Source organism: Zea mays, chromosome 5 (assembly GCF_902167145.1).
Source record: "Zea mays cultivar B73 chromosome 5, Zm-B73-REFERENCE-NAM-5.0, whole genome shotgun sequence".
In the NCBI taxonomy this organism is placed as follows: domain Eukaryota; kingdom Viridiplantae; phylum Streptophyta; class Magnoliopsida; order Poales; family Poaceae; genus Zea; species Zea mays.
The window spans coordinates 68,165,760-68,237,848 of record NC_050100.1 but is presented as its reverse complement, the minus strand read 5'-3'; the positions used below and the strand labels follow the sequence as shown (position 1 = coordinate 68,237,848).

At 45.8% G+C, this 72,089-nt stretch overlaps 1 protein-coding gene and 1 pseudogene across 1 annotated transcript; one reads left to right on the top strand and one right to left on the bottom strand.

Moving 5' to 3' along the window:
- Window positions 1-40,023: 40,023 nt before the first annotated feature.
- LOC103628258 (glutathione S-transferase T3-like) lies at window positions 40,024-41,028 on the bottom strand (annotated as a pseudogene).
- An 8,677-nt stretch (window positions 41,029-49,705) lies between these two features.
- LOC100276680 (uncharacterized) lies at window positions 49,706-51,231 on the top strand. The gene has a single exon (NM_001196758.1). It carries the CDS (start codon window positions 49,847-49,849, stop codon window positions 50,924-50,926), a length of 1,080 nt encoding a protein of 359 aa, NP_001183687.1. The 5' UTR covers window positions 49,706-49,846; the 3' UTR covers window positions 50,927-51,231.
- Window positions 51,232-72,089: the final 20,858 nt, after the last annotated feature.

Sequence of the window (72,089 nt, the reverse complement as noted above, 5' to 3'; positions counted from 1 at the left end):
GAAGCTTTCCTGCTTCACACCTTCGGCGCTGTGTCAACCTTCGTATCTTTTGAGCTTCTCCCTCTCTGATACGAGTCCGAAGATACCTGTTCACACATTATACTCTAGAAACACTGTTAAATCATGTTTTTGAGGACCTTCGGAAGCCGAAGGCCCCCAACAGGGGCCGTACAGTCTGAACTCTTCACCTTCGGGTTTCTCAGACGCCGCTTCGCTATAATTCACTGGACTGTCCGGTGTGCCACCGGACTGTTTGGTGTGCCAGCGAAGCAAAAGCTAGCGAGCGCAACGGTCGACTCCAACGGTCGCATGCAACGTGAACAGTGCGCGGACAGTTCGCGCAGAGTCAGAGCAGCGCCAGAAGGCGCACCGGACAGTGAATAGTGCCTATCCGGTATGGCATTGGACTGTCCGGTGCCCCAAGAAGTCAGAGCTCCAATGGTCGGAACCGTCAGAACCCTAATGGTTGGGTGACGTGGCTGGCGCACCGGACAGTGTCCGGTGGCGCACCAGACAATCCGGTGCGCCCATCGACAAACAGCCTCCCCAACGGTTGAATTGGTGGTTGATGCTATAAATACCCCCCAACCACCACCACTCCAAGTATCCAAGTTTTTCAGACATCTCATTCAATACAAGAGCTAGTGCAATCAATACAAGACACAATTGAAAAGGATCAAAAGCCTCTCCAAGTCCCAAATACACTCCAAACACTTAGTGACTAGAGAGAGAGTTTTGCTCGTGTTCTTTGAGCTCTTGTTCTTGGATCGCTTTCTTCTTCCTCATTCTTGTTCTCAAGACACTTGTAGTCAAAGCAAGAGACACCAAGTTGTGGTGGTCCTTGTGAGGGGTCTAAGTGACCCGTTTGATTAAGGAGAAACCTCACTCGGTCTAAGTGACCGTTTGAGAGAGGGAAAGGGTTGAAAGAGACCCAGTCTTTGTGACCACCACAACGGGGACTAGGTTTGCAAGAACCGAACCTCGGTAAAACAAATCACCGTGTCACTCGCTTTATCTCTTGGTTGATTTGTTTTCGCCCTCTCTTTTGGACTCGACTTTATTTCTAACGTTAACCCTGGCTTGAAGTGTGCTTAAAGTTTGTAAATTTGTGTTTCCGCCTATTCACCCCCCTCTAGGCGACTTTCACCTTCACAAACTCAGGTCCCCAACATGCTCCGATCGAGCACCTGGGTCTGGCCGCGTGAGCTCGTTGCCGACGACCCTCCCCGACGGTAACAAGCACACAGGATCCATCTTCGAGGCTACCCGAGCACATCCCTTAAGTCAATTTGGCTGATCTGTCTCTAACCCGTGTCTGCCCATGACGATAGCAGAGCTAAAGCTCTGGTAGGGCTGGGTGGTAGCATTCAATAAAAAGGTATGGAGAGCATCAGTGACTGACCAAGACTTCAGAACAACGGCTGGAAAGACGAGTGGTTAAACAAATCATATGATGACATGTCAAAGTTTTAGTTCTCGTAACATTAGGGGTGTTACAGGTATGGGATAGTAATGCCCGATGGGTATTTACCCATTGCCATCTCTAATCACATTCTCTTGCTCTAAGGATGCTTTGATACTCGTAGAGGTTGGCTAGGGCCTCTTTTATAGCCCAAAGGACCAAAAGAGTTGTTGAGAAGTTGCTAGAAAATTTCCTTCTGCAGGCGCACCAGACCGATTCGGTGTACCACCGAACCAGGAACAATAGCTGGTCCTCTAGAATCCTAATTAGTTCCTTCCAAAACTGGTTTGCATCAAATCGATCCGGTCCACCACTGGACCGCCACGTGGCATGTAAAACCTTGTGGTACAATCCCAAAATCCTTATGGTACAAGACCAAAATCTTCATATATGTCTAGCCAAATCTACTAACATTTGCACAATTTTTGTTAGTAGGTCGATTTAACTGTAATCTTAAGTCATCTAAAAACAGGAATATTGACAAAATGCAACCAGTTCTTCAAATGGTTTCAAAAGGCAAAGCAACATACTTGTTCAACAAATGCAACAGCTAAACATCACCAACCAAATGGTTTCAAACAGCAAAGCAACAAAGAAATCACCGGTATTTTGAACTGAGCTACCTCCAATTGTTCAAAATAAGCATATTAGATGTGCTAAGAAGAAACAGAATAGATGTGCTAAGAAGAAACACCACTTTAGAACTAAGCATATCAGTTCAAAATAAGATCACCGTGTACCAACTCTAATCGGTGTTGTAAGGATCTACGTGTAACAAAACTGAAATAAGATCATCTTTTCATGTAGCATATGCTTCCTATCCTAGCTAATAGTCATAACAGTACAAATTAGTGACTCACATTGATACTTCTGGTTTAGTTCTTGAGCTATGGATTATATATTCATATGTTTGCAGAGGTACATGCAAACCTTAAATGTATATGGACATTCTAGCTGTCATTGTATGTGTAAAACAGAAATACTAGATTTGCAATAAATCACACAAATTAAGAGAGTAAAAGGCAATCACAATAGAAGACTGGCGAGTGAGATAAATTTAGAACATGTTCCTAAAAAGGATGAATTTAACCAAAATTGCAATTTATATCACAAAGGAATCATAATGATGGATGTGCCGAGATTACAAGCAAAGCAAAAAAAACTATGGACATCAAATAAACTAGAGCTAAACCCCAGTGAAAAGGGAGTCAGAACTCCATATTTTGCTGAAGATAGCTTGCAGTCTGTCAGTAGATAGCTTTCTGATGATTTTCTTGGCATCAAAGTCACCAGAGTCTGCTAGCTCTTTAGCTGATGGTGTTTGAACCCTATTTTTAGTAGTTAATTATTAGTGTTAGAGGTTTCAAACAAACCCTTAGTCTAATGGCCCTCATCTTCTTCCTATCATGAGGTTGTCCGCAGCGGCTCCCGCGGAAGGTGCCCACGAGAGCCCACAGCGGTCGCCCCTACTGCGCCCTCTACCCGACGAGAAGATGGAAGACCCGCTGCAGGTGGCGTGTTCCTCTTCTACTGTTTATAGTAGCCCATGTTTTGTGTCGGCGTTAATGGTTAGTAGGTGAAAAATTGACAGCAGATGAAAACTAGGGATAGAAAATTATATTTAATGGTTGTAGTGAGTTATATGGAAATGATTTAGAAGGAAGCCCTGTAGAAGATGTAAAAATAGAGGATGAAATGTTGTTGATGTGACGTAAAAAAGTAATATAAGTGAGAAATTTAGAGAAACCGGATAATGTGAGACACTGGAGCCAGGTGTTGGCCGCGCTATCTATCCGGCTATCCCCAGGAGTTGTCCACATTGGGCTAGCAGCGAGATTATAGTAGTACATGAAGGCGGGCCCGTTAACCCGGCCCGAGGCCCGTTTTTTTGGCCTAATTCATGCATGGCCCGGCACGTGAGGGATGGGCCCGGGCTGGCACAGCCCAGTGGAGCAGGTCGTGCCTGGGCCGCAAGCCACGCACGTGGGCCAGCACAGCATGGCCTGCTCCCGTATGGCCAGCCCGGTCGAGCCCGGCGCCCCTCATCGCCAGCCTAATCCCCTCGCCCCCTATCCCCATCTCTCAGCCACTCACTCGCACTCGCACTCGACCTCCCTGCTCCCTCTCTCTCCCCGACTCGGCGATTCAGCGATTCCCCTTTGGCGATTGGCAACTCGGCTCCTCCCGTCCTCCGTCGTGGTGCCGCCCCAATCCAGCGACCTCGTCTCCCGTCCCCGACGCCGGTGACCTCTATCCACCATCTCCTCTCTAAACCTAACACCGCTCCCCGATCCAATCCCCTCTCTCTCGGTGAACTATGTGAGTTCTTGTTGTCTTCTAGTCCTCCCCTCTGGCCCTCCCCCGCTCGCCGTCGTCTCTAATCGGTGTCTGTCTGTCGTGTGTCGTCTGAGTGGCCCCCATATTCTCCGGCATCGGGCTCCGGTAGCACAGGTAAACCCTAACCCTAGATCTCTATCGGTACCCTGAAACAGGGGTACCCCTTACTATAGTGTGAAGGCACGGTGCCCACGCGGCTATCTCTAGTCGTGTGGTAAACAGCACCCCACCCCACCACGTGGGCGGCTCCGGGGTCGCCATATGGCCAGAGAAGACGATATACTCTGGGATATCAACAGTGGGTCCAGACCCCCATGGGAAAGTGCCGGACCCCTGTACGTACGGATCGGACCTCCGAGTAAGGTCTAGAACCTCCACGGGAGAATCCGGACCTCTGGGACGGGTCCCGGATCCCTCTATGTGGGGTCCGGGCCACTCACAGCAAGGTCCCGGGATTCTGGGACAAAGAATACCCCGGCCTTAATCAAGGCCGGGCGGGGGTCCGGAGCCAACACGCGTCCGGACCATACCGTGTATGCTTATGCTCCCCGCTCAGGCGGAGACCCGATGTTGCCACGTGGCCTACTACCCGTGACGTAAGCCAGTGGGCGGAGCCTGACGTAAGGCCTCTGAGCCGCGTGGCCGCTGCATTTATTGCGGATAAGGCGCGCCGCCTGTCTATTCCACTGGCAGGTGATGTGTCGCATCGGCATTTAATGAGCCCTGTCGATTCCACTGGCAGGCGATGTGCCGCCTCAGAATTTAACGTGCCATGTCCACTCCGCTGACGGGCGGCGACCAGGCCATCCTACAGGCGGCGTGTCTGTCCATTCCGTTGGCAGGCAGTACGCCCATGCTGCGGCATACACTATGCTCATCATGACTCGCGCGTTACCGAGGAGGCAGCCGTGAGATATTAATACTATATGGACTACGGACATTATGGCGCTCAGAGATCTTCTGGGCGACACTGGCATTGGATACTTCTATATGTATTCCCTCCGTTTTGCTCCTGGGCCCACATGTCGGGGCTTAGCACCCTTGTACGTGCCCCCCTTGAGCTATAAAAGGGAGGGCACACGACGTTACAAGGCAGACCCAACTTAGGCTGACATACTCACTCAAACTCACAAGTTCATACAAGCTCTCAAGCTCAATACAGCACATAGTGGAGTAGGGTATTACGCTCCGGCGGCCCAAACCACTCTAAACCCTTGTGTGTTCTTGTGTTCTTCCCGATTTCATCAAGCAGGCAAAACGCTTAGGCCCCTCCTCATCTTAGGATTTAGGGCGGGTGCGTTCCGCCACCTGTCCGAAGAATTTCCTCTCCGTCATTTGGCGCGCCAGGTAGGGGGTCTAGGCTTTAGGTTTTTGCTTGTTTTCCTGCTCGACATCATGGTCCACATCGTCGAGCACCAAGATTTCATGCCCGAGGACTTCCTGGTGGAAGAAGCTGCTGCGTCTTCCACATCGCGGGCCACCAACCTCCCCGCGCCTGGAGCAGCCGCTGTTGTGCACTCTGCGCGGCAGCACACCCCTGCGCAAACATCCAGGGCGTCTAGGGCTGCGCCTGGGGAACTATCTGCGGCCAGAGAATTGTTGTGCCACCCTCCTAGCTCCACGGCCTCGCCGGGGGCCATGAAGCAATGGCGCGACGACGTCGACCGCCTGCTCAGCATGGCGCACTCTGGCTCAACTAGGCCCAGGCCTCGGTCATCCCGGCGTCAACATGAGGCATCGGCGTCAGTGCGCTCCCCCTCTTTGAGGGCCGCACCGACCGAGGACCTGCGGGCGGAGCTCAACAGCCGGCGTGCGGGAGAGGACGCTACAGTCTCTCTAGAGAGGTCTAATGACCTACGGGCAGAACTCAACCGCAGGCGTGCGGGCGAGGATGCCCGCGTCTCTCTAGAGAGGGCGTGTGAGTGCCGATAGAACGTCGAGGGTCACAACCTCGACTACGACTTCGCTGCGGTTGCACTGCAGACTCCAACGGGCGCCCGGATCCAAGTGGGTGTCCCATTGGCCGGCGTGGGCTGCGCTGTGCTGGCGGATCATCTTCACGCAGCGACTTGGCCATCCAAGTTCCGGCCACACCTGCCGGAGAAGTACGATGGTACGTCTAACCCGTCGGAATTCTTGCAGGTGTATGTCACCGCCATTACGGAGGCAGGTGGAGACACCATCGTAATGGCAACATACTTCCATGTTGCCTTGTCTGGGCCGGCCCAGACTTGGCTCATGAACCTTGCCCTGGGTCGATCTACTCCTGGGAAGAGCTCTGCGAGAGGTTCATAGCGAACTTCGCCAGCGCTTATCAGTAGCATGGCGTGGAGGCTCACCTCCATGCAGTGAGGCAGGAGCCCGGGGAAACTCTCCGGGCCTTCATCTCCCTCTTCACCAAGGTACGAGGAACTATACCCCGTATCTCTGATGCTTCCATCATCACTGCTTTCTGCCAGGGGGTACATGATGAAAAGATGCTGGAGAAGTTGGCCACGCACGACGTGGAAACTGTCACCACGCTCTTCGCTCTGGCCGACAAGTGCGCTAGGGTAGCCGAGGGCCGTGCATGGCACTCGGCACCACAGACCGGGGTCGCCCAGACGGGTGGCTCGGGTGCCGTCATCTAGGACGGCAAAAAGAAGAAGAAGAACCGCGGCCACGAGAGGCCACCGTCTACTGCTCCGGTCGTCGCAGCCGTGACTGGGGGCTGTAGCGAGCGCAACAAGCGCCCACAATCGCATAATGGTAATAGCGGCTCATGCCCTGTACACCCCCAACAGTTGCCATAGCACCATGGAGTGTCGCGAGATCATCGAACTCGCGAAGCGTGTCAGCAAGCGGCGCGAGCAGACCTCCAGGGATGGCTCCCCACCTCGTCGCCGGCCTGGCAAGGAAAGGGTTGACAGCGGCGAGGTGGCCGCAGGAGAACGGGACCTCGGGTATCAGTCGCCCGAGGGGGTCCTGAAGGATGTTTTCACCGGAGACTCCGACTCTGGGGACGACAGCTAATTGTGCATCCAGGGAGACCCTGCTCTTCCTGGTCTACGAGGCCGAAGCCTGCCTTCCCCCGGAAATTCTTATGGGCTCCCCACTGGTCCGGTTGTTTGATGAGTCTATACAGGAGCAGCTGCAGCGTGACGACGTGGACTTCGTTGACGAACGCAGATGGCAAGCGGCGATCCAAAATGCACGATACAACCAAGCGCTCAGGCGCTACCACCAACGGTTCGTGCATAGTAGGGAGCTCCGGGTCGGGGACCTAGTCATAAGGCAAATTCTAAACCAAGAGAGGCCCCACAAACTCCCCTCCAGCCGGGAAGGACCCCTCAAGGTAACGAAAGTATGCCGACCCGAGAGTGTCCGCCTCGCCACAACTGAAGGAGAGCCTCTTTCCAATCCCTGGAACATAGAGCATCTCCGTAAGTCCTACCCATAGGAGCAAGTCTGAGGGGTTAAGGTTTCTTCTTTTTGTAACTAGGTTGTGCATATGTGTATGCCAGCCCGGTGAGGTCCGCCCTCATAAGCCCGGCCTGTTGGTCTGCACCCATGCATGTCAAGTTATAAAGAAAGAATTTACCCCCTCAGATGTGCTTTTGTGATAATTTTATTCTGCTACAGTTCCGGATATGATTTTTTATCTAACCCACCCATACGGGTTCCCACCCTTGCTGGTATAATAACATCTGAATTGAGTAGCCAGGTTTGCAGTTTGGGATCCCTCGGTAGGGGGGTCCGGCAGCCTGGGGGACCAGTTCTAGAGAACGAGTACTTGTCTCCTGGGGTGGTCCGGAGCTGTGTCGCCATTTAGCTTGGTTCAGTACCCTAAGCCCACACGCTCCACCACTCTGTGACAGGTACCCTAGTATTTAGAACTATAATCTTGTGGGTCCAGCAATCTGGGGTCCAGTTCTAGAGAACGGACACACGTCCCCTGGGGTGGTCCGGAGTTGTGTAGCCGCTTAGCCTAGTCCTGTACCCTAAGCCTACATGCTCCACCACTCTGCGACGGGTGCCCTAGTATTTGGAACTGCGATCCAGGGGGTCCGGGCACGCGGATTGGCTTCCCGGTCTAAGCCCTGCAGGTCCTGTTGCGTGAATCAAAGGATAAAAGTTACAAGTTAGTGGGTCCTATGGGTGCACCACTAAAGATTCCTAGCCAAGGGTGTGTGCAGGTCCCAGTCGAGACTACCTCCTGGGGGGCCGGTCACCGATTCTTTCTTAAGTATACTGGCGTCCAGCCTCGACACGTCGAGCCTACATCCCAAGGGGGCCAAGTACCAGGGAGAAGCTGATAACGACACACACATCAAAGACAAATAGCATACAGATAAGTTATGTCACTGTTAGGTTAATACTTCCCAAAAGTATCTTACAAAAACAAAAGTTATTACATCCGCCTTCAAGCGAAGCCCTAGCCTCATTTCTACAGGTTTGAGCTACTCGACATCAGTAGGGTCGTGCTGGAAACGCGCGGTCGTCGTCTCCACGGCATCTTGTACGACCTCCCGGTCGTCGTCTTCACGGCATCCTCCCTCAGCGCCGTCGTAGTGTAGCTGCCGAGCGCAGACCTGCCACTCACCCTGAACACGACAGCGGCCTCCTCGATGCGTGCGTCAAGGCGAAGGAGATCTCATCGTTGGGGGTGACGTTGAGGCCATTAAAGCCTAAGAGATGGAGGCGCGGCAGCGCACGGCGCTCGGCGGCCTAGCCGCTGAGACGGAGCCGGATCTCGACCAGTTCATGGAGGCATACCATGAGGTCCTAGTGAAGCTCAGGGAGGAGCTGACGAGGCCGCTGCAGGAGGCAATGAAGTTCATGCAGAAAATGGAGCCGCAGCTCAGCTCGCTTTCCATCCCCAGAAGGTCGCTGCGCAACACCCTTTCGTCCGGGCGCTGAAGCGCCACCCCCGCGAGCATCGCACATAGGTGGGCGAAGATGGCCGCCTAGAGGATGGAGTGGGCCGTAAGGCGCTAAAGTTGAAGGCCGAGCTCCTCTAGCAGCAGCAGGAAGAAAGGCGAGATCGATAGCACCAACCCGCAGGAGAGGTAGGAGACGAAGAGCACGAACTCCCCGGTGGCTAGATCGCCAAGGGGAAAGGCGCCAACGCGGATCCTTCTGACGAACGCTGGCGCACCCCGTCCGAGTAGGTCGCGCAACAGGTTGAGTGCCCCCTCATACTGGAAGCGCTCGGGATAAAACTAGCGAAGCCATGGCGACTACGGCAGCAGAAAGCGGGAGAGCTCGAAGGCGAAGGGGCGCAGCAGTTGGGAGAAAATGTGAAAGCGTAATCGCTGCACGCGAGGTGAATCCCTTTTCAAGAAGACTCCCCTGCTCGCGCCCTGAGACGCCGCAGAAAATCTTGCCCGACGCGCACCAAGGCAACCCTACCTATGACATGGGGGCCCGTGCCCATGAGTCATACAACTGGTGAGCGGGTCTTCGAGTGCGAAGAAGGCGAACCGCCATGAGCAGACCGCCGCCCGCGGTAGCGCGCCTCTTCATCTCCGCCGCAAGAAACAACGGCCCAGCCTCTGACATGGGGCCCGGGCCCACAAGTCATACGGCTGATGTGCAGGTCTCCGGGTGCGAAGAAGGCGAACCGCCACGAGCAAACCGCCGCCCGCGGTAGCGCACCTCTTCATCTCCGCCGCAAGAAACAACGGCGCAGTCTCTGACACAGGGGCCCGGTCCATGAGTCATACTCCTTGGGTGCCGGTTCCTAGGTGCGGAGAAGGTGAACCGCCGCTCGCGCCAGTACTGCGCCTCCTCAGGGCCGCCGCAGAAGACAGAGAAGGTAATTTTTTCAAACCAATGCAGCGGTATCGAGGCGCCTCGCGCGTGGCCCAACGAAACCATCATGTGTGGGGGCCGCGGGGACAGACGTGGCAGTTGGCGTGACCGAAGGCGGACTGGCAGTGATTACGTCAGCAGGCACACGACAGCAGCATGCCAATCGCCAATCAAGCTTTGGCCCCACCTGCAGGCTCGTATCCTCCTCTGAGGCGGGCCCGGAGGCCACTGTCGGTACCCCGAAACAACGAAATCTCTAATCGCATGTGAAGGCACGGTGCCCACGCGGCTATCTCTAGTCGTGTGGTAAACAGCACCCCACCCCACCACGTGGGCGGCTCCAGGGTCGCCACGTGGCCAGAGAAGACGATATACTCTGGGGTCAACAGTGGGTCCGGACCCCCATGGGAAAGTGTCGGACCCCTGTACGTACGGACCGGACCTCCGAGTAAGGTCCAGAACCTCCACAGACGAACCCGGACCCCTGCGACGGGTCCCGGACCCCTCTATTGTAACACCCCAGGTGTTACTCAGGGTGTCCAGCCAGGACTACCCCTTTTAACCTCTTGTCACATGAGGATTTATTTGGGCAATGTGCATCAAACTTGGAATTCAAGGTCCTAAGCAAGTGCAAACCATATTGGATATCATGCCCTAGCTTGTCATGCACATCTAAGTGGGGAATTTCCCAAAACCCTAAAGCAAACCCCTCTTGGGCAATAGGAACCCTAATTGAAGCTACGATCAAAAGGTTATGTAAATCTTGTGATCATGTCTTGGGCCAAATATAAAAGTTGTAATATACTTCATAACCTACAACTAATAGTAAGGAAGTACCCCCAAAAAGTTTTCAGAAAAACCCCAAAAAGTTCACCTAAGGTTCAGCACAAGGGAGAATTCAGAATTTGCCTAAGTATAAAAACTAACCCTTGAACAAAGATTCCACATGTTCACCTTAATCCAAATTTCAAAACACTTCGACCCAATTGACAAAGTGGCACCAAATTAAACCTAGAATACCCTGGAAAGAGGTGACACCTACCCTAGGACGTTAGACATGACTTGACACCATTTTTGTCTCGGCTTGGACCTAGCTGACACAGCCAACTTCTCCCCCCCTCTATCTCCCTACCCCGACCATATCTTGACTTGGAACTCACAGCAAAAAGGTAGGATATGGAGCAGGGAAGCGACCGTACACAGTGACTTTGCCAAGATACGCACGCTATGGGGCTCAAATCCACCGTTGAACCATGGCAGAAGCGAGCTTCCACGTGTTCGACGCGGGCTGACATCCGGGAGCGCGCTCAGAGCACGCCCGTGCGCGAACCCCCGCGCGCCCGCGGCCGCCCGTGACCACGCCCGCGCCACGGCTATAAAGCCCACCCCAGTGCTCGGCTTCCTTCCCCGTTGCCTCCTCCGTACCTCGCCTGACTTTCCCGAGCCGACCCTTAGCTCCGGCGACCTCCCCGCGACCCGCCAGTGCCGCCCGAGAGCAACCACTATGGCCAGCCCCTTTCCCGTCCTCCTTCGTTCAATCCAAGCCCTCAGATAGCTTCCTGGTGAGGCCGTGAAGCTTACCCAAGCTTGAACCGAGGACCCGCGTCACCGGAATAGCGCAATCGTGCTCGCCGGAGTTCAAAAACCCGCCGGCGCACGTGGACCGGGTAAGCCTCTGCACCATTTTCCAATTCGTTGCGTGCATGGCCTCTACATCACCCCGTGGAGCTCCTCGTGCACCTTAATTGAGCTATACCGTCGTGGTTTGGCTGGAACAGGAGCCGCCGACGACCCCCGCCGCCTGTGTTCGTGGCCAGGGTAGCTCCGACCACCTCCGACGCCGACCCGCACACCGACGTGACCGTCGTGACCTCCCGGACGTCACTGACCACCCCGCCGGAGCTCTACTGCCGCCGATAAGCCTCGCCGCCGTAATCTATGCCGCGGGTACTGTTTAAGTCAGCCAGGGAGCGCGGGTTAGATTTCGGTTAGGTCCAGGGGGTTTTGGGCAATGTCAGTGACCCATGCTAATAGTAGACCGAGGACTGTTTTGTGAGAGAAGAAGGAGATAAAACCCAGGGGCCTCCGCGCAAACCTGTTTTCCTTTCCATTTTCGAATTTATTTTTCTTTTAATATGGCAGATAACTTAATAAATGCATAACTTGAAGAATAATCATCCAAAAATTGTCAAACCAATTTTGCTAGACTCTAGGAATTATGAACTATCAGATAAAAATAGTAAAACCCATAGTTCATGTATTCTTTTCTGAAGTTTTGAATTAAATAAGAAAACTGCTAAAAACTTAATATTAAAAGGAAAATAGAAATATTGTTTGACTAGGGTTAGCAAAATTTGGAGAAGTTTATATCTATGATAGTCGCCTAGAGGGGGGGGGGGGTGAATAGGGCGAAACTGAAATTCTCAAAAATAATCACAACTACAAGCCGGGTTAGCGTTAGAAATATAATCAAGTCCGCAAGAGAGGGCACAAAACAAATCGCAAGCGAATAGTGAAGTGAGACACGCGGATTTGTTTTACCGAGGTTCGGTTCTCTCAAACCTACTCCCCGTTGAGGAGGCCACAAAGGCCGGGTCTCTTTCAACCCTTCCCTCTCTCAAACGGTCCCTCGGACCGAGTGAGCTTCTCTTCTCAAATCAAAACCGGGAATAAAACTTCCCCGCAAGGGCCACCACACAATTGGTGCCTCTTGCCTTGATTACAATTGAGTGTTGATCACAAGAGCAAGTGAGAAAGAAAAGAAGCAATCCAAGCGCAAGAGCTCAAAAGAACACGGCAAATCTTTCTCTCTAATCACTAAAGCCTTTTGTGGAATTGGAGAGGATTTGATCTCTTTGGTGTGTCTAGAATTGAATTCCTAGCTCTTGTAAGTGGTTGAGAAGTGGAAAACTTGGATGCAATGAATGGTGGGGTGGTTGGGGTATTTATAGCCCCAACCACCAAATGTGGCCGTTGGGAGGCTGACTGCTCGATGGCGCACCGGATAGTCCGGTGCACACCGGACATGTCCGGTGCCCCCGCCACGTCATCACTGCTGTTGGATTCTGACCGTTGAAGCTTCTGACTTGTGGGCCCGCCCGGGTGTCCGGTGCACACCGGACAACTCCTGTTCATTGTCCGGTGCGCCGGAATGGGCGCGCCTGCCTTCTGCGTGCGCAGAGCGCGCATTAAATGCGCTGCAGGTAGCCGTTGGCGCCGAGTAGCCGTTGCTCCGGGGTCGCACCGGACAGTCCGGTGCACACCGGACATGTCCGGTGAATTTTAGCGGACTAGCCGTTGGAGTTTCCCGAAGCTGGCGAGTTCCTGAGGCCGTTCTCCGTGGCGCACCGGACAGTCCGGTGAATTATAGCGCGAGTGCCTCTGGAAATTCCCGAAGGTGGCGAGATTGCGTTGGAGTCCTCTGGTGCACCGGACATGTCCGGTGGTGCACCGGACACTGTCCGGTGGCACACCGAACAGTCCGGTGCGCCAGACCAGAGGTGCCTTCGTTTGGCCCTTTGCTCCTTTGTTGAATCCAAAACGTGATCTTTTTATTGGCTGAGTGTGAGCCTTTTACACCTGTATAATCTATACACTTGGGCAAACTAGTTAGTCCAATTATTTGTGTTGGGCAATTCAACCACCAAAATTATTTAGGAACTTGGTGTAAGCCTAATTCCCTTTCAATCTCCCCCTTTTTGGTGATTGATGCCAACACAAACCAAAGCAAATATAGAAGTGCATAATTGAACTAGTTTGCATAATGTAAGTGTAAAGGTTGCTTGGAATTGAGCCAATATAACTACTTACAAGATATGCATGGAATGTTTCTTTCTTGTTTAACATTTTGGACCACGCTTGCACCACAAGTTTTGTTTTTGCAAACTCTTTTGGAAATCCTTTTCAAAGTTCTTTTGCAAATAGTCAAAGGTAGTGAATAAGAGTTTTGCAAAGCATTTTCAAGATTTGAAATTTTCTGCCCCTGTTTCAAATGCTTTTCCTTTGACTAAACAAAACTCCCCCTAAATGAGATTCTCCTCTTAGTGTTCAAGAGGGTTTTGATATATCATTTTGAAATACTACTTTCTCCCCCTTTTGAACACAATAGGCTACCAATTGAAAATATTCAATACTTAAGTTTTTTTTAAATTGGTGGTGGTGCGGTCCTTTTGCTTTGGGCTCATTTCTCCCCCTTTTTGGCATGAATCGCCAAAAACGGAATCATTAGAGCCCTCGAAGTGCTATCTTCCCCTTTGGTCATAAATAAATGAGTTAAGATTATACCAAAGATGAAGTCCGGTCCTTTTCTTTGATGCTCATGCTTTTCTCCCCTTGGAATGGAGAGTTGCTTGGAGTGATGGCGAAGGATGAGTTACGGAGTGGAAGCCTTTGTCTTCGCCGAAGACTCTAATTCCCTTTCAATATACCTATGACTTGGTTTGAAATAGACTTGAAAGACACATTAGTCATAGCATATGAAAAAAGACATGATCAAAGGTATATACATGAGCTATGTGTGCAATTTAACAAAAGAAGTTCCTAGAATCAAGAATATTGAGCTCATGCCTAAGTATGTTAAAAGATTGTTCATCAAGAGGCTTGGTAAAGATATCGGCTAATTGATCTTTAGTATTAATGTATGAAATCTCGATATCTCCCTTTTGTTGGTGATCCCTAAGAAAATGATATCGAATGGCTATGTGCTTAGTGCGGCTATGCTCGACGGGATTGTCGGCCATTTTGATTGCACTCTCATTATCACATAGCAAAGGGACTTTGGTTAATTTGTAACCGTAGTCCCGCAGGGTTTGCCTCATCCAAAGTAATTGTGCGCAACAATGGCCTGCGGCAATATACTCGGCTTCGGCGGTGGAAAGAGCGACCGAATTTTGCTTCTTTGAAGCCCAAGACACCAAGGATCTTCCCAAGAACTGGCAAGTCCCCGATGTGCTCTTCCTATTGATTTTGCACCCCGCCCAATCGGCATCCGAATAACCAATCAAATCAAATGTGGATCCCTGAGGGTACCAAAGCCCAAACTTAGGAGTATAAGCCAAATATCTCAAGATTCGTTTTACCGCCGTAAGGTGAGCTTCCTTAGGGTCGGCTTGGAATCTTGCACACATGCATACGGAAAGCATAATATCCGGTCGAGATGCATATAAATAGAGTAATGAACCAATCATCGACCGGTATACCTTGTGATCCACAGACTTACCTCCTGTGTCGAGGTCGAGATGCCCATTGGTTCCCATGGGTGTCTTGATGGGCTTGGCATCCTTCATCCCAAACTTGGTTAGAATGTCTTGAGTGTACTTCGTTTGGCTGATGAAGGTGCCCTCTTGGAGTTGTTTGACTTGGAATCCTAGAAAATACTTCAACTCCCCCATCATTGACATCTCGAATTTCTGAGTCATGATCCTACTAAACTCTTCACATGTAGACTCGTTAGTAGACCCAAATATAATATCATCAACATAAATTTGGCATACAAATAAGTCATTTTCAAGAGTTTTAGTAAAGAGTGTAGGATCGGCCTTTCCGACTTTGAATCCATTTGCAATAAGAAAATCTCTAAGGCATTCATACCATGCTCTTGGGGCTTGCTTGAGCCCATAAAGCGCCTTAGAGAGCTTATAGACATGATTAGGATACTCACTGTCTTCAAAGCCGGGAGGTTGCTCAACATAGACCTCTTCCTTGATTGGTCCATTGAGGAAGGCACTTTTCACGTCCATTTGATAAAGCTTAAAGCCATGGTAAGTAGCATAGGCCAATAATATGCGAATTGACTCAAGCCTAGCTACGGGTGCATAGGTTTCACCGAAATCCAAACCTTCGACTTGGGAGTATCCTTTGGCCACAAGTCGAGCTTTGTTCCTTGTCACCACACCATGCTCGTCTTGCTTGTTGCGGAAGACCCATTTGGTTCCTACACATTTTGATTAGGACGTGGAACTAAATGCCATACCTCATTCCTAGTGAAGTTGTTGAGCTCCTCTTGCATCGCCACCACCCAATTCGAATCTTGAAGCGCTTCCTCTACCCTGTGTGGCTCAATAGAGGAAACAAAAGAGTAATGTTCACAAAAATGAGCAATACGAGATCGAGTAGTTACCCCCTTATGAATGTCGCCGAGGATGGTGTCGACGGGGTGATCTCGTTGGATTGCTTGGTGGACTCTTGGGTGTGGCGGCCTTTGCTCTTCATCCTCCTTGTCTTCCTCATTTGCATCTCCCCCTTGATCTATGTCGTCATCTTGAGGTGGCTCATTTGATTGATCTTCTTCTTCATCAACTTGAGCTTCATCCTCATTTTGAGTTGGTGGAGATGCTTGCGTGGAGGAGGATGGTTGATCTTGTGCATTTGGAGGCTCTTCGGACTCCTTAGGACACACATCCCCAATGGACATGTTCCTTAGCGCGATGCACGGGGCCTCTTCAATACCTGTCTCATCAAGATCAACTTGCTCTACTTGAGAGCCGTTAGTCTCATCAAACACAACGTCACATGAAACTTCAACTAGTCCAGTGGACTTGTTAAAGACCCTATACGCCCTTGTGTTTGAGTCATAACCAAGTAAAAAGCCTTCTACAGTCTTAGGAGCAAATTTAGATTTTCTACCTCTTTTAACAAGAATAAAGCATTTGCTACCAAAGACTCTAAAATATGAAATGTTGGGCTTTTTACCGGTTAGGAGTTCATACGATGTCTTCTTGAGGATTCGGTGAAGATATAACTGGTTGATGGCGTAGCAGGCGGTGTTGACCGCCTCGGCCCAAAACCGATCCGAAGTCTTGTACTCATCAAGCATGGTCCTTGCCATGTCCAATAGAGTTCTATTCTTCCTCTCCACTACACCATTTTGTTGTGGTGTGTAAGGAGAAGAGAACTCATGCTTGATGCCCTCCTCCTCAAGGAAGCCTTCGATTTGAGAGTTTTTGAACTCCGTCCCGTTGTCGCTTCTTATTTTCTTGATCCTTAAGCCGAACTCATTTTGAGCCCGTCTCAAGAATCCCTTTAAGGTCTCTTGGGTTTGAGATTTTTCCTGCAAAAAGAATACCCAAGTGAAGCGAGAATAATCATCCACAATAACTAGACAATACTTACTCCCGCCGATGCTTATGTAAGCAATCGGGCCGAATAGGTCCATGTGTAGGAGCTCTAGTGGCCTGTCGGTTGTCATGATGTTCTTGCGTGGATGATGGGTGCCAACTTGCTTTCCTGCCTGGCATGCGCTACAAATCCTGTCTTTCTCAAAGTGAACATTGGTTAGTCCTAAAATATGCTCTCCCTTCAGAAGCTTATGAAGATTCTTCATCCCAACATGGGCTAGTCGGCGGTGCCAGAGCCAACCCATGTTAGTCTTAGCAATTAAGCAAGTATCGAGTTCAGCTCTATCAAAATCTACCAAGTATAGCTGACCCTCTAACACTCCCTTAAATGCTATTGAATCATCACTTCTTCTAAAGACAGTGACACCTATATCAGTGAAAAGACAGTTGTAGCCCATTTGACATAATTGAGATACAGAAAGCAAATTGTAATCTAAAGAATTTACAAGAAAAACATTGGAAATGGAATGGTCAGGAGATATAGCAATTTTACCAAGACCTTTGACCAAACCTTGTTTTCCATCCCCGAATGTGATAGCTCGTTGGGGATCTTGGTTTTTCTCGTAGGAGGAGAACATCTTCTTCTCCCCTGTCATGTGGTTTGTGCACCCGCTGTCGAGTATCCAACTTGAGCCCCCGGATGCATAAACCTACAAAACAAGTTTAGTTCTTGACTTTAGGTACCCAAATGGTTTTGGGTCCTTTGGCATTAGACACAAGAACTTTGGGTACCCAAACACAAGTCTTGGAGCCCTTGTGCTTGCCCCCAACGTATTTGGCAACTACCTTGCCGGATTTGTTAGTCAAAACATAAGATGCATCAAAAGTTTTAAATGAAATGTTATGATCATTTGATGCACTAGGAGTTTTCTTTCTGGGCAACTTAGCATGGGTTGGTTGCCTAGAGCTAGATGTCTCACCCTTATACATAAAAGCATGATTAGGGCCAGAGTGAGACTTCCTAGAATGAATTCTCCTAATTTTGCTCTCGGGATAACCGGCAGGGTATAAAATGTAACCCTCGTTATCCTGAGGCATGGGAGCCTTGCCCTTAACAAAATTAGACAATCTTTTAGGAGGGGCACTACTTTTGACATTGTCTCCCCTTTGGAAGCCAATGCCATCCTTGATGCCCGGGCGTCTCCCATTATAAAGCATGCTACGAGCAAATTTAAATTTCTCATTTTCTAAGTTGTGCTCGGCAATTTTAGCATCTAGTTTTGCTATATGATCATTTTGTTGTTTAATTAAAGCCATATGATCATGAATAGCATTAACATCAACATTTCTACATCTAGTACAAATAGATACATGCTCAACAATAGATGTAGAGGGTTTGCAAGAATTAAGTTCAACAATCTTAGCATGAAGAATATCATTTTTATCTCTAAGATCGGAAACTGTAACTTTGCAAACATCATAATCTTTAGCCTTAGCAATTAAATTTTTATTTTCTACTCTAAGGCTAGCAAGAGAAATATTCAATTCTTCAATCCTAGCAAGCAAATCATCATTATTATCTTTAGGATTGGAAGTTGAAACAATGCAAACATGAGAATCAACCTTAGCATTTAAACTAGCATTTTCATTCCTAAGGTTGTCAATCATCTCACGGCAAGTGCTTAGCTCACTAGATAATTTTTCACATTTTTCTACTTCTAGAGCATAAGCCTTTTTAACCTTAACATGTTTCTTGTTTTCTTTAATTAGACAATCCTCTTGGGAGTCCAAAAGGTCATCCTTTTCATGAATAGCACTAATCAATTCATTTAATTTTTCTTTTTGCTCCATGTTAAGATTGGCAAAGAGAACACGTAAATTATCCTCCTCATCACTAACATTATCATCACTAGAAGATTCATATTTAGTGGAGGAGTTAGATTTAACCTTCTTTCGTTTGCCGTCCTTTGCCATGAGGCACTTGTGGCCGACGTTGGGGAAGAGGAGCCCTTTGGTGACGGCGATGTTGGCGGCGTCCTCGTCGTCGGAGGAGTCGCTTGAGCTTTCGTCGGAATCCCATTCCCGACAAACATGGGCATCGCCGCCCTTCTTTTTGTAGTACCTCTTCTTTTCCCTCCTCTTGCCCTTCTTGTCGTTATCCCTGTCACTGTCACTTGACAATGGACATTTTGCAATAAAGTGACCGGGCTTACCACACTTGTAGCAAACTTTCTTGGAGCGGGATTTGTAGTCTTTCCCTCTCCTTTGCTTGAGGATTTGGCGGAAACTCTTGATGACGAGCGCCATTTCCTCATTGTCAAGCTTGGAGGCGTCTATTGGTTGTCGACTTGGGGTAGACTCCTACTTCTTTTCTTCCGTCGCCTTGAATGCGACGGGTTGAGCTTCGGATGTAGATGGATCATCAAGCTCGTTGATCTTCCTCGAGCCTTCGATCATGCATTCAAAACTTACAAAATGCCCGATTACTTCCTCGGGGGTCATTTTAGTATATCTAGGATTACCACGAATTAATTGAACTTGAGTAGGGTTAAGGAAAATAAGAGATCTTAGAATAACCTTAACCATTTCGTGGTCGTCCCACTTGACGCTCCCGAGGTTGCGCACTTGGTTCACCAAAGTCTTGAGCCGGTTGTACATGTGTTGTGGCTCCTCCCCTTTGCGAAGCCGGAACCGACCGAGCTCCCCCTCGATCGTTTCCCGCTTGGTGATCTTGGTGAGCTCATCTCCTTCGTGTGCGGTTTTGAGCACATCCCAAACCTCCTTGGCGCTCTTCAACCCTTGAACTTTGTTATACTCCTCTCTACTTAAAGAGGCGAGGAGTATTGTTGTCGCTTGAGAGTTGAAGTGCTCGATTTGGGCCACCTCATCCTCATCATAATCCTTGTCCCCTACGGATGGTACCTGTGCACCAAACTCAACAACATCCCATATACTTTTGTGGAGTGAGGTTAGATGAAATCGCATTAAATCACTCCACCTAGCATAATCTTCACCATCAAAAGTTGGTGGTTTGCCTAAAGGGACGGAAAGTAAAGGTGCATGTTTAGAAATGCGAGGATAGTGTAGGGGGATCTTACTAAACTTCTTACGCTCTTGGCGTTTAGAAGTTGCATCGGAGTCGGAGGTTGATGTTGATGAAGTGTCGGTCTCGTAGTAGACCACCTTCCTCATCCTCTTTTGCTTGTCCCCACTCCGACGCGGCTTGTGGGAAGAAGATTTTTCCTTCTTCTCTTTGTGGTGAGAAGAAGATTTCTTCTCCTTCCCTTTGTTGGAGGAGATCTTCTTCTTCTCCTTCCTCTTGGTGCGGGACTCTTCCGATGAAGTGCTCCCGTGGCTTGTAGTGGGCTTTTCGCCGGTCTCCATCTCCTTCTTGGCGTGATCTCCCGACATCACTTCGAGCGGTTAGGCTCTAATGAAGCACCGGGCTCTGATACCAATTGATAGTCGCCTAGAGGGGGGGTGAATAGGGCGAAACTGAAATTCTCAAAAATAATCACAACTACAAGCCGGGTTAGCGTTAGAAATATAATCAAGTCCGCAAGAGAGGGCACAAAACAAATCGCAAGCGAATAGTGAAGTGAGACACGCGGATTTGTTTTACCGAGGTTCGGTTCTCTCAAACCTACTCCCCGTTGAGGAGGCCACAAAGGCCGGTTCTCTTTCAACCCTTCCCTCTCTCAAACGGTCCCTCAGACCGAGTGAGCTTCTCTTCTCAAATCAAAGTCGGGAATAAAACTTCCCCGCAAGGGCCACCACACAATTGGTGCCTCTTGCCTTGATTACAATTGAGTGTTGATCACAAGAGCAAGTGAGAAAGAAAAGAAGCAATCCAAGCGCAAGAGCTCAAAAGAACACGGCAAATCTTTCTCTCTAATCACTAAAGCCTTTTGTGGAATTGGAGAGGATTTGATCTCTTTGGTGTGTCTAGAATTGAATGCCTAGCTCTTGTAAGTGGTTGAGAAGTGGAAAACTTGGATGCAATGAATGGTGGGGTGGTAGGGGTATTTATAGCCCCAACCACCAAATGTGGTCGTTGGGAGGCTGACTGCTCGATGGCGCACCGGACAGTCCGGTGCACACCGGACATGTCCGGTGCCCCCGCCACGTCATCACTGCCGTTGGATTATGACCGTTGAAGCTTCTGACTTGTGGGCCCGCCCGGGTGTCCGGTGCACACCGGACAACTCCTGTTCATTGTCCGGTGCGCCGGAATGGGCGCGCCTGCTTTCTGCGCGCGCAAAGCGCGCATTAAATGCGCTGCAAGTAGCCGTTGGCGCCGAGTAGCCGTTGCTCCGGGGTTGCACCGGACAGTCCGGTGCACACCGGACATGTCCGGTGAATTTTAGCGGACTAGCCGTTGGAGTTTCCCGAAGCTGGGGAGTTCCTGAGGCCGTTCTCCGTGGTGCACCGGACACTGTCCGGTGTACACCGGACAGTCCGGTGAATTATAGCGCGAGTGCCTCTGGAAATTCCCGAAGGTGGCGAGATTGCGTTGGAGTCCTCTGGTGCACCGGACATGTCCGGTGGTGCACCGGACACTATCCGGTGGCACACCGGACAGTCCGGTGCGCCAGACCAGAGGTGCCTTCGTTTGGCCCTTTGCTCCTTTGTTGAATCCAAAACGTGATCTTTTTATTGGCTGAGTGTGAGCCTTTTACACCTGTATAATCTATACACTTGGGCAAACTAGTTAGTCCAATTATTTGTGTTGGGCAATTCAACCACCAAAATTATTTAGGAACTAGGTGTAAGCCTAATTCCCTTTCAATCTACCTACTGACCCAATTAAAAATGCTAAACCTCTCTGTCCACCCCATTAAGTTAGTTTTTGCCCCTTATTTTGCAATATGCTTAAGGTCAAAGAAAATAGAAAATGTGAGTTAAATAGTGAACCAGAGGGCACCCCTATTTTTGTTAGAATACTCATTCAATGTAGTTCACTGGAAAAATTTATCATGCCCTGTTTTAGTATAAAATAAGTGGGATACCTTTTATTTTAATAAAACAAGGGAAACTTAGAAAAACCCTACAAAAATAACCCCAAGGTGAAAACACCCCACCCTTGGGACAGCTAATGTTTTGTTATTAAGAACTTAGGAAAAATATGAGATCTGCTGTTTGACATTTTTCAAATAACAATGTAGTAGAAAGTGCCTTTTTGACATTAAACTTTAGAAAATCATAACTAAAAAAACCACCCCTTAGCCTCCTGTGGTTTTTGACATAGAAGCCTATTATTACTGTTAGATGCCAATAAAAATAACCTTTAAGACAGACCCCACCTCTAATTAAGAGATGTAGTGTAAAGTGGCCCATTTTACACCACTCTTGTTATTTTTATCTAAAGCATAGCCTTTATATGTTAAGCCTCAAATTCTTAAAACAAGCTAGAATAGCAAATGGCAACCCATTGTAATTTTTACAAAATTTTTGGAAATTTGTAAACCACTGTCATAGTTCAAACCTACACTAGAAACCATAAGTGGAAAATAAAGAAAGGAAAATAAATAATGGTAATTAGTGTCATCCTAAAACCCTTGTAAATTACCCACTGAAATGTATAAAGACAATACAAATCCACTATGTTTATCCTCAATAAAAACCTAAGCCTGAAAGGTAATAAGCATAACCCACTGGAAGCCCCGCATGATTAAGAAACCCTAAGTTACTCCTTAACTTAGTTTTCTTCTTAGCATAATGTTATTAAATCCTGCATAATCATGACATACATCTTCATTGCATTCGATAGACTGTAACCTTGCTGACAGAGAGTACTTCCTCGTGCCGGAGCAAGGAGCTGCTCAGGAGGTAGCCCCGGATCCAGCACCAGAGTCTGCACCAGAGGACCTGCCTGCCACTGCTTTGGAAGGCAAGCCCCGGTTTTATGCATAACCTGTTATTTATGCTATTTTACTTCACTTAATGATTGTAGGATTGGTTGTGCACTTAGGTGTAGGAATTGTTTGAAACCCTAGTTGCATGATCTCAGGAATCCTGTTGAGATGAATACTAGTATGCTAGGTCGAGTAGCTGCTTTATTAAGTAGGATCTCGGTAGAAGTCGAGTGATTTTTCTAGCACTCGCGCGAGATCAGGAAATTGGTTGTATCCACTTTCTATCATAATGGTGCTGGTTTGTGGACAACAATCCATGGGGATTGGTTGTCCACGGGATAAAAATTGGAATAAGGATTAAGGTGTGGTACCGTGTGTCAAGCGTTTGAACGTACTAAACACATACCGAGAAATATGGTAAATCGGTAAGCCTAGTACCTGAGTGAACCTGCCCGCAGATTGCCCTCCTCACGCGACCTGAGACGTGGTCTCCCATTCCGGTTATGGTGGGTACAAGTGCGGTCATTGCACGACGGCAGTCGGGGTCAGTGAGGCCTTGTACGCCAAGGCGGTGAGCCCCTTTCTGTTGCCAGGGAATCGATGGGGACAGTTGATATGTGTGGGGACGGAGTGCCCCTACATGTCGTGTGTTTAGGTTTACCTTGCAAGGATAAAAACTCGATTCGAATCGTCTGCTTCTCGCAGCTAATGAGACTGCTTGAACCATGCTGCTACATTGAGTAACAAGTGGAATTGTGCTGAGATGATACAAGATGTTGATTGCTAAAAATGTTTGCTACTATGTGTGAATAGATAGTACATCTTTAGCCTTAAGAGAGTCACACTTAATTTTGACAAAGTTAAAAACTTGATTTAGAAACTCAGCTAGTGCTTTTGGCAACCAAACCCCACAGCCAAACAGCTGCATGTCTAGAGGTAGAGGAGTAGACTCCTCACACCGGGTAAGTCTAGCTGAGTATTAGTATACTCAGCCTTGCTTGTGGCATATTTTTACAGGTTCTCTGGAGGACATGGTTGCTGGAGTGACTTGGCCGTCCATCTTGCCACCGGGTTGGACTGTCGAGTGGGACCCTACCTCGGCTGAGGAGGAGCATGAGGAGTGATGGGACAGGCTTCCCCATCTCTCTGTTTATTTATCGCTAGTTTTATTCCGCTGCACTTTGAACAATGATGACTACTTTTGCAAAACTCCGATGGTGCTGTAATAATTTAATACTCCTTCATGTATGGTTTTATGCTTTATTGTATTTGCTATGTGACTCACCTTCGAGTGAGATTGTGGTACTTGATCCTGTCAGTGGTCGTGTCGGACTAGATCCGAGGGATTGACGGATTATTCTCATTTAAGTGCGGTCTAGCCTCTAAGGCAGGGCTCAGGCACTTAAGTTGGAATAATTCGGGCGGTTCCGCCACAGCTGGTATCGGAGCTTGTACCACCACAGAGGAATCAATAAAATGTGAATACCATCATTTTCCCAAAATAAAAGTTGATAGAAACAATGTTGGATAGATAGGAGAACGAGCAGGATAGACCTAGGACATGAAGCCTTAGGGTAATAGAAGGGTAGCTAGGTGGCTAAGTAATTAGGCCCTACAGGCCGCTTTTACAGGATGAGAGTTCTTCCCTATTCCTTTTATCTTGATGTGAGGTCGTTCAGGACGCGCATGCATGCATTCTTAATTAAGCAAATGGACAACTGAGTAAGGACTTAAAAATAAGATAACAACCAACTAGGTCCCCAGTGCCTTTTTATTTAACTAGAAAAAGGCTGAGTTTTATTTTCCTTGTTCTTTTTTTATAATTCTTTTTCTTTTACTTACGCTTAGCCGTACACAGATGACTTCCCACGGATCCTCAGAGGACGGAAATGCACTATCCCACACTGACGGGCTTGCACGAGAGGGTTTTCCCCGCATTTTATGGGAGGTACTTCAGGGGGGCGGATACACGACACCCCCTCAGTACGCGGTGCAGCAGTTCGAGAAGCACCGAGTGCCCCGCTGTAGGGTGAGGATGACCTTGGAGCCTCATCCCCTGCAGCCAGGCTGGCGCTCTTTGGACTCCGAGTCTTTTGGATACCAAGCTGAGGATACGATCGAGGCGATCGCTCTGCATGGATTGACCACTTTCTGCGGATTCCATCCTTTGGAGCTGGCTACCCACCCCATTGGCTTGTTCCCCGCCGAAAGGGAGGACGACCCAATGTGGAAGGATCGGGTGGAGCATGCCAAGGATATCTGGGCCATCTACCCAGGACAGACTGCGCACTTGACCGTACGGTGCATGAATGCTCTGTACCGTCTTGCAAGTGATGCGCGGTGAGGCGATGTCCCATCTGATGGCACTGTTGGAGGCCACAAAGATCACCCTGGATAATAGAGAGGAGCTCGTGGTTGATTTGTCTACTGAAATGGTGGAGAAGGACTTGCAGGTGGAGCAGCTATCCACTGATATCCAAGAGTTGGAGGAACTAGTGGGCACCAGGGAGAACACCATCGAGGTTCTCGAGGATCAGCTCATTAACACCCAACAGCAGCTTGTCGAGGCTAATGAGCACCTGGACATGCATCACCAGGAGATCCAGGACCTGGAGGCCAACGAGGCCGTCGACATCGAGGGAGGAGAGGAGCCTGCCTCTAGTGTGGACACTGCTGGCTCACGGAGACCACCTTCCCCTGAGTCGAGTGTTGCTTCGTTCGCTCACTAGGTGTTCAGGACAGAGTTAGAAGTCGGATGGTAGGACTCCTCGCAGCTAGCTTAGCTTTTGCACCCTTGGGGTATTAGGCCAGATAGAGTTGAGTCTTTTTGGGGACAAATGATGTAATCGTGATAAACTCTTTTGGAAGCATGTTTGATGGATGCTGTTATCAGTCTAAATTGGAAGGAAAAATTTATGCCTTTTTAAATCCTTTTTGTTGAAGTTGGAGTCTATCATTTTGCTGTTGACTCTTTTCGCCGCGATTAAATCTTGAACTTGGAGATATGGTGTTAAGTATGTTTGTGGTTTTTCAGATGGCCGGGAGGCAGCGTCGTGGCCAGAATGAGCGCGTTCCTCCACCGCCGCCACCGCCTCCCACTCTGCAGGAGCTGATGGCTCAGCAGAACGAGATCTTGAGGCAGCTAGCTCAGCGTCAGCCACCACCTCAGCATTATGGTGGTGGGGACCATCAGCGTCACCCCGCGGCAGCTACCTACCAGGAGTTCCTCAGTACCCAGCCGCCATTGTTCACAAGGGCTGAGGATCCACTTGATGCAGATGTGTGGTTGCGAGTAGTGGAATCCAAATTCCCGCTACTCCATGGAGCTTGTTCGGAGGTCACTAAAGTCAGGTTCGCCACCCAGCAGCTTCGCGGACCCGCAAGGACTTGGTGGGACCATTTTCTTGCCATGCAGCCAGAGGATCGAGAGGTGGAATGGAGAGAGTTCAAGGCAGCTTTCAGGGGACACCACATACCCGCCGGGATTATGGACCGAAAGCTCAACGAGTTTCTAGCACTCACTCAGGGAAACAGAATAGTGTTGCAGTATGCCCAGGCTTTTAATGACTTGTGCCAGTATGCTAGATATCACGCGGATACAGATGAGAAGAAGAGAGACAGGTTCAGGAGGGGGCTCAGCACTAAGCTCTGTGACCGTCTCAACACCGTCAGGGCCAACAGTTACAATGAGTTGGTCAACATGGCTATCTCCCAGGAGGACTGCATTTCAGCTCGACAGGCAGAAAAGAAGAGGAAGACCCCTGTGGCGGGACCCTCAGCTCAGCCACAGCGCTTCAGGATTGTGTCCGATACACAGAACAGGGGACCCCAGCAGCAGCAAGGGAGATGGGTGATTCGACCACAGCAGCAGCAGCAGGCACCCAACCGTACCCAGTTTCCCGCTCAGAGGAACAACCACCAGCAGCAGCAGTATCGCCAGGCAAATGACAACAGGTGTTTCACTTGTGGCAACACCGGACATTACGCCAAGAATTGCCCTAGGAACCAGCAGAGGCAGGGGCAGAATGTTAATCAGAACCAAGGCAAGAGGCAGAAGGTGCAGGTGAGACAGGGCAGGCTGAACTTCACCACCATGGCTGATATTCCAGAGGGAGCACCCGTCATGACTGGTATCTTTATAGTTTTGAATTATCCTGCTATTATCCTTTTTGATTCTGGTGCATCGCATAGTTTTATCAGTGCCAAATTTAGTGCCAAGTGCCAGTTGCCCTTTCACCACACCGATGGGGGCATTACCATTTCAACACCAGGAGGCAGAGTTGCCACTTGTCAAATCAACAGGCAAGTGCCTATAAAATTTGGTAGTCTGGTGATTAGAACCACCCTTCTCATCTTAGGGTTGGATAGCGTGGATATTATATTGGGAGCTGACTGGTTGACCAGGCATCAGGCAGTATTGGATATTGTAGCCAGGGCCATTGAAATTCATTCCCTTGCTTATGGCGAGACTGTTTTATATTTACCCGGCCAGTGATGCACCCGTTCTTGTGCCTTCGTTATGATAGAGTCCCCAGTAGAAAAGATCCCAGTGGTCCGTGACTACCCGGATGTTTTTCCGGATGAATTACCAGGGATGCCACCTGACCGAGATATTGAGTTCGCCATCGAATTGCAACCCGGGACTGCTCCTATCTCTAAGAGACCCTATAGGATGCCTCCCGCGGAATTGGCAGAATTGAAGAAGCAATTGCAAGAGTTGTTGGACAAAGGGTTTATTCGCCCAAGTACTTCACCATGGGGATGTCCAGCATTATTTGTGAAGAAAAAGGATGAAAGTTTGAGGATGTGTGTTGACTACTGCCCTCTCAATGCGGTGACTATCAAGAACAAATACCCACTGCCCCGTATTGATGTTCTGTTTGATCATTTGGTAGGAGCCAAGGTATTCTCCAAGATAGACCTTCGCTCAGGTTACCATCAAATCAAGATCCGTGCCAGCGATATTCCCAAGACGGCTTTCTCTACCAGATATGGGTTGTATGAGTTTTTGGTGATGTCTTTTGGGCTGACCAATGCCCCGGCTTATTTTATGTACCTGATGAACTCAGTATTTATGCCAGAATTGGATAAGTTCGTGATCGTTTTCATTGATGATATTCTGGTTTATTCCAAGAATGAAGCCGAGCACACCAAACATTTGCATACTGTACTTCAGAGACTGCGTGACCATCAGTTGTATGCTAAGTTGTCTAAGTGCGAATTCTGGCTGAAGGAGATTAAATTCTTGGGTCACACAATTTCTCAGGATGGAATATCAGTTGATCCTGAGAAAGTACAGGAGGTGATGGATTGGAAACCCCCGACTACTGTGAGGCAGATTCGGAGTTTTCTGGGATTGGCAGGGTATTATCGACGATTTATTCCCGATTTCTCTAGAATTGCCAAACCAATGACTGAACTGTTGAAAAAGGGAGTCAAGTATGATTGGAGCCAAAAGTGCGAAGATGCCTTTCATACTTTGAGGCAGCATTTGACGACAGCCCCAGTGCTGGCTCAACCTGACAACACCAAGCCCTTTGAAGTTTATTGTGATGCTTCTGGTACTGGATTGGGATGTGTCTTGATGCAAGAGAACAGAGTCATTGCTTATGCTTCCCGGGCACTCAGGCCCCATGAGCAGAACTACCCTACACATGATCTAGAATTGGCAGTTGTGGTTCATGCTCTTAAGATATGGAGACACTACTTGATGGGAGCTCACTGTAACATCTACACTGATCATAAGAGCCTCAAATACATCTTCACTCAGGCAGATCTGAACATGAGGCAGAGGAGATGGTTGGAGTTAATCAAGGACTATGATTTGGAAGTGCATTACCATCCTGGCAAGGCCAATGTTGTGGCAGATGCCTTGAGCAGAAAGGCCCAGTGCAATTGTATGAGCATGGATGCAAGAGTCACCACATTGTGCGATGAGTTGTGCAAGCTGAACCTGGAAGTTGTTTCTTCAGGTAACTTGAGTTATATCTCGGTGGAACCCACATTGCAAGAGCAAATAGTCAGGGCACAGATTGAGGATAAGGGTGTTCAAATGATTAAGGAAATGATCAAGCAAAAGGCATAGAAATACAAGTGCTTCCGTCAGGACAGCAAGGGAATTTTATGGTTTGGAGACCGATTGGTTGTTCCCAAGGAACCTGAACTCAGAAAGAAGGTCCTAGATGAAGCTCGCCTTTCCAAATTCTCCATGCACCCTGGTAGCAACAAGATGTAACATGATCTCAGATCTTTATATTGGTGGACCAGAATGAAGAGGGAAATTGCCAAGTACATATCCGAGTGTGACACTTGCCAGAGGGTACAAGCTAGTCATTTGAAGGCAGCAGGCCCTTTGCAACCCCTTCCCATACCATCTTGGAAATGGGAGGACATTTGCATGGACTTTATCGTAGGATTGCCCAATACACCCAGGCACCATGATTCTATTTGGGTTATTGTGGACAGATTGACTAAGACTGCTCATTTCTTGCCAGTGCACACCACCCACAGGACAGAGAAGTATGCAGAGATCTACATTGATCAGATAATTCGTCTGCATGGGATACCAAGGACTATAGTCTCGGACAGAGGAGCACCATTCGTGGCACGATTTTGGGAACAATTGCAAGAATCACTTGGGACCCATGTCATCCGAAGCTCAACATACCACCCCCAAACAGATGGCCAGACAGAAAGGGTGAATCAGATTTTGGAAGACATGTTGCGAGCATGTGCACTACACTACGGAAAGGATTGGGACAAGTGTCTTTCCTTGGCAGAGTTTTCTTACAATAACAGTTATCAGTCCAGTCTGAAGATGGCACCCTTTGAGGCATTATATGGGAGAAGGTGTAGGACCCCACTGAATTGGTCTCAAGCAGGAGAGAGGGAAATTTTTGGGCCAGATTTGGTACTTGAAGCAGAGGCAAAGGTTAGAATCATCAAGAAAAACTTAGAAGCTGCTCAGGCCAGGCAAAAGAGCTATCATGACAAGAGGCGGAAGCCTCTACAGTTTGAGGTGGGAGATCATGTTTATCTTAAGGTGTCACCCACCAAGGATGTCCAGAGATTTGGGATCAAGGGCAAGTTAGCTCCTCGCTACATTGGACCCTACGAGGTCAAGGAAGCTTGTGGACCCGTAGCCTATCAAGTGGAATTGCCACCTCACATGTCAGTAGTTCACAATGTGTTCCATGTATCTCAGCTGCGGAAATGTGTTCGCCTACCCACTGAAGTACTGCCAGAACCAGACATTGAGATAGAACCGGACTTATCTTACCAGGAGTACCCCGTCAAGGTATTAGATCAAAAGGAAAGATCAACGCGGGCAAGGTCAATCAGAATGTATAAAGTTCAGTGGAGTCACCATTCAGCAGAAGAAGCTACATGGGAGACTGAGGATTTTCTACGCTCTCGCTTCCCCGACTTTCTACCCAAAGGAGTCGGTATGTAACCCCGAAACCCCACCCCCACCTGCCCTTTGAATTCAATTATAAGAAAAACGTAGATAACAAGGATAGTCTAAGTTGTGGATTTAACTTAAAAAGGGCTTCCTTCTGAAGTTGCAAAGAGAATGACATTCGAAGAGCAGTTAACGAGAGAAACTGGAGTATAAGGAAGAGTAACACACCATCGTACCTTAGTAGCACCCCTCTAGAGGACTTTGCCTAAAATCTCGGGACGAGATTCCTTTAAGGGGGGAGGGCTGTAACACCCCAGGTGTTACTCAGGGTGTCCACCCAGGACTACCCCTTTTAACCTCTTGTCACATGAGGATTTATTTGGGCAATGTGCATCAAACTTGGAATTCAAGGTCCTAAGCAAGTGCAAACCATATTGGATATCATGCCCTAGCTTGTCATGCACATCTAAGTGGGGAATTTCCCAAAACCCTAAAGCAAACCCCTCTTGGGCAATAGGAACCCTAATTGAAGCTAGGATCAAAAGGTTATGTAAATCTTGTGATCATGGCTTGGGCCAAATATAAAAGTTGTAATATACTTCATAACCTACAATTAATAGTAAGGAAGTACCCCCAAAAAGTTTTCAGAAAAACCCCAAAAAGTTCACCTAAGGTTCAGCACAAGGGAGAATTCAGAATTTGCCTAAGTATAAAAACTAACCCTTGAACAAAGATTCCACATGTTCACCTTAATCCAAATTACAAAACACTTCGACCCAATTGACAAAGTGGCGCCAAATTAACCCTAGAATACCCTGGAAAGAGGTGACACCTACCCTAGGACGTTAGACACGACTTGACACCATTTTTGTCTCGGCTTGGACCTAGCTGACACAGTCAACTTCTCCCCCCTCTATCTCCCTACCCTGACCATATCTTGACTTGGAACTCACAGCAAAAAGGTAGGATATGGAGCAGGGAAGCGACCGTACACAGTGACTTTGCCAAGATACGCACGCTATGGGGCTCAATTCGCCGTTGAACCATGGCAGAAGCGAGCTTCCACGTGTTCGACGCGGGCTGACATCCGGGAGCGCGCTCAGAGCACGCCCGTGCGCGAACCCCCACGCGCCCGCGGCCGCCCGTGACCACGCCCGCGCCACGGCTATAAAGCCCGCCCCAGTGCTCGGCTGCCTTCCCTGTTGCCTCCTCCGTACCTCGCCTGACTTTCCCGAGCCGGCCCTTAGCTCCGGCGACCTCCCCGCGACCCGCCAGTGCCGCCCGAGAGCAACCACCGTGGCCAGCCCCTTTCTCGTCCTCCTCCGTTCAATCCAAGCCCTCAGATAGCTTCCTGGTGAGGCCGTGAAGCTTACCCAAGCTTGAACCGAGGACCCGCGTCACCGGAATAGCGCAATCGTGCTCGCCGGAGTTCAAAAACCCGTCGGCGCACGTGGACCGGGTAAGCCTCTGCACCATTTTCCAATTCGTTGCGCGCATGGCCTCTACATCACCCCGTGGAGCTCCTCGTGCACCTTAATTGAGCTATACCGTCGTGGTTTGGCCGGAACAGGAGCCGCCGACGACCCCCGCCGCCTGTGTTCGTGGCCAGGGTAGCTCTGACCACCTCCGACGCCGACCCGCACACCGACGTGACCGTCATGACCTCCCGGACGTCACTGACCACCCCGCCGGAGCTCTACTGCCGCCGGTAAGCCTCGCCGCCGTAATCTATGCCGTGGGTACTGTTTAAGTCAGCCAGGGAGCGCGGGTTAGATTTCGGTTAGGTCCAGGGGGTTTTGTGCAATGTCAGTGACCCATGCCAATAGTAGACCGAGGACTGTTTTGTGATAGAAGAAGGAGATAAAACCCAGGGGCCTCAGCGCAAACCTGTTTTCCTTTCCATTTTCGAATTTATTTTTCTTTTAATATGGCAGATAACTTAATAAATGCATAACTTGAAGAATAATCATCCAAAAATTGTCAAACCAATTTTGCTAGACTCTGGGAATTATGAACTATCAGATAAAAATAGTAAAACCCATAGTTCATGTATTCTTTTCTGAAGTTTTGAATTAAATAAGAAAACTGCTAAAAACTTAATATTAGAAGGAAAAATAGAAATATTGTTTGACTAGGGTTAGCAAAATTTGGAGAAGTTTATATCTACCTACTGACCCAATTAAAAATGCTAAACCTCTCTGTCCACCCCATTAAGTTAGTTTTTGCCCCTTATTTTGCAATATGCTTAAGGTCAAAGAAAATAGAAAATGTGAGTTAAATAGTGAACCAGAGGGCACCCCTATTTTTGTTAGGATACTCATTCAATGTAGTTCACTGGAAAAATTTATCATGCCCTATTTTAGTATAAAATAAGTGGGATACCTTTTATTTTAATAAAACAAGGGAAACTTAGAAAAACCCTACAAAAATAACCCCAAGGTGAAAACACCCCCACCCTTCGGACAGCTAATGTTTTTTTATTAAAAACTTAGGAAAAATATGAGATTTGCTGTTTGACATTTTTCAAATAACAATGTAGTAGAAAGTGCCTTTTTGACATTAAACTTTATAAAATCATAACTAAAAAAACCACCCCTTAGCCTCCTGTGGTTTTTGACACAGAAGCCTATTATTACTGTTAGATGCCAACAAAAATAACCTTTAAGACAGACCCCACCTCTAATTAAGAGATGTAGTGTAAAGTGGCCCATTTTACACCACTCTTGTTATTTTTATCTAAAGCATAGCCTTTATATGTTAAACCTCAAATTCTTAAAACAAGCTAGAATAGCAAATGGCAACCCACTGTAATTTTTACAAAATTTTTGGAAATTTGTAAACCACTGTCATAGTTCAAACCTACACTAGAAACCATAAGTGGAAAATAAAGAAAGGAAAATAAATAATGGTAATTAGTGTCATCCTAAAACCCTTGTAAATTACCCACTGAAATGTATAAAGACAATACAAATCCACTATGTTTATCCTCAATAAAAACCTAAGCCTGAAAGGTAATAAGCATAACCCACTGGAAGCCCCGCATGATTAAGAAACCCTAAGTTACTCCTTAACTTAGTTTTCTTCTTAGCATAATGTTATTAAATCCTGCATAATCATGACACACATGTTCATTGCATTCGATAGACTGTAACCTTGCTGACGGAGAGTACGTCCTCGTGCCGGAGCTAGGAGCTGCTCAGGAGGTAGCCCCGGATCCAGCACCAGAGTCTGCACCAGAGGACCTGCCTGCCACTGCTTTGGAAGACAAGCCCCGGTTTTATGCATAACCTGTTATTTATGCTATTTTACTTCACTTAATGATTGTAGGATTGGTTGTGCACTTAGGTGTAGGAATTGTTTGAAACCCTAGTTGCATGATCTCAGGAATCCTGTTGAGATGAATACTAGTATGGTAGGTCGAGTAGCTGCTTTATTAAGTAGGATCTCGGTAGAAGTCGAGTGATTTTTCTAGCACTCGCGCGAGGTCAGGAAATTGGTTGTATCCACTTTCTATCATAACGGTGCTGGTTTGTGGACAACAATCCATGGGGATTGGTTGTCCACGGGATAAAAATTGGAATAAGGATTAAGGTGTGGTACCGTGTGTCAAGCGTTTGAACGTACTAAACACATACCGAGAAATATGGTAAATCGGTAAGCCTAGTACCTGAGTGAACCTGCCCGCAGATTGCCCTCCTCACGCGACCTGAGACGTGGTCTCCCATTCCGGTTATGGTGGGTACAAGTGCGGTCACTGCACGACGGCAGTCGGGGTCAGTGAGGCCTTGTACGCCAAGGCGGTCAGCCCCTTTCTGTTGCCAGGGAATCGATGGGGACGGTTGATATGTGTGGGGACGGAGTGCCCCTACATGTCGTGTGTTTAGGTTTACCTTGCAAGGATAAAAACTCAATTCGAATCATCTGCTTCTCGCAGCTAATGAGACTGCTTGAACCATACTGCTACATTGAGTAACAAGTGGAATTGTGCTGAGATGATACAAGATGTTGATTGCTAAAAATGTTTGCTACTATGTGTGAATAGATAGTACATCTTTAGCCTTAAGAGAGTCACACTTAATTTTGACAAAGTTAAAAACTTGATTTAGAAACTCAGCTAGTGCTTTTGGCAACCAAACCCCACAGCCAAACAGCTGCATGTCTAGAGGTAGAGGAGTAGACTCCTCACACCGGGTAAGTCTAGCTGAGTATTAGTATACTCAGCCTTGCTTGTGGCATATTTTTACAGGTTCTCTGGAGGACATGGTTGCTGGAGTGACTTGGCCGTCCATCTTGCCACCGGGTTGGACTGTCGAGTGGGACCCTACCTCGGCTGAGGAGGAGCATGAGGAGTGATGGGACAGGCTTCCCCATCTCTCTGTTTATTTATCGCTAGTTTTATTCCGCTGCACTTTGAACAATGATGACTACTTTTGCAAAACTCCGATGGTGATGTAATAATTTAATACTCCTTCATGTATGGTTTTATGCTTTATTGTATTTGCTTTGTGACTCACCTTCGAGTGAGATTGTGGTACTTGATCCTGTCAGTGGCCGTGTCGGACTAGATCCGAGGGATTGACGGATTATTCCCATTTAAGTGCGGTCTAGCCTCTAAGGCAGGGCTCAGGCACTTAAGTTGGAATAATTCGGGCGGTTCCGCCACATCTGTGTGGGGTCCGGGCCACTCACAGCAAGGTCCCGGGATTCTGGGACAAAGAATACCCAGGCCTTAATCAAGGCCGGGCGGGGGTCTGGAGCCAACACGCGTCCGGACCATACCGTGTATGCTTCTGCTCCCCGCTCAGGCGGAGACCCGATGCTACCACGTGGCCTACTGCATGTGACGTAAGCCAGCGGGCGGAGCCTGACGTAAGGCCTCTGAGCCGCGTGGCCGCTACATTTATTGCGGATAAGGCGTGTCGCCTGTCTATTCCACTGGCACGTGATGTGCCGCCTCGGCATTTAATGAGCCATGTCCATTCCACTAGCAGGCGATGTGCCGCCTCAGCATTTAATGTGCCATGTCCACTCCGCTGATAGGCGACGACCAGGCCATCCTGCAGGCGGCGTGCCTGTCCATTCCGTTGGCAGGCAGTACGCTCGTGCTGCGGCATACACTATGTTCATCATGACTCGCACGTTATCGAGGAGGCAGCCGCGAGATATTAATACTATATGGACTACGGACATTATGGCGCTCGGAGATCTTCTAGGCGACACTGGCATTGGATACTTCGATATGTATTCCCTCCGTTTTGCCCCTAGGCCCACATGTCAGGGCTCAGCACCCTTGTATGTGCCCCCCTTGAGCTATAAAATGGAGGGCACACGACGTTACAAGGCAGACCCAACTTAGGCTGACACACTCACTCAAACTCACAAGTTCATACAATCTCTCAAGCTCAATACAGCACACAGTGGAGTAGGGTATTACGCTCCGGCGGCCCGAACCACTCTAAACCCTTGTGTGTTCTTGTGTTCTTCCCGATTCCATCAAGCAGGCAAAACGCTTAGGCCCCTCCTCATCTTAGGATTTAGGGCGGGTGCGTTCCGCCACCTGGCCGGAGAATTTCCTCTCCGACAATCTCCTTTGCGTCTTTCCTAAACCCTAACCCTAACCCTAGATTGTTTTGCTCTTTTGTAGGTCAGTTGTTGATGCCTCGTCTTCCTCCTCTAGGGTAGATCGGGCACGGCGACTACGTGCACCGTTGAGGAACGGTGTTGGAGATCGGTCGTCCGCGGTGAAGGTGGCCATGGCGGATGATGACGATGTCAATCCGGTCACCGGCAACGACGACCTTCGCACGACAGGGCTTGTCCCATATGATGAAGACGACATCCAGGCTGATGCTGCTGCTTTGCTCGGTATCGATCTAACCTCTGCTCCTGTCGATCTAAGTTCTAATCCGGCCGACGCTGGTGGAGGGCCTGCTATGGCCACCGACACTCCGGTCGGCTCCGCCAGCACCGATGGTGGTACTGGTACCTCATCTGTTGGTAAGCGTAAATCTACTGTCTGGGTTGATTTTGATGAGGTATTTGAGAAAGTGAATGGGTCCAATGTTCGAATTGCTGCTATTTGTAGAATGTGTAAGACTCATTTATCTGCTAGATCTTCTGCTGGTACTGGGCATTTGCTTAGACACCAGAAAGCTTGTAGGAAGAAGGTTGATCACGCTGCTAGGGTCCAGTATCGGCTTGCTTTCAACCCTGATGGTTCTCTACACAATTGGGAATATGATCCTATTGTTGCTCGAATTGAGTTGTGTCGTTTGATTGCTAGGCTTGACCTTCCATTAGGTATAGGTGAGACATAGGCCTGGGAGGATTATATTTCTTGTGCTCATAACCCCAGGTTTACCAAAGTTTCTAGACAGACCACCACTAGAGATCTTCTCAAGCTTTTCACTGAACGACGTAATGTGCTTATCAATTCTGTGTTTCCTGCTACTTCTTCGGTTGCATTAACCTCAGATATTTGGTCTGGTAATGCTAAGGAGGACTACATTAGTGTTGTCTGTCATTATGTTAATGTTGATTGGGAATTACAGAAAAGGGTCATTGGTTTTAGGCTTATTGAGGTTAGACATACTGGTCAAAATATTGTTGAAAGGATTGCTGTTGTGGTTGAGGAGTTTTGTCTGGTTGACAAGATTTTCTCTGTCACTCTAGACAATGCTTCTTCAAATTCAAAGGCTATGGATACATTGACACCTTTGTTTGCTGGTTATTTGGGTCCTGATCCTTCACCTGAATCTCAGGATCCTAATAGGCGTAACTACACTCTTATGCATCAACGTTGTGCTTGTCATATCATTAATCTCATTGTTAAATCTAGAATGAAGAGACTGAAACCTTTTTTGGAAGATTTTAGAACTGCAATTAATTTCTTAAATGCTTCTAATTCAAGAATAGCAACATTTAAAGAGTACTGCAAAGCAAGGGGTGTTAGACCCAGAAAATTTGGCTTGGATATGGATGTTAGATGGAATTCTACTTATTTGATGCTTAAACACTTGGTCCAATACAAAACTGTTTTTTCTGTCTTCATCAATTCACATTATGAGTCACAATTGTTGCCTCCTAATCATTGGTATGTTGCTGAGAAGATTTTAGAGTTTCTAGAACTCTACTATGACTCTACCGTTGTTTTGTCTGGTGTTTATTATCCAACTAGTCCACTAGTTCTTCACCATATTCTGGAAATTGCATCTCATTTGAAAGCATGTGAAAGAGATATGAATCTTAGAACTATTGTGTTTCTAATGCAACTTAAATTGCTTAAGTACTGGAGTGACATACCTTTGTTATATTCATATGCATTCATTCTGGACCCTAGAGCTAAGATGAGAGGTTTTTTAATGTGTTGCATTTACTTGGTGACTGCACTGGGTGTGAGTACAGTACATATTATGCTGATGTCAAAAATAAATTGTATAAAATGTTTACTAAATATGAGACTAAGTTTGGTGCAGTTATGGCTCAAAGGGCTGCTCAACCTTCAATTCATACAGGTAAAAAACAAGCTTGGGGAAGAATATTTGGAGATTCAAGTTCAGGTGTTGTTGGTCCTCCCCCTATCTCTACCCCTTCTGCTTCATCTTGCTTTGCTATTTGTGAGCTCTCAATCTACTTAGACAGTGACAATGTCACTTCTTATGAGGATGATTTTGATATACTTCTCTGGTGGCGTGACCACAAGCTAACATATCCAGTTTTGTCCATAATGGCAAGGGATATTATGTCTGTTCCTGTATCTACTGTCTCTTCAGAGTCTTGTTTCAGTTTGACAGGGAGGGTAATTGAGGAGCGACGACGACGCTTCAGTTTGACAGGGAGGGTAATTGAGGAGCGACGACGATGCTTATTGCCTGAGAATGTGGAGATGCTGACTTGCTTAAAAGATTGGGAATTAGGAGAAAAGAGAGAGCAACATGCTGTTGACAACCCAGAGCTTGAGGACTCATTCCAGAACTTATTCCTTCATGAAGATGAACCTGTTGCTGCTTAGTGACTTTGGTATTTACTACTTAGTTCTAGACTCTGATGTGGTGATCTGTTGTGTGCTTTGTCATTGTGAGAGAGTGATTTTGTATTGTAATCTACATTTGTAACAGATATAAACTTAGTGACTAAACTTTGAGCTGGCTGCACTCTTTTTTCCTTTCTAGGGTTTCTCACAAGGGTGAGTTTTACCTAGAAAGATTTTTAATGAGGCAGCATTGCACAAAACAGCTCATTTATTACATTTTTCTATATTTTTCTGTTGTTTTTTGTTGTGTTTAAAATGTCGGGCTTGGTGCTGGCACGGCTGGTTTTTTTATCGTGCCAAGCGGGCCAGCCCGGCACGAAAAGTGGCCCAAAGGGCCGTGCCTGGGCCAACGTTCAGACACGTGAGCTCTTCAGGTATGGCCCGTTAAACACGTAGACCCGTGCCAACCCGTTTGCTGTTGGGCCGTGCTTGACCGGGCCCGTGCCGGGTCGGCTGTTGGCCATCTATAAGCGAGATGGGGTGAGGAAGAGAAGTCACGGCCAGCAAATAAAAAAATGTGCCATAATTAGTGGCAGATAAATAATTTTTACCAAAAATATAAATAGTGAAAGCTGAGAAATGAGTGCGCAGTGAAATTTGTACTGACCAAAAAAATATTTTTAGCTATAAGGGTAGAAAATATATTTAATATACATTTTAACTGTTTGAAAAAGCTTAGAGCATCTCCAATAGGCTAGCTAAAAATCCTAGCTAAATTTAGAGTTTTGAAGGATGTAAAAAAGATAAAAAGTTTATGTGGATAGTTGTATCCAACAAACTCTCAAACTTTAGATGAGGACCTGTCAAATTTTAACAACCCAATACAGATCGTTTCTTTTTTGGCGCAAGAATTGTTCCTCCGGTGTCGGTTTTCTTGCGTTCTATTTCCCTTCTCCCTTCCATCCAGCACCACAATTCAGGCTCATACGAGGTACGTCTACGGCCGACGACGGCACCATTCACGTGCACTCCCGTGTACTGTGTGCAACGTCGTGTTGAACAGGGCCGACGAAGGCTCCACTCACGCGCACCGCGGCAACTCGTTCGACGGCCAGAAACGAGCAACGGCGACGATAGGACATGGACTCGTAGTTCCCAACAGCGACGACGTTACACCTTCGACGACGACACCAAGGGCGACGGTATGGAGTCCAACAAAGAGTTCAATTAATTTGTAATGAATGAAGTGATGGATCCCTCATCAGCTGATGATGAGGACGATCTATTTTTAGGTGCCACACATATGATTGTTGAGGATATAGTAAATCATCCGGGTCGAATTGGCTATATCTACGGTTGGCCATAAGGTAGTGCCTCGCTTTGCAATTGTTCGTGAAGCAGCTCATTTATGGGATGAAGACACGTTGCATCATATTATGATGGCTTGCGTCATAATGCATAATATGATCGTCGAAGATGAACTAGATGAGCATGGGGGACAATATAAGTACAACTTCGACAATACGGAACGATATGTTTGTAACTATGATGACATGGGAGAAAGGGTGACTGTTTCACACAATGCAGCACATGAGCTTGATGCTCTCATTCAACGGTATAGAAATATCAAGAACAAGGAGACCCATTATCAGCTTAAGGCAGACCTAATAGAGCACTTATGGCAAAATCATCCTGAGTTATACAATTTTAGTTAATGTTCTCTATTTTGTACTCCATTTAATAAACTAGTTATCCAGTTGTTCCACATTTTTGATTGTTCATGTACTGAGATTTAAGAAAAACACGTATTACAATTCAGGACCATTTCTTCAATTTTATACATAGTTTTGGTAACAGATGAGCAGTGCGCTCAACTGATATGCATAACAGAGGACTGTTTGCATTAACTTTAAAGCCATCATCTTCTAAACAGATGGCTGTTTGCATTATTTTTGAAGTCATTATCTTGTAAACAGATGGTTGTTTTCAAATACAGCCAACATCAACTATCCATAGCACACCAGAAAGCAGTTGCCAATGAAAGTGATTTCAGGACATTCAGACAAGTCCAAGGTGCAAGTAAAAATTTTATTCCTAAACCATAAAATAATTCATGACACATCGTACTGATCTAACTCTAGACAATTCTATAAATTGAAATGTCTTGCAAGAATCTCATTCTGACGGTGCTCATAATATTGCTGTTGTTTGTAGTCCATGGTGCTCAAATCCAAATTAAGAATTCTGTCCTCTTCCAGCTGTCTTTGAAACTCAAACTTTTCTTTGTCCAATTTGATCCTTTCTTCCTTCAGAGCAAATGCTTTATTGCACCTCTCTTCTTTCTTTAAGTCTTTCTCATGATCAGCTTCTTTCTTCTTTGCCATTAGATAGTCCACCACGTCTATGGTTGAACGTTGTCGTAGCTTTTGTTTCTCCTTCTTCTTACCGTCAGGTCTCGCGGATAGTTCAGCATCAACATCAATAGGTAAAGGGGCATCTCGTGCAATTACAACTGTAGTTGATGTTGGAGAAGAATTCATTGTTGTTTTCTGTTTCTTATTGCTTTTTTTGCACTTCCAATTTCCTTCTGCTTATTTGTCCACTTTGGCTTGTCCTTCAGGATTTTCCAGCAATGCAGGTATGAAAACTTCCTATCCTTCGGGTCTTCGGCTTTGAACATTGCACATGCATTTGCAATCTTCATATTTGAAAAGAAATACATGACAATGAAGTTCTATCAAATGATTAGAGTTGATAAATCAAAATTTACCTTATCATCAACTGACCAACCACTGTGGTTCCTGGCTTCAATCCTAGACAAACGTCCGCTTGACATCATGTTGTATACTGGACCAACAGTTCATTAAAGAACCTTTTGAACGATTTGACTCGAATGTCTTGTTTGCATTGAAATATGCATGTATTCTTGTCCACAGTGTGCCATGTGTTTGCTCAACTCTGTGAATAGGATCCATGCTCACATTAAGCCAAGCTGAAACTAGAAGAATGTCCTCATCTCTAAATTTTTTGCTTCTACCCTGAGAACTCTTGGATGTTCCACGAGTAGGTGTGGGATCTTGAGATTCATCAACACCATTGACTAGGAGATTAGCGTAATACCCAGAGTCAATACCACCTATCATAATGAACATGTGAACATACTGTTGGATCTTTTATGGGTCTGGCCCATTTATTCAATAAAAGTCTATGGTGTGTAATGGTGAAGAATACAAATAGTACCATATTGGAAGTCCAAGGGTCTTTTGGCTTGACTTATATGGTGGGAATTATTCCACTTAATTTGAGAAGTCAAAAAAGGTCAAGGGTGTGCCACACGCGCGCGCGCCGCCGCCGCCGCCGGCCGGGCCGGGCTCGAACGTGGCGTGGCAGGCAGGCAGGCAGGTGGCGAGCGGGCGTGGTGTGGTGTGGTTAGCACTCATTAACCGCGGGAGTTTCAACTTAGGGTTAAACCTTTCAGCTGCATGTCTCTTCATCAGCTGCATGCGAGACCCTTGTCCTTCAGCTGCCCATCTCTTGGCGTGCCGCATGCGACCCTTCTCCTTCAGCTTCCCTCTGCGAGAGGTTAAGTAGAGGAGAACCTCTGGCACTTGGTACATGAGAACGGAACCATTTCAGAGTCACAGCCCAGCCGCAAGTGAGGGTATTCTCATCTCGTGACTCTGCGCGCATAGAGCAGCGAGAGGGCAGGTGCCTCCGAAGCCCTTACTGTTCGAGACCTTGCACGGGGGATCGACAATTAGGTTTTTGGGGAGCGTCTACGCGACTGCCCAAAACATCTTCTTCCTGACGACATGACAAGAGAAGCTGGACAAGGATCTGGATCCTCAGAGCGCATGGGAGGGTATGATCAATTCAGTTTCTTGCTGTTTTACGTTCTGCAGATTGTATATGTTTCATATATTCATCTGTGTTGTTTCATATGTAGCAATGATTTTATCTCATCTGTTCTGTCATATTATAAATATTATATCTCTCTGTTTTAATTTTACTGTCATCCTGTTTATATTGCTATATGTTTATTTTCAGTTGTTCCGTAATAATACATGAACCATATTTATATACTTATTATATTTATATGATTCATATGCTTTGTGTTCTCATGATCCATATTGTTATGGATATATTTGAGATCACGATTTCTATGATTAATTATTTGTTATATGTCATCATAATAATGTTAATTTATGGAATTAAAATGATATGGAAATGCCTATATTTCTAACAATCCAAAAACCTAATGTTAGGCATTTTTCTGTCAGAGGTTTTGCTGCTGTGCTAAAGTCTGATCCTTTTGATGGTAAAAACTTCTTGATATGGAAAGCTAAGATGGAATTGTGGCTTACTGCAATATCTTGTTTTCATGCCGCTGAGGGCAAGCCTGCCGACTTACCTCCTGAGGATGAGGCTAAGTTTAAGGCTGAAGACAACCTCTTTCGAGGAGCAGTAATTAGCGCACTTGATACAAAATTCCAGAAAAGCTATATCATCCTTCCTACAGGGAAAGAGTTGTGGGATGCACTTGTTGGAAAGTTTGGAGTAACTGACGCTGGTAGCGAGCTGTATCTCATGGAGCAGCTGTATGACTACAAGATGGTTGAGAACCGATCTGTAGTGGAACAGGCTCATGAGTTTTAGGAACTAGCTAAGGAACTCGAGCTTTTTCCTTGTCCTTTGCCTGACAAGTTTGTGGCTGGCGGTATAATCGCCAAGTTGCCACCTTCTTGGAAGGACTTTGCTACCTCTCTCAAACATAAGAGACAAGAGTTCAATGTGGAAGAGCTCATTAGCACTCTTGATGTTGAGGAAAGGGCTAGAACAAAGGACAATGGAAAAGGTGTTGAGACCTCTACTGCTAATGTGGTGCAGAAGAGAAACTTCCGCAAGTTTAACAAGAAGAAAAACCAAAACAAACAAGAGAATACAAATAAACCTGTTCAAATAGCATAGTTTAAAAAGAAGAACAACAATAACAAGGGAAAGGGAGGATGCTTTGTCTGTGGCAGTGATCAACATTGGGCTAGAGAGTGCCCTGATCGCAAGTTCACATAGGACAAGAAATCAGCTAATGTTGTAACCACTGAAACTGAAGATGGAACATCTGGGTATGGTAATTCTTTACCATTTGTTCTTTCAGTTTGTAATTCACCTGAGTGGTGGATGGACAGTGGTGCAAACATTCATGTGTGTGTTGATGCCTCTATGTTCTCCTCCTACCAGGTCGGGAGGTTTGGCGCCTTGTTAATGGGAAATGGGTCGCGTGCTCATGTTCTTGGTGTTGGTACGGTCATTCTGAAGTTTACTTCGGGAAAGACGGTGTCATTGAAGAGCGTGCAGCATGTACCCTCTATCAAGAAGAATCTCGTTAGTGCTTCGATGCTATGTCGAGATGGATACAAAGTTGTTCTTGAGTCTAATAAATGTGTTGTGTCGAAACATTGTACTTTTGTTGGTAAAGGATATGACTGCGGAGGCTTGTTTCGCTTATCACTGCATGATGTGTGTAATAAAATGGTGAATCTTGTTAATTTTTCTGATGAGTCAGATTTATGGCATTCACGTTTTTGTCATGCAAGCTTTGGCTGTCTTATGCGGTTAGCAAATCTAAATCTAATTCCTAAATTTAACTTGGTCAAAAAGTCTAAGTGCCATGTGTGTGTTGAATCAAAACAACCCCGCAAGCCTCACAAGGCTGCTGAGGCGAGGAATTTTGCACCGCTAGAACTTGTTCATTCTGATCTGTGCGAGATGAATGGAATTTTGACCAAAGGTGGTAAAAGATACTTTCTCACTTTTATAGATGACTCCACTAGATTTTGCTATGTGTATCTCTTAAAAACAAAAGATGAAGCGTTTAATTATTTTAAGACCTATAAAGCTGAAGTTGAGAACCAACTTGAGAGGAAAATAAAACAGTTAAGGTCCGATCGAGGTGGAGAATATTTCTCTAATGTGTTCGATGAGTTCTGCGTGGAACATGGTATTATTCATGAGAGGACACCGCCATTCTCACCACAATCCAATGAGATTGCTGAAAGGAAAAACCACACTCTAACAGATTTGGTGAATGCCATATTGAGTACAGCGGGATTATCCAAGGCATGGTGGGGTGAGGCGATTTTGACAGCGTGTCATGTCCTGAATAGAGTTCCAACAAAGAACAAAGAGATCACACCATTTGGGGAATGGGAAAAGAGAAGATTAAATCTCTCATATTTGCGCACTTGGGGTTGCTTGGCTAAAGTGAATGTGTCAATCAACAAAAAGCGTAAACTTGGGCCTAAAATTGTTGATTGTATATTCCTTGGGTACTCTTTTCACAGCACAGGGTATAGGTTCTTAATTATAAAATCTGATGTGCCTAATATGTATGTTGATACTATCATGGAATCAAGAGACGCAACATTTTTTAGAATGAGTTTCCCATGAAGAATACACCTAGTGATACAAGTCATGAGACTATAATTCCCCATGAGCACGAACTGTCGATTCCTATAGATCATGCTGAGGATTCTCACGTGCACAGCCCTGAGGAGCATGACACTATAGTCACTCGAAAGAGCAAGAGACAGAGGGTTGCAAAATCCTTTGGTAATGACTTTATAGTGTACCTTGTGGAAGACACACCAATTACCATTAGTGAGGCATATTCCTCTCCTGATGCTGACTTATGGAAGGAAGCAATAAGGAGTGAGATGGAATCTATTATGTCTAATGGAACTTGGGAGGTCGTTGACCGTCCTTATGGTTGTCAACCTATAGGCTGCAAATGGATCTTCAAGAAAAAGCTTAAGCCTGATGGTACGATCGAGAGGTACAAGGCAAGGCTTGTGGCCAAAGGATATACCCAAAAAGAGGGTGAAGATTTCTTTGCTACCTACTCACCAGTGGCTCGATTGACTACAATTCGCATATTAGCCGTGGCAGCCTCTTATGATCTTATCATTCATCAGATGGATGTTAAGACAACTTTCCTAAATGAAGAGTTGGATGAGGAGATCTACATAGATCAGCCAGAAGGGTTCATTGCGGATGGTCAAGAGAACAAGGTGTGTAGGTTGATAAAATCATTGTATGGCCTAAAACAAGCACCTAAGCAATGGCATGAAAAGTTTGATAATACTCTTACAGCTGCTGGCTTTGCTGTAAATGAATCTGACACGTGTGTGTATTATCGGTATGGTGGGGGTGAGTCTGTTATGTTGTGCCTTTATGTTGATGACATCTTGATATTTGGATCAAATCTCAATGTGATTGAGAAAGTTAAAAATCTTCTATCGAGCAATTTCGAAATGAAAGATTTGGGAGAAGCTGATGTCATTCTAAACATCAAGCTTGTTAGAGAAGCTGATGGTGGGGTAACTTTGTTACAATCTCATTATGTGGAAAAGGTATTGAGTCGCTTTGGTTTTAGTGACTATGATCCTGCTCCAACACCTTATGACCCTAGCATGCTATTGAAAAAGAATCGTAGAATAGCAAGGGATCAATTGACATACTCCCAGATCATTGGCTCGCTCATGTACCTTGCGAGTGCAACAAGGCCAGACATCTCTTATGCTGTGAGTAAGCTGAGTCGGTTTGTGTCGAAACCAGGAGATGATCACTGGCGTGCTCTTGAGAGAGTGTTGCGATATTTGAAAGGTACTATGACATATGGTATTCATTATACTGGAAACTCAAAAGTGCTGGAAGGCTATTGTGATGCCAACTGGATTTCTGATGCTGATGAACTTTATGCCACAACAGGATATGTGTTTCTGTTTGGAGGTGGCGCTGTTTCCTGGAAGTCTTGCAAGCAGACTATCTTAACAAAGTCTACAATAGAAGCAGAACTCGCAGCATTAGACACTACTGGGGCTGAGGCCGAGTGGCTTCGTGATTTCCTATTGGATTTACCGGTAGTTGAAAAACCGATACCGGCTATTTCTATGAACTGTGACAACCAAACGGTGATTACAAAGGTTAACAGTTCTAGGAATAACATGAAGTCTACAAGGCATGTTAAAAGGAGATTGAAATCTGTCAGAAAGCTGAAAAACTCCGGAGTTATTACGGTGGATTATGTCCACACATCTAATAATCTGGCAGATCAATTCACTAAGGGTCTGTCACGCAATGTGATAGAAAGTGCATCGAGAGAAATGGGTATGAGACCCATGTGAAATCTACTCTAGTGGTAACCTACTCTATGTGATCGGAGATCCCGTGAAGTAGAGTGGAGAAACAAGCTAGGATTAGATTGTAAGGGAAGATCCCTTCTTTAACTTATTTCTGATGCACATCTTTCCTATCTGTAAGGCAGGATGGTTTTTACCTTAATGTATTCCAAGAGTCTTATAAAAGGTGAGATGTTGTCCTACAGAACATCTTCTGAGGAATACACCTATATGAGTCAGACTACTGGTCACAGTCTATGGGACTTGGGTAATCCCTAAATACTCATGAAAGGCACTGAAGTGTGACTTATATGCTTCTAAACAGCGGGAATACCCTTTTGCAGCCTAGTATCAGCAAATGATTTGAGTGAATCTCACTTCGCATAAAACTGTCAATTCAAGGCTTAGTCCATTGTTCAGTTGTGAATGAGTGAAACTCTTATTTTAGATGGATGTTCAACTTAACAGTCTCCATCGAAACACTGGTATATCAAAGGATTGTGATTCTAATACTTCATCATTACAAACCCTAGAGTTTGGTGGGGATTATTGGATCTTTTATGGGCCTGGCCCATTTATTCAATAAAACTCTATGGTGTGTAATGGTGCAGAATACCAATAGTACCATATTGGAAGTCCAAGGGTCTTTTGGCTTGACTTATATGGTGAGAATTATTCCACTTAATTTAAGAAGTCAAGAAAAGGTCAAGGGTGTGCCACGCGCGCGCCGCCGCCGCCGCCGGCGGCCGGGCCGGGCTCGGGCGTGGCGTGGTGTGGCGAGACAGGCAGGCAGGCAGGCGGCGAGCGGGCGGGGTGTGGTTGTGTTAATTTTTAGCACTCATTAACTGCGGGAGTTTCAACTCCGGGTTAAACCTTTCAGTTGTCTGTCTCTTCGTCAGCTGCATGCGAGACCCTTGTCCTTCAGCTGCCCGTCTCTTGGCGTGCCGCATGCGACCCTTCTCCTTCAGCTTCCCTCTGCGAGAGATTAAGTAGAGGAGAACCCCTAGCACTTGGTACACGAGAACAAAACCATTTCAGAGTCACATCCTAGCCGCAAGTGAGGGTATTCCCATCTCGTGACTCTGCGCGCACAGAGCAGCAAGAGGGCAGATGCCTCCGAAGCCCTTGTCGTTCGAGATCTTGCACGGGGGATCGGCAATTAGGTTTTTGGGGAGCGTCTACACGACTGACCAAAACATCTTCTTCCTGACGACATGACAAGAGAAGCTGGACAAGGATCTGGATCCTCAGAGCGCATGAGAGGGTATGATCAATTCAGTTTCTTGTTGTTTTACGTTCTGCAGATTGTATATGTTTCATATATTCATCTGTGTTGTTTCATATGTAGCAATGATTTTATCTCATCTGTTCTGTCATATTATAATATGTTATATCTGTCTGTTTTAATTTTACAGTCATCCTGTTTATATTGCTATATGTTTATTTTCAGTTGTTCCGTAATAATATATGAACCATATTTATATACTTATTATATTTATATGATTCATATGCTTTGTGTTCTCATGATCCATATTGTTATGGATATATTTGAGATCACGATTTCTATGATTAATTATTTGTTATATATCATCATAATAATGTTAATTTATGGAATTTAAATGATATGAAAATGCCTATAATTCTAACACATACAACAGAGATATCATGCAATTGATGCATAAAAAATAATGGTAATAAAAGGAAACATATGTGTCCGTAATATGCATAACTGACACCACCATTTGGAGATATGACAACCCTATTTGAACATGGAATGAGACAGTCAGAGTTTAGGTTCTGGTGACTGATATATTTATCATCTTGTGTTAAGCACAATGGCTCCTAAGTCTTATCAGTGAGCAACCTCTGTGTATTAATTAATAATCCATTGTTATATCAAATGTTTGATCCTTACAGAAGATTCATCTGATAATTGCAATGCAAAATATGACCTGTCCTTTTGATTGTCTGTATGCAGCATCTAGGCATGTAACGAAAATCTGGCAGATTTAGGCAGGTACTTCAGAAGTTTATGCAGTACACTGCAACCGGGCTTCCTCATTTGCTTCTCTAATAAAAGGATGCAATTTAAAGGTTGGCACTTCTCAGTACAAATTTTACAGTGAAACTAATTTAGCCAAACAACGAAATGAATCTATAGGCACTTCTGAACATGAACCATTATTGTGCCGCACAAAACTCCTACAATTATACAACCAGGGCGTACAATCACTCTGCTAATTGAAAACAATAAGGAAAAAATTATGATAAATTGCAACCATCAGCTCACATGTGAGGTCTTCCTCCCTGCTGATTGAATTAGCATGGGCATATCCTGTCTTCCTGGAGCAAAAGGAGAAACAAGACCAATCTCTGTGGATGTCGTGTTGAACATGCCAATTTCTTCACTCACCGATGAACTAGGACGCGGAGGTATATTCATGGCTAAACGTGGGCGATGGAATACAGAGGTTGTGTGTTGTTTGTGGCGGTGCGGGATGACAGCCACGACGGTGCGGGATTGTTCCTGGTGCCGTGGGAACACAGCGACGCTAGCGGATGGGTGTGGTGGAGCGGATCTAGTTGCTCGCGGCGGCACTGAATGCTTCCCGGTGGCCAGAGAACCAGAGACGGCAGTGGGGTGGTTGCGGCGGCGTGAGATGGTCGCGGAAGCGGCACATCGCGGGCACGTCGTGGTGGTGCCGAAGACGCGAGAAGGAGAAGCAGCACAGGAATGGGTAACTTCCACCGGGTCTGTTTGATTGATGCCTAACTTGCCCCACTTTGCATAACTTTTCTGACTAAGGTTAGTTATTCAATTCAAACGACTAACTTTAGACAAAGTGTGGCACAGTTAGCCACAAACCAAACATGCCCTAAAGCCCCAGACAAATATGGCTAGCGAGGGAGAGAAGACGCCGAACGCGATGGCGCAGGAAGAAGTTAGCGAGAACCGACTTCAACATGTTTTTTTACCTAGAACATTGGATATGCTCTTAACTGAACTAAAAGAGAGCCTTGGTATTATAGGGATGAAAATGGTCAAAATGGTATTTATTCGGTAATGAGTTTTTTAGTTGTTTTTCTTTGATTGCGAATAAATAGGATATAGAATCTACAATACAAATTTGTATTCTTATTTTTAACATCCAACTTGTAAAGATTTATAAAAGATAAACCTTAAATTCATCCTATATTTTCATAAATAATAGATATAAACTTTGGCATGGATTCGGAAACAAATTCGGTAATTTTTTCAGCTATTTGTGTTGTAGGGACCAAATAATACATAAAACAATTTATGTAATATTTTATTCATATTTGTACTAATGTGCTTGATGACATAAGAAAAGATCAACATTAAATTTTATACATATCTATTTTAAAATATTAAATTTGTCCTAACAGTTCGGATTATCACTTTCATCCCTAACTTGGTATGGTGTAAGCCAAACGGTGAATCAAATGACTAGTTAGTTAAATACTTGTCCTTGGATTGGAACGGTATAAGCGAATTCTATCCTGCTAACGGGGCCCACATGGCAGCGTGGCTTATGCCGACGCGACGCAACGCAGCGGCCCAACGGCTCTCTCTCTCCGCTATTCGTCTTGTTGCTCTGGCTGAGCCGTGTAGCTGGCTGGCCGTTCCCCACTTCACACTCCACCCACCAGATCGCTGGTCAAAACCCTAGTCAAACCTCGCCGTTTGATCCCCGGCATCCAATCCAGCCTCCAATTGACCTCCTTTCTAGCCCAAGGATCCAATCCAAGCACCTAATTCCATCCCATCCGGATGGGCGATGGCGATGCTGCATCGGGGACGGGGAGGAGGTGCCCCAAGCACCCGTCGGAGCCGCCCTTCACCGGCTTCTGCTCCGCCTGCCTCCTCGACAGGCTCCACGCTACCAACCTAATTGGTGTGGTTGTGGCCTCCCCTTCCCGGCCGCCTCGTCCGCCTTCGCTTCCCTTCCACCAGGACCTGGAGGAGGAGGAGGAGTTCCTGCCTCCCTGTTCCCGTTCCAAAGGGACAACAGGAGAACCGCCAGCGGTTGGGGGGAGGACCACGCTCCTTCGTCTCTTCCAGCTAGAGGACCAAGGAGACGAGCGTGAGCAGGACACCGGCACCGGCACCGGCACCGGCACCGACGCCGCCACCTCCACCAGTGGCGGCGACGCCCAAGATCCGCCGTTTCATCTCCAGCGCAAGCGCTCCCTTCGCCACTCCTGCAGCGAATGGATCGCCTGCTGCGACGCCGCCGCCGCCAACCATTCCTCCTGCCTACCCTCCCGTCAGTCTCTCGATGCCTCTTCTTCCACCACCTCCGCCGCCGCAGCTGCTGGTGTGACGCTGGCGCCTGCTAATCCACACTCAAACAACGCCGCTGCTTCTGCGGGAAGCAATTGCGCTGCCATGGTCGAGAGGAGGACGGGGAGCCTGAGGTGGAACCAACTCTGGCTAATCAAGGGCGTCCTCGCCAAGCCCGGAGGGCATCTGCTTAACAGATCTTTCTCCGAGTCCTCTAGGTCAAAATACGCCCTCCACCCCGGGGGCGCCGCCATTGCAAGATCCTCTTCGTCCCAGTCGCAAGGTGTCCGCCTCAACGGCAGCCACTCCGTGTCTTCAGCTGGGAATGGTATGGACTCTTCTGAGATATCACTCCCCGGTGATTCTGTTGGACATGCGCATGTCCACCATTGCCGGCCTCGCCTCATGGACTGGCTCCGCCGCAGCCGCAGCGTTCACTACCCTTCTTCTACCAGCACTGTGGATGCTGGTCTTACTCCTTTCAGAAGCAGAAGCAGCAGCACCAGGAGCACCGCACACCCAAGGTTTCCTGCTGGCTTCTTTGCTGCACAAAGATATCAACGCTGATAATTCTTGGCTACACAATTTGTTGTAGAATCAAATTGTAGACTAGCATGGTAAGTTATGGCTAATAATTAAGCAAACTCTGTGCTGTCAGTGGTTGGCCAATTAATACCAAGGGACTGACTGTCAATGAAATTTTCAAGTTGAGCTCTTTTGGTAAACTTGCTATATGTACATGTAGTGTACAGGGAAACCATGAATCATTCTTCTCAATGGCTATTTGTCGGCTGCTGCTTTAGTTTTGAGTTTGTAAATTACTCTTTTCTATTGCTTGCTTCTGAATATATTGGCTGATGGATTAACATGTTATTATGTGCTGGTTTTGGCCAGCAATACACTGTGCTTCAGTTTTATGGGATGAATCAAATTGCAGTGTTCAGGAAAGTTTTGTTTGTTTTTGTTTGATTATATGAAAGTTTGAGCATACTGTCTTATTGCATGAGCTGTGATACTGACTGACAATGCCCACTTTAGACTTTTGAATCTCTGCTGCTGCGTGCGTCACAATATGCGTTAACAACATGAACAAAATGATGACATGATAAGTTTGAACGTATATCAAAATGATTACTACCTCAGTTCACAAATATATGACACCGTTGATTTTTTTTCGAAAACTTTGACCACTCGTCTTATTCAAAATATTTATTAAAAATATAAAATTTTAAGTTAAGCACATACTACCTTAAGTGTCACAACAAAATAAATGATAATTCATTATTTTTTTGAATAAGACAAGTGGTCAAAGTTTTTTTAAAAAGTTAACGGTGTCATATTTATAAACAGAGGGAGTACTATTTAAGGTGTTGTTTGGTTCATTAAATGTAACGTAAATGGTAATGCTAAGCTGTTGTTTGGTTCACGAAATGTAACGTAAATGATAATGGTAATGGTTCACACTCGAGTATCGGCAGTAACAAGTTTGAATAGACTGGTATCAATTTCTAACGTGGTATCTGATTACGGTTAGATTTAAACAAACATGATTTAACGTTATGAGTTACCCACTATATTACAAATATGTGAACCAAATGACACATAAGAGTGATGTTCCTATAACGATACTAACCACGACGAAAGTAGCCTTGTTAGAAAGAACTTGTCATTAAAATATAACTGAGCGTAACATTGGCGTCTATTTGGATCCTGAACTACATCAAATACAAGAGCATGGTTAATAATATAGCCCACAATGGTTTTTTATGTAACCATGTCACACGTAGTCAACTAAAAATCTAATCATATAAGAACTCTTTCATGATACAAATTATACATTTAATATTTGGTTTACTCTTTTTTGCCTTGGAGTTGGTGAGCACCGTGCTTTTAACTAGCTACTAATGAGCAGCTCTTTTTTTATTTTACATCACCACAATGTAGCATCTTTTGCAGCTGGCTTATGGCACCTTATTATACTTGCTCTATGGGTGAAGTGCTAAAAACACCTCCAATTTCTTGCAAGTTTATCTTGGGACTATACACTCAATAAAATAGGACGACGGGGCAAACCATGTACTTGCTGGTTTATGGTTTTCAAGTCATCTTACCATCGACTTAATTTGAAAATTTCCAAGACTCAGGCCCCCTTTGAAACACAATTTTTCCATTTTTCTATGTATTTTCAAGAAAATGGACTGATTTCTGTGAAATTCCTATGTAACTCCTCTAGAATCCCTGCATTCTAAAGGGGCCATCAAGCAGTATAATAAGGGAAAAACATATTATTAGTCACTAGCTAAAAATCAATAGAAAACTAGGATATACCATGGCTTAGACTATTGGAAACATTTACATATAAGAGAAGCTGAATTAGATAGTCTAATTTCTTCTCTATCTATGGCCTCTATTTTCTTCTAGTCCAAACCTATGTAAAGAATCAAGTTATCTTATCTTAGGTATAACTATAGTTTTGACTAAGTGTTGATATATCTACCGCAAAGAGTCATGCAACTTAGGCTTCATATCTATCCATTAGCCTATAATTGGGCTAGAAAGCTAAACACATAACTAAGGTAACACAATATGAAAGATTAAATGCGATAGAGATATAAACTCATGTTGATGTGCTAGTATTTTTACTGTGGTATAGAGAAGCGCACAAGCTTTCTTCTACTACTCGTTGGAGCTCCATGCAAGGAAATGCATACAGAAGGCCAAGCTTCCGGTCAGATAACTTCGTGGATAGCCACAGACCTTCTCTACACGTTAGTGCTCCGATTTTGGCCTCTCCTAGATGCTTTGATACTTTTCCACTATCAAGTTTCCGGTTAACACGTTGCGAGTCTTGTTCTCTCCAATACATGATGACGGTCACACCATAAACACAATTGTTGTGATCCCTACAATTTATCCACTTCTTTGTCTCTCTCTACTTTGCTGGCTTTAATTTTGTTTGTATTCTGACGTCTGGGCTTCTACTTCTTAGTATCTTAGACTTTTTAGAATGTCTTATAGGTCTTAAATATAACTGCTAATGTCTTACTTGATGTGTTGATTATTCGGACCATCACTTTATTTAAGTTCAAGTACACCATGTATCCATTTGAGCTATAACTTATATACTAGTAAACAATATTAGTCCAATGGTTATATTATTCATCAAACATCAAAATCTAAATTTAATGATGCATACGGTATGTGTTTTTTTGTACATCCCTTATTTTTCTTATCATCATGATGGAAATTTGACAGAACAATGTTTAGACACAAAGAAGCAATTGGCCATGATGTTGGCATGGAGATATGTAACTAAGCACTCAAAAACATGAAGGCAAGTAACACAATCAAGTGGTGGACTGCACGTGTTATTGTATTACCAAGCGTGTCCAGAATGTTATAGGACCGAGGTATTTATATGGGTAGTCGGGGGTTGGTAAACTAAGTACCATAATGCCCCTAGCTACCAACTATATTCCTGCCATGCAAAGTACAATAGGGTAATTACAAGACCGAGTACGGATTTTCCAATTACACCGTAATTGATATCCTCTGAATCGCTTACAGGTGGGCTCGCTAACAGCGAGCTCTGTTACACAGAGATTTCTTGGAGCGAGGTCTACCAGTGCATACGTCATGGGTCGCCTCTGCTGCTCTTCAAGTCTTCAAGCCTTCGCCGGGAGTTAGCCCCTTCGCTGGTCGGCGTCCTTGGTAGATTTCACTGTGGCCAGGAAAAGGTTGTACCTACACTGTCGGTAGTCTCTCGGACTTTGCCTCTTCTTCCTCTACCTCGACAGTTTTGGGGACAGGGTCGAAGGGAGCGCCGTGTATTCGCCCCAACACGAGCCCCCGAGGGGTTGGTTCAACTTGTTGAGGCGATCCTGAAGTCTTCTAGAAGTGATAGACGAACACTACCCTCAATCATAAGTTGAGCTAGTTGCTTTTTGAGTTTGTGACTGTTGGTTGCTGAGGTTGCAGGACGACGTATGGTAGCTCATCCTTTGATGAAAGGTGGTTCACAGTTTTCGAAGCGCCGCTCGGGCGCTGTATAAATAAGGGTAGGGTGGGGTGGGGGTATTCTTTGTTTGTGCCCCGCTTCCTCCGCTCCGCTGCTTTTGCCTTGCGTTGCGCATCTCTCTGTGTCATGCCAGCGACGATTGCACTAGCGCGGATTAAACATACTTCTTGCTGCTGATGTCGGTACATGTTGCCACCCTCTTCTTCCTCGTCATCGGCGCTGAGCCCTCTGTTGGGATGTCGCTGCCGGTGAGTGGTTTTGGCGCTCATCGCGCAGCCAGCCAGGAGACGCTGGAATTCGATCGATCTGCAATCTCCTTGAACCGCGTGCGGGAGTTCGAACGATTAGGCTATTTTGGATCGAGGACCGGACGTGTGCCTGTAACAGAGAAGACTTCGATCCTACGAGGGGAAATCGTAGTGTTTGAGGCGATCTTCGAAGCCAGTCTTCGATTTTTGTGCCACCCATTCGTGGTCGAAGTACTGAAACATTTTAACATTGAACTACACCAACTGACCCCGAATACTATTGACACATTATCTATGTATGTGTGGGCGATGACTACGTATGGTGGAGAGCCTTCAATCGAAGTATTTGCGAAGCACTATTGCCTCCATTATCAAAACAAGACTGTGGGGGGTTAAGTGATGCAGTTTGGGAGCTGTACTTTCACGCCGAAGACTGGCAAGACTGGTGGTGAAGTGTTAGAACTGGTGCCATGTGCAAAAAATAAGTGGGATAGCTGGTTTAAATCTTGGTTCTATCTAGATCTTGGAAAAGGTGTTTCAGGTGTTGATCAACCAGCGGCCAACGTTATGGTAGCACATGACTTCGTTGCTTTCCCCGACTTCGAAGTCGGGGAGAAGGATTCTGATGAATCGGCACGACACCGTGCAAGGGTAGTGAGCAGTGGTAGAGATTTGGTCGAAGATTATGTTGTGTATCAAGTGTGGCCGTGGAGCGGGTGCTGGACAGTTAGTGAGATCACACGGCGAAGGATGCCGCTGAAGAGTTTATTTTTTCATAAGGATGTCGTAGTTGTGAGTCCTGCCTTCGCTGTGGAGCTTGGCGGGCGGGAGGGGGTGGCCTTTATGAGCAAAGTTGAAGAGGAGGCTATCAGAATTGTTGGAAAATATTCGTCGAAGACTGAGCTAACGAAGAGTTTGGAAATTTGAGACGATAACATTTGTCTCAGTAGAGTCTTCGAAATGAATGAGTTGGAGTATGGGCCGAATCCCGAGGATATAGAGGATGATGAAGATTAGAGCACAAATGTGAAAGGGAAGGAGGTTGTTACTGAAGGCGGCGATGACAAGGCTGGCTCAAAGCGGGGAGCAACACCTGCCGAGGACAGGGCGAGAAAAAGGGTGAAAAGATCAAGTCTCTGAATGAGACAGAGGCTGCCAGCGAAGACTTTGTGGGTTTGAATGTGATGACTAAGTTTTCAAAGGAACTGGCGGAGGTTGTGGGTGAAGTCACGTCGCCCATGTCCCTTGTGGCAGCGCATGCGAGGGCGGCCATAGTCACCGGAAGTAAATATATTCCTGATGCTGCTGGCGAGGACTACAAACTGAATAGGCTAGCTAAGTTTCAGTGAACGAAGTCCAGGAAGCGGAAGGATGTCATTTGCATCATGGACCAGCGAAGGTCAAAGGCATAGGCCGGGAAGGTAGAAGTAGTGAAGGGTAGTCTCGTGAGGGCTACAAAGACGGAGGTGGCCAAGTCTCTATACCACAATAAAAATACTAATGAGAACTTTATGCTACCTAAGTTGTGTATGTTGATATTGCTTAGATTCACCAAAGAGGAAGGACAAAACATATCAAGGGCGAATCAGAGAGAAGAGCTATGTTCGAGTCAGTCCAGCGCAACAGAACCGTTCAGAAGAAACAGTCATATCTTTTGATTCCCAAAAGCTATGAAGGCCCGTAAGTGCATTTTGGAAAGCTATTGAAGTCTAGTTTCCAATGTCTCTAAGGCCGACTTAATTGGATCTCCTAGCAAGACGACCGACCTACTTTAGTGCTGACTGGTCAGAAGGTCAATAGTCTACTTGATGATCAAGTTTTTGTATTAAACTGCATCATTCTACGAAGTTTAATTAGACATGCTATATTTGATGAGAAAGCTTATTAAGTCAGCTTTCCAATGCATCTAGCCCCATGCCATTTGGAGACTCCTAGGAGGAGTTAATACCAAAATACTGAAGGTTGCGCAGAAGTCAAACATCCACGCATAATTTAGCTTTGGAGATCTCCCGAAGAGGCCCCCTTCACATTAGTACTTTAAATACTTTATTTTCATGTTTATACCTATCTATGGCTGGTTGTAGCTAGTATAAATACCTCCCTATGTCTATGATGTAACACAACTTTTTGATAACCTTGATGATTTGATAATCCAAGTGATTAGCGCAGCCGAGTTGCTGAGTGTTTACTCTACCCCTGTTCTTCCTTGTTCTCGTAGACTTGTAAAGAGATTCCCCTAGGATCCACTAGTTCGTGCCTTGCGGGTTCTAGAACGGCTGCCCACATTGTGTGGATTAGCTCCAGTTGTGGTTCTGCGGTCGTTCGGAGATCGAGTCGAAGTCTACACGATTTCAGTATCTCTCTCCCCATCGCTTGGTCACCTCTGACCTTGATCAGTTATAAAGTCAGTTATCCATTGTTCTTCAACAAATTTACCTTGTTATTTTTTACCTTTATAGCCAACCATCCTGTCGTGAAGATCGAGCTACCCTAGTATTGAATATAACTCGGTACCTATCATCTGGTATCAAAGCTTTTGTTGTCACGGTAGGTCTTACTGTCATCCATATATTTATCACAGTGTTCATCTATCTTATATTTTGTTTTGTCCTATAGTCCAAAGCCACAAAAAACTATAGCCCTTTGGGTGGTACTGTTACCTTGTGTCGCCTGAGTTCCTCAAGTTGCTAGTTACCACCATCGTATTCGTATTGTGTCATTGCATTTGATCTCTATACCACGTTAGTGTTATACAAAAAGAGATAAAGAAAGAAAAGGAAGAGAAAGAAGTAAAAAGGAAGTGAAAACAAAATTGAAAGGGGATTGTGTTGTAGAGTGTTGCTGGAAATTTCAGTTTACATTGATTTGGTGAGAATATTTCTAGCAACAATTTCATATCTTTTTAGCACATCAACACACTTGGTTGACAGTACCATAGCCCACCTTGATCAGCCTCCTATAGCTCCACTAAAAAAACCTGAACCGGGATGTTTGACTTGTGATCCTTTCGACCGCTCTACCACCTCTGTCGAAGCTGTCACACCGGCACCATCACAGTCCTAGAGATCAGGAAATAGATTGGGTAAGTAAGAGGTGAGATCGAGTGTTCTACAAATACTTTCATATTCTACTTTTTCTTGCTTCCATCTAACATGGTAGGATCCAATTCGAGTGTTCACGGTGGAAACCATGGAGATGGAGAGCCCTCTGTCTCTCGGGCTGAATTGCATCACATGGCCGATTCACTTGTGAAGGCCATGGAAAGGATGTTTAATGAACGACTTCCCATGACAAGAGGTCGAAGGCTACATCATCGCGATCCAGAAGAATTTTACCGTGAAGAATCCGGAGATGAGAATTCTGGTTTCATCCATGGATTCGACCCCTTCGGCGATGGCCGTAGAGGTTATGGTGATGGTCGCCGCGCTGATTTCGATAATCCGCGTGGAAGGCGTTGTACACACGGACGTCGAGTAAGATTTGAAGACGAGGAGTTTGAAGACCATGATTGTGAGGAAGGATCTGATGAAAATCCCTTTGCAAATGATGGAATGCTTGGTCGACGTCATCATCACTGACATGCTGACTTTGAAGATAGAGACCGATATCATGGATGACGTCATAGAAATGACACGGACAATATTGCCCGAGTCATGTTGGATATTGCTAAATTTACTAGGAAAGAAAGTGCAGATGAATATCTTAATTGGGCTGAGCAATGTGATCAAATTTTCAGAGTTCACAATCTTTCAGATCAACACCGAGTGAACTTGGCTTCAATCGAGTTCTCTGGTTATGCTCTTACTTGGTGGAATAAAGTGCAAGAACATAAAATTAGATTAGGAATAAGACATATTAATACATGGGAAGAGATGAAGCGAGTGATGAAGAGGCGATTTGTTCCTTCCAGCTATCAGCCTGATCTTCAAAATCGATTGCAATTATTGAAGCAAGGAAAGAAATTAGTTGATGAATATTTTATGGAGATGGAGTTGTTGTTAGTGCGGACTGGAATCAGAGAAGATCTCGAGTCAACCATGGCAAGATTTCTAGGCGGAGTCAATGAAGAGATTTCTGGGTTTGTCGAGATGTTCCCATATGAGAGCACCTAGAGGGGGGTGAATAGGTGATCCTGTAAAACTTAAAACTTAACACCACAAACTTGATTAAGAGTTAGAACAATGAAATCAAGTGAGTAGAGAGGAGAGCTCTTGTGAAGCACAATAGACACAATAAGGACATGCACAAGAGACACGATGATTTATCCCGTGGTTCGGCCAAGTACAAAACTTGCCTACTCCACGTTGTGGCGTCCCAACGGACGAGAGTTGCACTCAACTCCTCTCAAGTGATCCAATGATCAACTTGAATACCATGGTGTTCTTCTTTACTTTACTCTTTCCCATTTGCGAGGAATCTCCACAACTTGGAGTCTCTCGCCCTTACAATAAGAATCAATATGAAGCACAAGAGTAAGGGAGGGAAGCAACACACTCAAATCCACAGCAAATACGCACACACAAGATCGAGACTTGAGCTCAAGACAATATCTCGAGGTTCTCACTAGAACGGAGCTCAAATCACTAAGAATGTCAAACAAGTGCGCAAGAATGAAGTGTGAGTGATCAACAATGCTCAAAGGTTGCTTGGTGTCCTCCTCCATGCGCCTAGGGGTCCCTTATATAGCCCCAAGGCAGCTAGGAGCCGTTGAGAGCATTTCAAGAAGGCAATTCTTGCCTTCTGTCGCCTGGCGCACCGGACAGCCCGGTGCACCACCGGACACTGTCCGGTGCAGATTTCTTTCCTTCTTTGGCGAAGCCGACCGTTGGCGCTTTGGAGCCGTTGGCGCACCGGACAGTCCGGTGCCCCTTCTGACCGTTGGCTCTTGCCACGCATCGCACGCGGATTACACGGCCGACTGTTGGCTCACCGGACAGTCCGATGAATTATAGTCGTACACCGTTAATTGCTTCCCGAGAGCAGCCAGTTGACAGATGCCGGCTTGGCGCACCGGACACTGTCCGGTGCACCACCGGACACTGTCCGGTGCACCACCGGACACTGTCTGATGCACCCAGACCAAGCTGTCTTTGGCTGAACAATGCCATCTCTTTTCCAACTTGATTTCTCCTGCTTCCAGCACTTAGACACAATACATTAGTCTCCAAAACAATGTACTAAGTCTTAGAAACATATCTTTTTACTTGATTTGCACTTTATCCATCACTTTGCATAGATTAACATGAGTCCACTTGTGTTGGCACTCAATCACCAAAATACTTAGAAATGGCCCAATGGCACATTTCCCTTTCAATCTCCCCCTTTTTGGTGATTTATGCCAACACAATAAAAAACAACTAAAAGAAGTGCAACACCAATGCAAATGAAAACTCAAATTTGGCATATTTGGATCATTCTTTGCCACCACTTGGTTTTGTTTTTGCAAATTAAACTCAATTCCCTATCTCTAAGTCAAACACACTTGTTGAGGCATAAAGAGAGTTGTTCAATGACAAATTGATTCAAAGATTTCAAAAACTCCCCTATTTCCCATAATCAAATATTCTCCCCACAAGAGACAACAAGAGTATTTTGACAAACAAAAACTCTAACTCTACTTTTTGAAAATTCTCAAGTGGTAGTTGATCCATTTCTTGCTTTGGCCTTATTTTCTCCCCCTTTGGCATCAAGCACCAAAACGGGATCATTTTTGGCCCTATAACCCCATTGCCTCACCAAAATCTTCAACTAAGAGTAAAAAGGCAATAAGAGTACAAAGATGAACTTGGAATCAGTTACTCTTTCATCGGAGTGCAGTGGAAGTCTTGCATGGTCCAAGTCCACCTTTTCCCTTTCAAACCTCCTTTAAGACTAAATTAAGCAAACTCAAGCACACAGTTAGTCTCAAAGGGTCAAGTTGTAGCACATCTCCCCGTAAATATGTGCATCACTTGCAAATGAACTTGTGAGGTCCGGGGAGTGCTTGTACAACTTGAGCACCATAAATAGACAACAAAATGCATTGAGGAACATGATCAAGGCATAAAACACATGTATGCTATAAATCAATCCAGGTTCCGCGAATCTAAGACATTTAGCTCACTTCGCAGCTTGCAGAAGGTCGACTCATCTAGAGGCTTGGTAAAGATATCGGCTAGCTGGTTCTCGGTGCTAACATGAAACACTTCGATATCTCCCTTTTGCTGGTGGTCTCTCAAAAAGTGATGCCGGATGTCAATGTGCTTTGTGCGGCTGTGTTCAATAGGATTATCCGCCATGCGGATAGCACTCTCATTATCACATAGGAGTGGGACTTTGCTCAGATTGTAGCCAAAGTCTCGGAGGGTTTGCCTCATCCAAAGTAGTTGTGTGCAACACTGTCCTGCAGCAACATACTCGGCCTCAGCGGTGGATAGGGCAACAGAAGTTTGTTTCTTAGAGCTCCACGACACTAGGGACCTTCCTAAGAATTGACACGTCCCCGATGTACTCTTCCTATCGACCTTACATCCAGCATATTCGAAGTCTGAATATCCAATTAAGTCAAAGGTAGACCCCTTTGGATACCAGATCCCGAAGCAAGGCGTAGCGACTAAATATCTAAGAATTCGCTTCACGGCCACTAAGTGACACTCCCTTGGATCGGATTGAAATCTAGCACACATGCATACACTAAGCATAATATCCGGTCTACTAGCACATAAATAAAGTAAGGACCCTATCATAGACCGGTATGCCTTTTGATCAACGGACTTACCTCCTTTGTTGAGGTCGGTGTGTCCGTCGGTTCCCATTGGAGTCTTTGCGGGCTTGGCGTCCTTCATCCCAAACCGCTTGATCAAGTCTTGCGTGTACTTCGTTTGGGAGATGAAGGTGCCATCCTTGAGTTGCTTCACTTGGAACCCAAGGAAATAGCTTAACTCGCCCATCATCGACATCTCAAACTTTTGAGTCATCACCCTGCTAAACTCTTCACAAGACTTTTGGTTAGTAGAACCAAATATTATGTCATCGACATAAATTTGGCACACGAAAAGATCACCATCACAAGTCTTAGTAAAAAGAGTTGGATCGGCTTTCCCAACCTTGAAAGAATTAGCAATTAAAAAGTCTCTAAGGCATTCATACCATGCTCTTGGGGCTTGCTTAAGTCCATAGAGCGCCTTAGAGAGCTTACACACGTGGTCGGGGTACCGTTCATCCTCAAAGCCAGGGGGTTGCTCCACGTACACCTCCTCCTTGATTGGCCTGTTGAGGAAAGCGATCTTCACATCCATTTGGAACAACCTGAAAGAATGGTGAGTCGCATAGGCTAACAAAATGCGAATTGACTCTAGCCTAGCCATAGGAGCAAAAGTCTCCTCAAAGTCCAAACCTGCGACTTGGGCATAACCTTTTGCCACAAGTCGTGCCTTGTTCCTTGTCACCACCCCGTGCTCGTCTTGTTTGTTGCGGAACACCCACTTGGTTCCCACAACATTTTGCTTGGGACGAGGCACCAATGTCCAAACTTCATTTCTCTTAAAGTTGTTGAGCTCCTCTTGCATGGCCAACACCCAGTCCGGATCTAGCAAGGCCTCTTCTACCCTGAAAGGCTCAATAGAAGAGACAAAGGAGTTATGCTCACAAAAATTAACTAATCTAGAACGAGTAGTTACTCCCTTGCTTATGTCACCCAAAATTTGGTCGACGGGATGATTCCTTTGAATCGTCGCTCGAACTTGGGTTGAAGGTGCCGGTTGTGCTTCTTCCTCCATTATATGATCATCTTGTGCTCCCCCTTGATCACACGCCTCCTCTTGATGAACCTGTTCATCATCTTGAGTTGGGGGATGCACCATTGTCGAGGAAGAAGGTTGATCTAGCTCCTTTTGTTCCAGTGGCCTCACATCTCCAATCGCCATGGTGCGCATTGCGGCCGTTGGAACGTCTTCTTCATCTACATCATCAAGATCAACAACTTGCTCTCTTGGAGAGCCATTAGTCTCATCAAATACAACATCGCTAGAGACTTCAACCAAACCCGATGATTTGTTGAAGACCCTATACGCCTTTGTAAACCTAACAAAAACCCTTCTACAGCTTTGGGAGCAAACTTAGAATTCCTACCTTTCTTCACTAGAATGTAACATTTGCTCCCAAATACACGAAAGTAATACACATTGGATTTGTTACCGGTTAGAAGCTCATATGAAGTCTTCTTGAGGAGGCGATGAAGGTAGACCCGGTTTATGGCGTGACAAGCCGTGCTCACGGCTTCCGTCCAAAACCGTTCGGGCGTCTTGAATTCACCAAGCATCGTCCTTGCCATGTCTAGTAGCGTCCTGTTCTTCCTCTCTACCACACCATTTTGTTGTGGTGTGTAGGGAGCAGAGAACTCGTGATTGATTCCTTCCTCCTCAAGATACTCCTCTACTTGAAGGTTCTTGAATTCGGACCCATTGTCGCTCCTTATCTTCTTCACTTTGAGCTCAAACTCGTTTTGGGCTCTCCTTAGGAAGCGCTTGAGGGTCCCTTGGGTTTCATATTTATCCTGCAAAAAGAATACCCAAGTGAAGCGGGAAAAATCATCAACTATAACAAGACCATACTTACTTCCTCCTATACTTAGATAGGCGACGGGTCCGAAGAGGTCCATATGAAGTAACTCCAGGGGTCTTGATGTTGTCATCACATTTTTGGCATGATGAGAGCTTCCCACCTGTTTACCTGCTTGACAAGCTGCACACGGTCTATCTTTTTTGAAAGTTACATTAGTTAGACCTATCACGTGTTCTCCCTTTAGAAGCTTGTGAAGGTTCTTCATCCCCACATGTGCTAAACGGTGATGCCACAGCCAGCCCATGCTAGTCTTAGCAATTAAGCATGCATCTAGACCGGCCTCCTCTTTTGCAAAATCAACTAAATAAAGTTTGTCGTCTAGTACACCCTTAAAAGCTAATGAACCATCACTTCTTCTAAAGACAGACACATCTACATTTGTGAATAAACAGTTATATCCCATATTACAAAGTTGACTCACAGACAACAAGTTATATCCAAGCGACTCAACTAAGAACACATTAGAAATAGAGTGCTCGGATGAAATAGCAATTTTTCCTAACCCTTTCACCTTGCCTTGGTTCCCATCACCGAATATGATTGAATCTTGGGGATCCTTGTTCTTGACGTAGGAAGAGAACATCTTCTTTTCCCCCGTCATGTGGTTTGTGCATCCGATGTCAATAATCCAGCTTGAGCCCCCGGATGCATAAACCTGCAAGGCAAATTTAGGCTTGGGTCTTAGGTACCCAACTCTTGTTGGGTCCTACAAGGTTAGTACAAATAGCCTTAGGGACCCAAATGCAAGTTTTATCTCCCTTGCATTTTGCCCCTAATTTTCTAGCAACTACCTTCTTATCCTTTCTACAAATAGCAAAGGAAGCATTTAAAGCATGATAAATTGTAGAAGGTTCATTACTTGTTTTCCTAGGTACATTAGCATTTCTACTAGGCACATGATGAATGACATTTTTCCTAGCCAAACTTCTATCATACATCATAGAAGAACTTGAAGCAAACATAGCATTTGAATCATAAGCATGTGAAACAATATCATTGCAACTTCTATCATGATGAACATTCCTAGAATATCTCCTATCATGGTATAAGAAAGCATGGTTCTTTTGAATACTATTTTCCATAGGGGCCTTCCCTTTCTCCTTGATGGAGATGGGAGCCTTATGTCTTGTCAAGTTCTTGGCTTCCCTCTTGAAGCCAAGCCCATCCTTAATTGAGGGGTGTCTACCAATTGTGTAGGCATCCCTTGCAAATTTTAGTTTATCAAAATCATTTTTGCTAGTCTTAAGTTGAGCATTAAGACTAGCCACTTCATCATTTAGTTTAGAAATGCAAACTAGGTGTTCACTACAAGCATCAACATTAAAATCTTTGCACCTATTGCAAATCATAACATGTTCTTCACGAGAGTTTGTTTTACTAGCTATTTCTAACTTGGCATTCAAGTCATCATTTATGCTCTTTAAACTAGAAATAGAGTCATGGCATGTAGACAATTCACACGAAAGCATTTCATTCCTCTTTATTTCTAAAGCAAGGGATTTTTGTGCCTCTACAAACTTATCATGTTCTTCATACAAAAGATCCTCTTGCTTTTCTAATAACCTATTTTTATCATTCAAGGTATCAATTAATTCATTAATCTTATCTACCTTAGTTCTATCTAGGCCCTTGAATAAACATGAATAGTCTATTTCATCATCGCTAGACTCTTCATCACTTGAGGAAGCGTAAGTACTAGTATCACGAGTGCTTACCTTCTTTTCCCTTACCATGAGGCAAGTGTGATGCTTGTTGGGGAAGAGGGCCGACTTGTTGAAGGCGGTGGCGGCGAGTCCTTCGTTGTCGGAGTCGGACGACGAACAATCTGAGTCCCACTCCTTTCCAAGATGTGCCTCGCCCTTAGCCTTCTTGTAAGCCTTCTTCTTTTCCCTCTTGTTCCCTTGTTCCTGGTCACTATCATTATCGGGACAATTAGCGATAAAATGACCAATCTTACCACATTTGAAGCATGAGCGCTTCCCCTTCGTCTTGGTCTTGTTGGGATGCTCCTTGCGACCCCTTAGCGCCGTCTTGAAACGCTTGATGATGAGGGCCATTTCTTCATCATTGAGCCTGGCCGCCTCAACTTGTGCCACCTTGCTAGGTAGCGCCTCCTTGCTCCTCGTTGCTTTGAGAGCAGTGGTTTGAGGCTCTTGGATTGGGCCATTCAATGCATCATCAACGTATCTAGCCTCCTTGATCATCATCCGCCCGCTTACGAACTTTCCAAGTATCTCCTCGGGCGTCATCTTGGTGTACCTAGGATTCTCACGAATATTGTTCACAAGATGTGGATCAAGGACAGTAAAGGACCTTAGCATTAGGCGGACGACGTCGTGGTCCGTCCATCGCGTGCTTCCATAGCTCCTTATTTTGTTGACGAGGGTCTTGAGCCGGTTGTACGTTTGGGTTGGCTCCTCGCCCCTGATCATTGCGAATCTCCCAAGTTCGCCCTCCACCAACTCCATCTTGGTGAGCATGGTGACGTCGTTCCCCTCATGTGAGATTTTGAGGGTGTCCCAAATCTGCTTGGCGTTATCCAAGCCACTCACCTTATGGTATTCATCCCTGCACAATGAAGCTAGAAGAACAGTAGTAGCTTGTGCATTTTTGTGAATTTGCTCATTAATAAACATGGGACTATCTGTACTATCAAAGTGCATTCCATTTTCTACTATTTCCCATATACTTGGATGGAGAGAGAACAAGTGGCTACGCATTTTGTGACTCCAAAATCCGTAGTCCTCTCCATCAAAGTGAGGGGGTTTACCGAGGGGAATGGAAAGCAAATGAGCATTAGAACTTTGCGGAATACGAGAATAATCAAAGGAAAAGTTTGAATTAACCGTCTTCTTTTTCTCGTAGTCGTTGTCGTCGTCCTTTTGGGAAGAGGAAGATTTGTCACTGTCATAGTAGACTATCTCCTTGATGCGCCTTGTTTTCTTCTTCCTCCCGTCTTTTCTTTTGTGGCCCGAGCCTGAGTCAGTAGGCTTGTCATCCTTTGGATCATTGACGAAGGACTCCTTCTCCTTATCATTGACCACCATCCCCTTGCCCTTAGGATCCATCTCTTCGGGCGATTAGTCCCTTTCTTGAAGAGAACGACTCTGATACCAATTGAGAGCACCTAGAGGGGGGTGAATAGGTGATCCTGTAAAACTTAAAACTTAACACCACAAACTTGATTAAGAGTTAGAACAATGAAATCAAGTGAGTAGAGAGGAGAGCTCTTGTGAAGCACAATAGACACAATAAGGACACGCACAAGAGACACGAGGATTTATCCCGTGGTTCGGCCAAGTACAAAACTTGCCTACTCCACGTTGTGGCGTCCCAACGGACGAGAGTTGCACTCAACTCCTCTCAAGTGATCCAATGATCAACTTGAATACCACGGTGTTCTTCTTTACTTTACTCTTTCCCGTTTGCGAGGAATCTCCACAACTTGGAGTCTCTCGCCCTTACAATAAGAATCAATATGAAGCACAAGAGTAAGGGAGGGAAGCAACACACTCAAATCCACAGCAAATACGCACACACAAGATCGAGACTTGAGCTCAAGACAATATCTCGAGGTTCTCACTAGAACGAAGCTCAAATCACTAAGAATGTCGAACAAGTGCGCAAGAATGAAGTGTGAGTGATCAACAATGCTCAAAGGTTGCTTGGTGTCCTCCTCCATGCGCCTAGGGGTCCCTTTTATAGCCCCAAGGCAGCTAGGAGCCGTTGAGAGCATTTCAAGAAGGCAATTCTTGCCTTCTGTCGCCTGGCGCACCGGACAGTCTGGTGCATATTTCTTTCCTTCTTTGGCGAAGCCGACCGTTGGCGCTTTGGATCCGTTGGCGCACCGGACACTGTCCGGTGCACACCGGACAGTTTGGTGCCCCTTCTGACCATTGGCTCTTGCCACGCATCGCGCGCGGATTACCCGGCCGACCGTTGCCCCGGCCGACTGTTGGCTCACCGGATAGTCCGGTGCACCACCGGACAGTCTGGTGAATTATAGCCGTACGCCGTTAATTGCTTCCCGAGAGTAGCCAGTTGACAGACGCCGGTCTGGCGCACCGGACACTGTCCGGTGCACCCAGACCGAGCTGTCTTTGGCTGAACAAAGCCATCTCTTTTCCAACTTGATTTCTCCTGCTTCCAGCACTTAGACACAATACATTAGTCTCCAAAACAATGTACTAAGTCTTAGAAACATACCTTTTTACTTGATTTGCACTTTATCCATCACTTTGCATAGATTAACATGAGTCCACTTGTGTTGGCACTCAATCACCAAAATACTTAGAAATGGCCCAAGGGCACATTTCCCTTTCACCATACCGTACCTTGCAAGATCTAGTTGATCAGGCAATGCATACAGAGAGAAAAATTCAGCAAGAGTCACGTGGAAAATCTTATGCAAGTCATTATAATGTTGTCCCATGGCGCAAACAACAATTCAGTGCTTCTTTTGGTGGAGGACGATCCCAAGGAAATGCATCTAGGTCTTCTCCATCCAATGGTACATAAAAATGGTGGCTTCTATAGGGTCATTCCCTGCAAATAAGCAGCGGCCTGCTGCTAGTACATCAGACCTGACTGAAGCTTCAGTCGCTACTTCGACCCATACAAGAGAAATTGTGTGCCATAAGTGCCATGGTCATGGGCACATTGCTGCTCAATGTCCAAGTAGGAGAACAATGCTGTTGAATGAAAAAGGTGAATGGGAATCAGACAGTGATCCAGAAGATGATGGACCGAAGTTTGATGAAGAAATTCAACAGGAAGAGAATGAGATCCAGCCAGAAGAAGGAGATCATAATTATTTTATCTCTCTTCAAGCGCTACGTGTGACTGCTGAAAGGGAATAAAATGTACAGTGCCACAATCTTTTCCATACCTGAGGTATGATCAAAGATAAGCTATGTCGCATCATTGTTGATAATGGTAGTTGCAACAACATTGCTAGTCAAGAATTGGTGGACAGACTGGAATTAAAATCAAGGCGTCATCCTAGTCCATATAAGATGCAGTGGCTTAATGATTGTGGAGCGTTACATGTTAGCCACATGGTAAATGTTCCTTTTTCTGTTGCGAAGTACAATCATCATGTGGAATGTGATGTGGTCCCTATGCAAGCATGTCAATTGCTGCTAGGCCGACCTTGGTTAAATGATCGTGATGTCCAAATTTTTGGAAGAACCAACAAGTTGTCTTTCTTGTACAAAGGGGAGTGAATATCTTTGCTTCCTTTGACACCGAAGGAAATTTTGAAGGATGATCTAAAGAAACAGCGAGAGAGCGAGAACCACTTGAGAGTGATCCACAAAAATAGTAAAGAAGAGTTTCCAAAGCCAAATAAAACACCACAACTTTCAATGTCCAAGACACCGGGAAAAGAGGGATTAGTCATGATGACTAGGAAGGGGGATCTAAAAGAATTGAGTGAGACTAATGCCATGTTCTTTGTGCTCCTGTACAAGGACACCCTTCTTTCTACTAACAACTTACCCTCTACTTTGCCAAGTATTGTCTTTGATGCATTACAGGAATATGAGGATGTGTTTCCTGATGAAGTTCCACCAGGGCTACCACCTAAGCGAGGGATTGAACATCAAATAGATCTTGTGTGTGGCACTTCCCTCCAAATCGTGCTGCCTACTGCACCAACCCAGAAGAAACAAAGAAGATTCAACAACAAGTGGAAGAATTGATTAAAAATGGTACATACAAGAAAGTCTTTCCCTTGTGTTGCCCATGTCTTTCTAGTTCCTAAGAAAGATGGATCTTGGAGAATGTGTGTGGATTGCCGAGCTATCAATAACATCACCGTAAGGTATAGACATCCAATCCTAGATTAGATGATATGCTTGATGAACTTAGTGGTGCTTTTATTTTCACTAAAATTAACTTAAGAAGTGGCTATTATCAGATTTGTATGAAAGAGGGAGATGAATGAAAAATAGCCTTTAAAACAAAATTTGGGTTGTATGAATGGTTGGTGATGCCCTTTGGGTTAACAAATGCACCTAGTACATTTATAAGATTAATGAATCATGTTCTTAGAACCTTCATTTGCAAGTTTGTTGTTGTCTATTTTGATGATATACTAATTTACAGTAAATCCCTTGATGAACATGTTGAACATATCCGATATGTACTGGCTGTCCTTCGAGAACAGAAATTGTATGCTAACCTGGAGAAGTGCACCTTTTGCACCGACAAGGTAGTGTTTCTTGTATTTGTTGTATCAGAACAAGGTGTGGAGGTAGATGAAGAAAAGATCAAAGTTGTACGCGACTGGATGCCTCCACAGAATGTGAGCCAAGTGAGAAGCTTCCTTGGGCTCGCTGGGTTCTATCGGCGATTTGCTCCTAGGGAAGTTGCAGATGACGAGAAAAAGGAGGAACTATTTTCCGGAAGGATTGATCCATCCACTCCAATACCAACTGATATCCCACTCATTCCCGTCCTTCCAGAAACTTCTGGACAAGGCTATAGCTCTGGAAAACAAGCGTGTGGAGCTAGTCGAGATGAAGAGGAAGGCTACTAACCAGGAACAGGCTGGAAGTAGTAATCGTCCTTGTTATGCCTCATCACAAGGTACCCCAGCTCGTGGAAGTTCCGGACAATAGGTCCAATCTACTCCTTCCAAAGCAAGCATTCCAGTGGGACCAGTCGCTCCTAACACTTCGACAAATAGGTCATGCTTTTAAATGCGGGCATGCTATGTATTATGCCAACAACTATCCTAACAAGGCTGCTTGCAGTACTCTAGCTCTGATGAAGCAGGGTCAAGTCTCAGGAGGTAAAAGCCAGGCCTTATCCGTCAATAGCGAGCAAGTTAACCAGGTGCAAGCAGAAGCTGAACCCGAAGAACTCGAAGACCAGGAAGAGGTGCCGGTTGAAAATGAAGAAGCCCATGTAGAAGATAATGAGCAACAAAATTAGAGTATTCTATCTCTGTACTAATCTCGAGGATGAGATTATCCTTAAGGGGGTAGAATTTGTAACACCTCAAAATCATAATTTTGGAGTTAGGAAGAAGTCTCCAAAGATTTTGAGTTAAATGACCTTTTAATAAGAGTTTTCTTAAACTCTAAAGTTATTACTACTAAATTATGTATGTTTCTAATAAAAGCTTAAATAAAAGATCCCTATGTAAGTTATTAATTTTGTTAAACCATATATGTTTAAGTTGAAAACATCTCCTAAATGAAAGTTCTACACTATGAATTAATATTCTTAAATAACTATTTTTTATAAAGATGGCATATTTATAAGATTTTACTTAGATAAGATAATAAATAAATAGATAAAATTATATTTCACATTCATGATGTGGTTCTGTTTGTGCATTTGAACTCGGATGGAAAATTCAAACAATATTCGAATTTATACATGAAAATACCAAATAAAACTAGAAACTAGAAAAATGAAAAAAACTTCACCTAGGCCAAACCCTTTGTTCCGGCCCATTCCTTTCAATTCCGTACTCGTGGCCCACTTCTCCATTTATCCCGCTCAGCGCCCTCAGCCGTGTGGGCCGCTGCCTTGGCCCAGCACCACGTGTCACCCGCCTGTGCACAATAAGGAACTCCGCCCTGTGTCACTGCACGGTGGGCCTGGCCAGGCAGTCATCGTCCTCCTGGGATGCATTCGAACAGATGACGGAGGAGAGCTCCGTTGGGACTCCTCGTGCGAAATCCATCTAGAACATGAGCACGCAACAACCCGTAGATCTCTCTACCGACCTTCTCGGTTCGGTCCCGCACCCAACACGTATAAAGGTCGAGCCGTGAACCCCCCATGCCGATAGCTGAGAGCGGTTGAAGAGACCGAGAGGGAGGGCGGAGAGGCACCACCTCTGCCACGCGTATAGCCATCCTCGATTGCTAGAATCTCGAGTGTGTATCAGGGAGCAGCGACGAGTAGTGTTGATCGTGTTCGTGGCCTTTCCATGCCCGATTAGGGCTTGTTCGGTTATCTCTCAATCCATGTGGATTGAGTGGGATTAAATGAGTTTGAATCCCAAGCAAGTCAAACTTCTTCTCGATTTTTTCCAATTTCATCCAATCCATGTGTATTGGGAATAACCAAACAAGCCCTTACTGGATGCGGCGGGCAGAATTGCACACCGACGGTGAAGGCCGCCGTGGTGCCATTGCGACATGTGGCCAGGGCTATTTTTCAACCGGTAGGGAGGTGAGACTCCCTCCTATAGTTTCGCATTGTTCTTCGCTCCACGAAGCATAGTTTCGGTCAGGTTTGGTTCATCGTGGTGTGATATCACGTTGGCCGGCTAGGGCGCTGCCGTGGGAGTCCTGTTTGCCGCGGAGGATGAACGGAGAGGGAAGGGAAGAGCGTGTTACCATCGATCCAGCGACAAACGGTGGAGATTAGAAAAGGGTGATACCTCTTCTGGTATTTAGACCATGGTCGTTGGATCGTGGGTGCACACGTGAGATGGAATCTAGCCGTAATAACAATCTAGACTGTTGTTCTCGAATCCTACGATCGAAGTGCAATACCTATTCATATCTAATTTGGGCCCTCGATCGTTGATCGATCGGCTCACGTGCACCCGTACCCTTTCGGCAGTGTCTTTTTAACAAATAGCCCATGTCTTTTAATATATTCAATCCGTAGTCCTGCCTAAGTTAAAATTAATTGTCGATATGTTCTGTTTTTTATATTTTAGTTATCGAGTTTTCCAGATTTAGTACCCGTCGTCCCTGCTTACGTTAAAATAAATAAAATTAATTAGAAAACCAGAGAAATCTCCTAGAAAATGATTCCTAGTGTAAAAATAAATATAAAACTTGCAAAAAACATATCTTTCATGTCTTAGCCCTGTTTTAATCCATTCCAATTG

Coding starts and splice junctions, on each gene's coding strand:
- LOC100276680 (NM_001196758.1), top strand. CDS start 49,847: ATGGGCGATGGCGATGCTGCATCGGGGACGGGGAGGAGGTGCCCCAAG.